Source organism: Eptesicus fuscus, chromosome 17 (genome assembly GCF_027574615.1).
Source record: "Eptesicus fuscus isolate TK198812 chromosome 17, DD_ASM_mEF_20220401, whole genome shotgun sequence".
In the NCBI taxonomy this organism is placed as follows: domain Eukaryota; kingdom Metazoa; phylum Chordata; class Mammalia; order Chiroptera; family Vespertilionidae; genus Eptesicus; species Eptesicus fuscus.
The window spans coordinates 25,780,065-25,852,153 of record NC_072489.1 but is presented as its reverse complement, the minus strand read 5'-3'; the positions used below and the strand labels follow the sequence as shown (position 1 = coordinate 25,852,153).

Genomic DNA, 72,089 nt, shown 5'->3' with positions numbered 1-72,089 from the left:
GATGAAAATTCATGGAGCTCTGGTCCCACTGGCCACTGAACTGGACAATTCTTGGAAGCTCCAACTCCCAAACTCATATTGCATACAATGTCTCCCAGGCGCATACTCTGAAACAATTAAGCTAGGATTTAAGCAGAACCATGGGGAAAAAATTTTAAGTATTCATGATTCATCTTGTTCTCACTGAAAGTCAGCATAAAAGCTTGTACGTACAATGTTTCCAAATAGCTGACTGTCCTAACGTTTTCTTTCATAAGAGATAGGTCATGCAGGATACTCATACAAGAGGTGCTTTTATGAAAGGCACTTTATCCACCCCACCAGAAAAAAAAAAAAAGTGTAATGAATTATTTTCCAAAGCTGATGGTTTCAGAGCATTCATTTTCATGAAAGTCAAAGTCACCCCACTCAGTAATGAATTCCTTTTGGATGTGATTCAGACTTTCCAAGGTTACCAATTCAGGTTTTACAGAAAAAAAATTCTCTCTCTCTCTCTGACAAGAGCTATCCATGGGAAGTTGAGGGACAAAAAGTTAAGGAATTAGAAGACAGGATGCTGTGACAGGGCATTTGATGAGCACTTAAAGAACTTACTTTCATGCCAAAGAAAGAAGCCAGTTTAGAATAGGTTTTAATTTATGCAAATGAAGAAGTCAGAGGAAGAAGAGAAAGGAAGACTTACTGTTTCAGTTTCACTTTTACTTGCTGCAGACTCTTGTCCCCAGTGACCTAAAGTGCTAGTTTGAAAGAGGAAAAGCTGGGAAGGGAAGGGAAAGGAAGGGAGAGGGGAAGTCTGTGTTGGAGAAACTGAAAATATCTTCTGTAAAAGACCCCACATAGTCCATGTCACTATGTCTTTCTCTTATTATCTTAATTGTCTTAGAAAATGTGGTAAGGGTTTCAGTGTGGGAAGGACAAAAAAAAAAAAATGAGTTTTCTTTTTCCCAGCTCCATTCAATATAGAAAAGAACACAGGGACATAATGAATCCCAGTGCCACAGAAACTCAGCAGCAGTTTTCTTTGAACAAATGTGCACAGCCTACATCTCTCTTTGATTACTCTAACATTCCTAAAGATGGAAGTTGTGGGAGCAAAGCAGCCCATGCCCAATGAAATAGAGTGGTAATTTAATCACATTTCAATTATGCCAATAGATGTTGTTATCATCTTATGAAAGTGGCTTTGGACCCACTGTCAGGGACAGCAGAACCCACTTTGCCAGTCAAAGCTAACTTTGGAAAATTTCAGACCAATGGGAAAGGCAAATCTTCTCAGCTTTTTAAGTTGGTTTGTGCTTGCTGATGGAACAGAATCATTTCATAATGAATTCCTGCCTGGGGATCTTAACCTTTGGACTTGATCCCCTGATCAGCAGCTCCAAAGACATGACCTTTGCAAATCTTTTTACCCCTCTGAGCATTCATTTCCTCATTGGACTAAAAAACAAACAACTTTTCTTCTGAGTGGTTGTGAGATAGAAAGGACTGATGTGAAAGCCTATAAACTCTAAAATATTGGGCAGGTAAAATTATCTTAAGGGTATTATAGATATTACATGTTATTAGCAGAAAACTGAACATGTTTAATTTTTTTGTTTTATTTATGAATTTGTTTGTATTTTGCTCTTATGACAGGTCATTTTGGTCTTGAATTTGCCATCCACTGGAGTACAATTAGGACAACCTGGCCCTTCTCTTCTCCCAGCTTTTATTCCTCAGCTTTGAAAAAGGTAAGATCTAACATCCCTTCAAGCTCAAAGGCTCCAAAGGTATGTGACTCAAAATACAAATAAAGAGCAGAATCTATCTTGAGTAAAATCCTGTGTGGGCAACATTTGAAAGGAAGTCAATAGCATGATACGAAGTGAAAGAGCATTTTTTTAGGTACTTGAAAGCTAAAAAATAGAAATTATAATCATTTGCTCTGGCTTCTCCAAGAAGTTGGAGAAATGAGGTCTGTATTCTTTGGAAGGTTCTGATTGAAAAGAAGGTTTTTATTTAAGTTTTAGAAAAGCCATAAGGCAAGGATGAATTCTGTGATAGCTGCTCAAATATTTCCTGAACATTATCCCTTTCGAGGGACAGGAGCTTTGATGAATGTGGCTGTCATCCCCAGAGTGCCATGTTCTGTCTAATAAATGGATCAGTGCCTGGATGTTTAGTCTTCTATGGAAGAACACAAAGATTTGAGGGTAAGCTTAGTTGGCTTGGTGCTGAGTTTACATCAGTGCAGGTGGGTGTGCGATGTTAAAACACAGATTCCCAGGCTGCTGTAGACAAGCAGTGCTCAGGAGGTGTGTGCAGCAGAACCAGCGATGTCCGAGTTCAGTCAGATCTGACTCAACCGTCTCCCAAGTGGAAGCAGCGGCGGATCCAGAAATACCAGCCGTTGCCACTCATGCCTTGACTCTCAAGCCAGAATAAACTGGGCTAGATTAATTTTTTTTTGTCACGTCTGATTCAGCAGCATGCAGCTTAATGGGCTGCTTCCCCAAAGAGAGAAGTGGTGGACATCTGCTCTTAAAAATGACTGGCATGTTCCCCAACCTAGCATTTCCTCTAAGGCTTTTATGCCACATATCACTTAAGTATAATTTTAAACTTTTTTGAAAAATTGCTTGCAAAGAGTTCATGAAAGAGATTGTAATCTTCAAGTATAGACCAAATATGTCTTTCTTCTAAGATTGTTTGGCTATCATTGAGATTTCTAGAATGGGATGACCCCAACTACTCTTCCCTTCAGCCCAGTGAATCTGTAAAAAAAAACGCTCACTGCCCCTCACATGTGATAAACAAGCATCCTCTACCTTGGACATCTACTAGGAATATACTTTAGATTGTTGTGAAGGTCCATACAGTGCTTTTAAGATTTCCATGGTGCTTTCACATGAATAGTGTCCCGCCACGTTAAGCATAGAACTATGGCTGAGTTCAGACAGAAGCCTCTCCAAAATAGCTACTTCCTTTGAAAAGAAGTCAGCAGATTACAGCCAAAATTGTTATAGGTGCAAGATGAGCTCTTGCAATGTTTGAGGGATCCTACAGTGGCCAGCCCACAGAGATCAAGAGCCATCAACCTACAAAACCTGTTTTCAAAAAACAAACAACTTTCATTTCTTTCAAATCAGCCCTCTCAGATCTCCTTTCTTTTTTGCATCCCTCTCATATTTCAAAGTGCATGTTGGGAGCAAGGCTGGGGTCTTCAGGTTCTACACAAAACCCATAGAGAACCAAAACAAGCCCTTCACTGGCATGAAGATAGGTGGTAGGGACCAAAGTTTATGCAGGGTATAGCAGCATTTTTTTTTCAAAGACTGTGGATATAAATTTTCTCAAGAGATAGGGCAATATCTTACTCATTTGTGTATCCCTCACATAGCTAGCAGTGGCTTGTATGTAAAAGGCATTAAAGGATATTTGTTGATGCCATTGATCATCCACAGAATAAACCATTATTTCACATGTATCATTAGAGCCTCTATGGGACACAGAAAGATGAATAAAACAAGGTCCCAATTCCAGAGTCTATCACAGAACCATTTAGTCCAGACTTCAAATTTACAAAAGGTCTGAACCATAGACATTTTTCATTTCTTCAAATGAAGATATAAATGCCTTCATAGAAGTAATACTGACTAGATTGGGAGCAGAAGTTGTCCATCAAACAAATTTAAGTTAAGCCACAACTTTTGTAACATTTTTATGTCTTTTATCTTTAAATATTTAATTTGGAAATTATCCCATTTATGTAAACTTTATCTACTTATCATCTATCATTTTTCTATCTATTTTTATATGAAATGAAATATTCATGAAAGAATGGCCTCCAAAGTATTCATAATGTCCATTGTAGTAAGGTGGACTTTCAAGTGATTTTTACCCTCCCCCTTTTATTGTTCTGTACGTTTGAAATCTTACATTGGACACATATTACATATAATCAGAGAAAAGCAACAAAAGTGTGTTCATTATGCAAAACAAGAAATAGGATTCAGCAAATGTGTGAATGAGGCAAGTCAATCAAAATGCTTGAGCCAAAATGACTGGGATGGTGGTTCTATTAACAGAACAGAAACTGAGGTTTCAGGAAAAGGAACTGAATTGGAAGAGGACATATTCCAAATCTAACCATGGACATGTTGAACTGGAAGTGCCAGAAAAGCATCTCCTTGGAAATGTGGGAGAGGATTGGGAAAAGCTGGTGATATACACTTAAGGGGCCATTGATGGGAGTGAAATGGCAAAGGGAGAGATTAATCCAAATGGACAAAATAAAAGTTGTACATTTAGAGAGTGAAGGAATTAAACAGACCCATAGCTATAGAAGGAACCTATCACCATGGGAGTGGAGGAGGCCACAAGGAAAAGGCATTTCACAGCACCAAAGGCAGAGGGTTAAGTGGATAATGGCTGTGAAAGCCTGTGGTATTTGATGATTAGGCCTTTTTCTACACTCATGCAGAGGAGTAGGTGGGCATAATGTCCTCAAGAATAGTTAACATTAGGAAAAGCTTAAGAAATGATAACAAATGAATAAAGCAGAATATATATAGTATGGATTTAGTTTTGTAAAAGAATTCTAGATATAAATAAGCACAGAAATAATTCACTCAGCAGTAGTTTTGGAGCAGCCAGTCACTGGGGACAGAGATGAACAAGACAGGTACCCTTGACCTCTACATTATAGGTAGGGTAGACAGTGAATAAATACACATATAAAGATAATGTTGACTAGCAATACATGCTATGAATAAAATAAAGATCGATGTGATGGAGATTATTGGGAAAGGGGGAAATTGGTGACCTTTCTGAGGGCCTTGCATTTAAGCTGGAATCCAAATGAAAAGAAGAATCCAGCTCTCAGAAAATGGGACTTGGAGCTGGGGGCTCTTCCAGGAAGAACAAAGTCTCAAAGACAGAAAGAAGCTTGTGAATTCTGGGAACAGACAAAATTTCAGTGTGTCTGGAGCTACATGGTTATTATAAGATATGGCTCATGCCCTCAGACAGATGACAGGCTTGGCGGAGACAGACATATAAACAAATTGTTACATATATTATGATAAATACTGGGACAGAGAAAAGTACAAAGTGCTATGAAAGGAGAAGAGTCAGTTCTGGAAGCAAGCAGATGTGATCGTTGAGCTAAGCTTCTGAAGCTTTTGGGGAGGGTTGCCAAGTTGGTAACCACTGAGTGGGAAATATTGCTAGAGGGAGAATTTTTGTAAGGAGCAGGGATGGTGTCACCAAGGCGATATAAATAGAAGCTGTTAGGTTAGTAAATACAGGAGAAACTGCGTAGTTCCACCAGACCTGAGAAGAAGAGGGGAAATCTTCTGGGACCACTGACCCATTGCTTATCCTGTAGACCCGAGTCCAAGACCACGATAAGTGATAAATCCCATAGCTCTACACCTGCATTGTCTTACCTGGTGTTCTCATCAGCATTGCTTCTTCTTCAAAGGAAGCCCTAGAAATTAGGAACCCAGGACTAGAGAATGTCTCTGCTATCAGATGATGCCCACACTCACTCTCCTGGGGTTCCCATAGGGTATAGAACAGTCTCCTCCTCCCCTGGCATCAACTCTGCCTGGGGAAATGGGCCACCCCTGAGAAGTGAGGGGTGGATAAACAAGAGTCGGTAACAGAGTGGTGGCAATGGAGGACATTGCTGAAAAAGAAACACATAGCACTGTACAGAATAAAGACGAGTTTAGGGGAGCATGAGTAGTATGTTATGGTGGCAGCTGTGTGTGGAGGGAAACAAAGTTTAAAGGTTTGTGACCAGCTTGTGAAAGGTGTTAAATGATTTCCTTGGAACTTCATGCTTGATCTTGTTGGCACTGAGGCATCATCAAAGCGTTTTAAATAAAAGAGACATATGCTCAATTGTGCATTTTAGAGCAGCTCTGAATGCAGTTTGAAATATTATTATGGGGTATAAAACCAGGAGGTTGGATGACCAGCCGAAAAATGACTGCAGTCACTGAGGCAAGGAATGATGAGACACTGAATTAGGAGAGTAGCAGTTGAAGTAGAGAGCGTGGCTGCAAGACTGAAAGGAATTATAAGCAGCATAACTGAAAGAATTTGGGGATTACTTTCATAGGAAGGATAAGAAAGAAGAGCGAAGGGTCAGTGTTAGCATAGGGGCCTAAGTGGCTGGAGATGCTGCTAACAGAGAGGGGAGGGGAAGGGAGTACATGGGGCATTGGGCGTATTAAGATATGTTTTCTAACCCAGCTGGCATGGCTCAGTGGTTGAGTGTCGACCTATGAACCAGGAGGTCATGATTTGATTCCCGGTCAGGGCACATACCCCGGTTGTGGCTTGATCCCCAGTGTGGGGCATGCAGGAGGCAGCCATTCAATGATTCTCTCTCATCTTTGATGTTTCTATCTCTTTCTCCCTCTCCCTTCCGCTCTGAAATCAATAAAAATATGGATATATTTTAAAAGATATGTATTCTATATATAGAGTGTATGATACTTAAAGAACATCCAAGACTGGGGCTGCAAATTCAGGCATGGAGTCCAGGAAAGGTTGAAGTTAGATCCCAATAACCAATACTTATAGGAGTTTGTTGAAACAAGAGAGCTGATAATATAATTATAGCTTTTGACCCAGCTGTTAGCTGTCACTCAGGTCATATGGGAACCTTTGAATAATAGGGAAGAACATTCTTTGCCAGAAGGTAGAAACAACCCCCAATATCCCAGAACCAGAGCCATCTGAATTCTCCTGCTATGCACTTGGCAGAAGCTGAACAACAGCATCCACAGAGAAAACATATTTTGTCGTGTAGATCCAATTTTCCTTGCCCAAATTCTTAGTTTGGATAGAAAGACTATATGATATCTGACATATGGTTGGTTTAGGAATTTTTGTTTTCTTCAATAATTTGATCAGATCTGCATATGATCCATTTGATCACTTACCACAATCAATTGTAAATTTAGTAAATATTTAACAAAAATCTAAAAAGCTTACATACACACAAGTTAGATGGGCTATGGCTACAAACTTGGAAACAGATGCACATATTCTTTCAGAAGTTTTCTCTTTCAGGGTTCCTTCATTTCTTATCTCTCCCAGGGAAATCAGCTTGACTATGAAATTCAATGTGAAATTCTTCTATGGTTTGTTTTAGTGGCACCATAAATGCCTGAGAGGGTGAAAGTGTCAGAGCAGTTGTCACAAAGTATCGCATGGTACTCATCAATATCCAATGAAGTGTTTTGGTCAGTTTGATTTTCCTGTGGTCTTAAAGGTCTAGTCATTATTTCACTTCCCTGGGCTTGTTGCTTCCCAAGATAAGTAGTATTTGGCATGGGTTAAACTTTTGATTTATCTAAAGCTCCTAAAAATCATCCTTAGTTATAAAAGTAGTCTTTTGCTTTGGTGAAAGTGATGTGTTTTGGCTTTATTTACAAAATGCTATCAGAATACCCTGTACATGGCAGTAGGCTCTGTAAGTTGGTGAGGTTTCTTTTTATTCATAATTGTTTTCAAAATTATTAAAGGATCACATACTTAAAACCTGCAAACTATAAAAAGTATAAAGGTAAAAAAAAAAAAAGAGAGAGAGAGAGAGAAAAGGTGAGAATGTCCAGGATCATTGGACACATGAGCGTTATTTCATACACTTAAAGCTATGGATTATTTATAAAAAGAGTGACATTCTAATCTCATGGTTTGTACTCTTACTTTTACAACATCTGTAGTTGTTCCTCATCAGCACTTATGGATCTATTTTATTCCTTTTGAAAGCTACATGGTAATATGTTGTATAAATGTTCCACAACTCAATCATGACCCTGTTGGTGCTACTATAGAAATTACTATCGGTGGATACTATACTGCTTTGAACAGCCTTATAGACACATTTTTGCATACATTTATCTGTAGAATATATTCTTAGAAGTTGAGTTGCTGGCTCAGATGATAAATGAATTTTTAATTCTGACTGATATTGCCAAATTGTCTACCAAAGAAGTTGTAACAATTTGCATCTTCACTAGCAGTGAATAAAAATGCCTGCTTTCCCCAATCCCCTCTAATACAACATTCTAAAATATTTTTGAATCTTTGCCAAACTGATGATTCAAAAATGGTATCTGTGGTTTAGTTTGCATTTCAGAAGTGGTATTTCATTGTGATTTGATTTGCATTTTCTTAACTATTTCTTTTTCAGTGAACCATATACTTATATATTTGGCTCATTATTTCAATGTGTTGTTTTTTTTTCTAATTTGTAAGAACCCATTCGCTCATCAAGAAAATCAATGCTGTGTTACATTTGTTGCAAAAATACTCAGTTCAACCTGTGAATTCACTTATGGTGTTTTTATGATGTTAAAAGTTCAACTTTGCAACTTGAAATTTATGAATGTCTAAAGCTTTATAGTTTTATGTTTTTCTTTGAAAACATTCTCTATATTATAAATATAAAAACGAAGTTTTCTATGGTTTTTATTTTTTCATCTTAATGTTAAATTCTTTGATCCATCTGAAAGTGTTTTGGATAAAAGGATTGAGGTAAAGGTCCACTTTGATATTCTAAAAACCTTAAACCAACTAGAATACTCTATCACACCCTCATGATTTATCACATAGCAAAATCCTTATGTAATTTAGTCTATTTCTTGACCTTATTCTGTTCCATTTTTCTGCCCGACAGAATCAAATTCTCTTGGTTATTGTAGCTCTATAATATCCTACCTATGCCGAAACCGGTTTGGCTCAGTGGATAGAGCATCGGCCTGTGGACTGAAGGGTCCCAGGTTCGATTCCGGTCAAGGGCATGTACCTTGGTTGCGGGCACGTCCCCAGTGGAGGGTGTGCAGGAGGCAGCTGATCGATGTTTCTCTCTCATCGATGTTTCTAACTCTCTATCCCTCTCCCTTCGTCTCTATAACAAAATCAATAAAATATATTTAAAAAAAATATATCCTACCTAATAAAAGAGTGATATGCAAATTAACCATCACTCCACTATACCCACAAGCCATGCCACCAGCCACACCCACCAGCCAATCAGAGCGAGTATGCAAATAAACCCAACCAAGATGGCTACAGCCACAGAGAGCAGGAAGAAGGCTTGGGTTTCCCAGGCAATGGAGGAAGCCAAGCTTTCCGCCTGCCCTTGCCCTCCACTAAAGGCTACAAAGTTTCAATTATAGAAGGTAAACAAATCCAAACAGAAATGGCAGCAGCCACGGAGTTTGAAAGAGCGGTGGCTAGGGTTGCCCCCGACAATGGAGGAAGCCAAGTTTTCTGCACACCCTGGCCTGCCCAGGCCTCCGCTTAAGGCTACAAAGTTTCAATTATAGAAGATACATAAGTCCCAGGAGAAATGGCTGCCGGCCACGGAGCGAGCAGGAGGCTTGGCTCCGCTCCAGGCTACAAAGTTTCAATTGTAGAAGGTAAATAAATTCCAGATATCAGGGCCACCACTTGGGTTGCCAGGGGGTGTGGCTGGCCTGCAAACCACCACAGGCCCCTCGCCCAGGCTGCCCCATGCCCCAAGTGAACCCCCACGCTGATCTGGGACACCCTTCAGGGCAAACCAGCTGGCCCCCACCCGTGCACCATGGCCTCTATCCTATCTAATAAAAGAGTAATATGCAGATTGACCATAACTCCAACACACAAGATGGCTGGCCCCATGTGGACACAAGATGGCCACCACAAGATGGCCAGCAGGGGAGGGCAGTTGGGAAGGACCAGGCCTGCAAGGGAGGGCAGTTGGAGGTGATCAACCCTGCAGGGGAGGGCAGTTAGGGGTGACCAAGCCAGCAGAGGAGGGAAGTTGGGGGCAAACAGGCTGGCAGGGGAGCAGTTAGGCATCAATCAGGCTGGCATAGGAGTGGTTAGGGGGTGATCAGACTGGCAGGCAGAAGTGGTTAGGGGCAATCACGAAGGCAGGCAGGCGAGCAGTTGGGAGCCAGCAGTCCTGGATTGTGAGAGGGATGTCAGACTGCCCATTTAGACCCGATCCCAGATTGGAGAGGGTGCAGGCTGGGCTGAGGGACACCCCCCTGACCCCCATGCATGAATATCGTGCACCGGGCCTCTAGTATTTAAATATAATGAAAGCTCTCTCTCATTTTTTCTCCTTTTAGTATTTTACAGGTATCCTTCATGCTTATCCTATCTAATAAAAGAGTAATATGCAAATTGACCATCACTCCCAGACACAAGATGGCCGCCCCATGTGGTCAAAGATGGCTGCCCCTGTGTGGAAATGAGATGGTCGCCACAAGATGGCCTGCAGGGAAGGGCAGTTATGGGCAGTTAGGGGTGACCAGGCCAGTAGAGGAGGGAAGTTGGGGGAGTCCAGGCCAGCAAGGGAGGGCAGTTGTAGGTAATCAGGCAAGCAGGGAGGGCAGTTAGGGGGGACCAGGCCAGCAGGGGAGGGCAGTTGGGGGGGGCAGGCCTGCAGGGGAGGGGAGTTGGCAGGACCAGGTCTGCAGGGGAGGGCAGTTGCGGGGGGGAGGGGGACCAGGCCTGCAGGGGAGGGCAGATGTGGGCAATCAGGCAAGCAGGGAGGGCAGTTACGGGGGACCAGGCCAGCAGGGGAGGGCAGTTGGTGGGGCAGGCCTGCAGGGGAGGGCCATTGGGGGGGGCCAGGCATGCAGGGGAGGGCAGTTGGGGGTGACCAGGTCTGCAGGGGAGGGCAGTTAGGGGGGACCAGGCTGGCAGAGGAGGGAAGTTGGGGGTGACCGGGCCAGCAGGGGAGGGCAGTTAGGGGTGACTTGGCCAGGAGAGGAGGGCAGTTGGGGGCAACCAGGCCTGCAGGGGAAGACATTTAGGGACAACCAGACTGGCAGGGGAGGGCAGTTAGGGGTGACCAGAATGGCAGGGGAGGGCAGTTAGGGGCAATCGGGCCAGCTGGGGAACAGTTAGGCGTCTATCAGGCTGGCAGGTGAGGGCAGTTGGGGGGGACCAGGTCTCCACCTCCTCCAGCTCCTGGTGAGATCGGGCCTAAACAGGCGGTCAGACATCCCTCAAGAGGTCCCAGATTGGAGAGGGTGCAGGCTGGGCTGAGGGACATCCCTCCCCCCACCCCCCGGGCCCCCCCCCCCCCCCCCCGCCATGCACAAATTTTGTGCACTGGGCCTCTAGTCTATAATAATAAAAGCGTAATATGCTAATTTGACTGGACATCCTTCCGGACAAAGGGGCTATGAGGAAAGCCCGGTTCCTGGGTGCCAGAGGGAAGCTGGTGCCAGCAGCAGGGGGAAGGAAGGCCTACTCTTGCATGAATTTCATGCATTGGGCCTGTAGTTTTATCATAAAATGTTTAGAATCAGCTAAATTGAAATTTTATTGATATCACTATGAAGATTGTTTTAAAATTATACATCAATTTAGGAGAAATTAATACATTTTAAAATAGCATCTTCTTAGCACTCCCCAAAAGAATATATCTTTCCATTTGTTAAATTATTCACTGATGGTCCTCAAAATAATTTTAAAGTTTTCTTTACATGGATCTTATACATTTATTAAGTTTATTTCTGTGTATTTTTCAGTTCTAGTTCATTTTGTATGAAAATCTCTTCTTCAAATACATATTCTGTGTGGTTTGTTTATATAGAGAAAAGCCATTGATTTTTTCAGGATTTTAGATGATTTTTAACTAGGGCCCAGTGCACGAATTCGTGCACTTTGAAAGGAACTATGGGTTGCAAGGCTGCGGTGGGCACAGGGGCGGGTCTTGGCCCATCCTCCATGTCCCCGCCCAGTCCCTCCTGCTGTCCTCTCCCCCCGGGTCCCCTATCTGCCAGCAGCCCTGCCCCAGCCACTGCTCCCATGCACTGACGGCACTGGCCCCACTTGCACCTGCTTATGGCGTGGAGTGATTGGGGCCAGTGCCAGCAGCGGGTGCGAGTGGCAGCTGCTGCCCCGATCGCCCCTCAGGAGCAGGAGGACGTGGAGAAGCCCTTAGGGGCAATCAGGGCTGGCAGCCACCGCTCGCACCCACTGACAGCGCCAAGTGATCAGGGCCGACGCTGGATGCTGGCAGCTGGTGCAAGTGGCAAGCGGAACTGTGGTGCCCAAGGGCAAAGAATTTTCAGTAACCACCAGAGCTCGCACCGATGAGTGACTGGCGCCCCGCCTTGGTCTGGTGCCCCCTCTCACCTGCTCCACCATCCTGCCGTGGCCTATGTCTGCCATGTTCAATGCTTTGCCGCCTGTTGGTCAGTGCACGTCATAGCGACCGGTTGTTCAGTTGTTCCACTGTTCAGTCTATTTGCATATTAGGGTTTTATATATATATATACTAGAGGCCCGTGCATAAAATTCGTGTACACAGGGGTGGGGGGGGGGGCATCCCCTTAGCCTGGCCTGTATCCTCTCGCAGTCTGGAGCCCTAAAGGGATGTCTGACTGACAGCTTAGTCCCGCTCTCTGCTTAAACAACAGTGGGACATCCCAGGAGTGAGACATCCTTAGTGCTGCTGTGAGGCAGGAGAGGCTCCCGCCACTGCCGCTGTGCTCACCAGTCATGAGTCCAGCTTGTGGCTGAGCAGTGCTCCCCTGTGGGAGCACACTGACCACCAGGGGGCAGCTTCTGCATTGAGCGTCTGCCCCTGGTGGTCAGTGCGCATCACAGTGACCGGTCGTTCTGCATATTAGCATCATAGTGACCGGTTTATTTGCATATTAGCCTTTTATTATATAGGATAGATAGTTCCTTTGGTTTTTATGTGCTTTTCTTTGTTATTCAAGACTCAATCTTCAACAAAGAAATGATAAAATTGGCTCATCCTTTCTAATTTCTGTACCTCTCATTTCTCTTGTATGAGTGCACCAAAAGGAAAAAAAATAGTGATGTATTCATGATACCTTTGGCTATTCAGAAATTTTACAGCTTTACATAGAAAAAGCTGTCAGTCTTTGCTTTCAGAGCTTCTGAGATTCACTTCTTTCTCTGAGAGATATTTCCCATTCTGCAATGCTAAAGACACATTCCATGTTTTCTTCTAATATTTTATAGTTTTCAGTTTTACATTTAGATTCTTTAATCCATCTGGAATTTATTTCTATATATTGCGTGAGATAAAAATCTAACTTTATTTTTTCCAGATGGTTTGCAAAATTTCCCAACATCATTTATAAAATTGGTCAGTCTTTCCTCACTAGTTTGAAATGCCACTTTAGTCATACTCTAAATAGATTGTGTTGTTTTTTTTTTAAACCAGAGCTTACAATCTAAATGAAATGAATTACAGTAGAGAACAAAGACAAGTAATTCAAACAAAAAATGAACATTGAGATAAAGTTGTAAACAAACTATTTAATGTATATATAATAAAATACAAATGTCATTCATAGCAAAATAGTATAAATATGAGTAATTAAGAGAAAATATTCATATAAAATATTCAGAGGCTGGACACCCATAAGATATAAGGTTATAGCGTTTGATTATTGAAACATTGTTTAGAATAACTCCCATCATATGGAATGTTATTTGAAGCCTGGGAGCTATAAACATCCTCCAGCTGCCTAGTTTAACCCCAAATCAGATGTTTCTGACAGTGGATCAGAATGTCCTTTAAGTAAAAAAGCCAAGTCTGAAATTAGAAAAAGTGTAACAATCTCCTCTTATAAGTCAAGATTGTTTGGTTTTTCACTTACTTCTCTGAGGCTCTGTAATATTTCAGTATCTCACTTTCCTGGCAATAGAGTGAATGTGGACAGAGACTTGGCCTCTTGCAATTGTTTCTTTTAACAGGAGAGTTGATTAAGAGTCATTGAGATTAAATGCCAAAGATAATAAAAGTCAGTGTTGAACTCTGAAACCTGGATGGAAATCCCAAAGCACGTGCACCTACAACTCATGTCTTCCCACGGCTTTGAAAAGTTGCTATTGAGCTAATAATCAATATTATAATAGAGAATCCTAATTTTTCTTAGGCATGTCTTTCTGGTCTACAAATCCTGAGGTGTTGCTATAAATTTCAGCAAAGCCGGTTGACACATTTGTATTTAAACTTCATTTTGGAAGATTAAAAAGAATGTTATTGACAATGCAAGTTTTTATTTTCATATGTTATCTGTACCAGCTTCAATAAAAATTAACAAAATCATCAGAGACAAAAACAGATTACTCATCTTGCAATGCCAAGTCAGGGCCTCTGAGACCCATCTGGGGAGGGGAAACAACACCAACAAGGTGGTTGCGAGGTGAGTTTTTACACAGCATCCTTAAAACATGCGCACTGTGTTTCCTCACAAGTGAACTATGTTCTGAGGGAGAGCATTTGATTGAACTTTAATCAAGCAATTAAAATACAACAACAATAACAAATAAGTCAATTTCTTCAGTGGTTGGGGGATTGGCGTGTGTCTGTAGGGGGTGGTACGGAGTGTGGCCTGCATCACAGGAAACAGATGATCTGAGGCACTTATCTTATTGCAAATTAAAAGGAAACAAGTCCCAGGATGTCAACATATGGGATATAACTGCTGTTCTAGCCCCTGCATAGCAAACAATTGGATGTTGTCAAACATTACCATGTTTGCCAATCTACAATAAAGAAGTACAGTAACAATATATTTTTAATTTTTCATGAGGGGTCCTAGAGATAAAACCTGGACTTAAGTTTTATTTTTAAATAAGCTAAATGAAAGAGATTTCTTTCTGCAATAAAAACACTAAGTTCAAAAGAGTGGGAGTGCTGGCAGGTAGGTGGACAAAGGATGCCTTTGGCGGACTTTCCTGGAAAATGTTGCTGGGACATGTTTCTGTTTTTTCACCATTGATTGCTGAGATGGTCCTGGATGCTCTTTGCCTTCTTGGGACTCCAAATGAAGCTAGAGTCTGGACTTTACATTTCCAGGCCTTCGGAGGAGTGCTAATTACAAAATACTTTACTTCAACGCTAGAAACTCATTCACAAAGCCAAGCCAAGTCTCAGATTTGAAAGCATTTAAAAATATCCTTGCAACAGCCCGTATTACTTTATACTATCTATTTTTAGAGCCCCAATGTTTGTTTTGCTGGAAGAAAAAATTAAAACATGAAAAGTATGCCATGAGCAAATCTGCAGTAATAAGTAGCACATACATGTTGTGGAGGAAAACATTCACCATAAAAACAGTCAACATAAAAACAGATTCTGCGAAGGCGGTTTTATAAATAGCAGCTATTATTTTGCTTTCAATTGCGAAGCATTTTAAATAACAAGCCCTTAAAAGTTGTCAAGTTTCTTCCTTTAGATAGATATGATTTCCTGATCTTTCATAAAATTATTATGGAAAACTATAAATGGATCCCATTAGTTTCATGTGTAATTTTACAATCATATTGTTAAAATTAGAAACACATGGGAGAAAAGAAAGAAATAGAAACATGATATCAGGCACTGAAGAAGCCAATAATTGGGAATTATTAATTTCTCTGTATAAAAACAGAAAATGCCTATGGAACTTTTTATCAAATGTTTTGAACAGATGTCATGCCACACGGATTTATAGATCAAATTGTCCCAATTAATTGTAAGTCCCACCCAATTTAGGGACATACCCTGCCTTATCTTTAGCAGGGTCTCTTTGAGTTCCTGAGCATAGTAACAGGAGGAACTGTGCTTTGAACCCCAAAAGGACGGTTAGGGCACTGTTTGCCTCATATAATTACTGTGATACAGCCAGGTAAATTTCCCCACTGTATCCTTAAAAGCAAAAATTGTTTTAAAAGGTTCTGAATCGCCTCCATCTGCTTTGTATAGCAGTGTATAAAGGAAAAGTGTGACTATGTCAGTATTGGGGAAATGAACTCTTAACGCAGGGAAGAATGGTGAATTTCCCGATTTCCACAATGCTGTGCCATACGTCTTCTGACCCCGTCACTAATCAAGGGCTGCTGGCAGTGTGAAGGGCTGATGTAAGCCCAGTCCCCAACATCTTCCCTGGGACCAAAGGCCATCTCCAGTAGTGGCGGTTCAGACTGCTGGCAGACACCAGAAACTAGGGTAACCCTTAAAGGGCCTATAGCCACGTTCTGCACTGCTTCAGTGCTTCCTCGCATCAGCCCACATGATTTGACTTGGCTATACAGAAAAGGGTGAAGTGCAGTTAAGAAAATACTGACAAATACCACCAATCACGTTCCGAGTGGAAATTGTGACTTCGTGGCATTACCAGTATTTCCTGCCTCGCAACCGGTGGATCTGGAACTGAAATGGCTTGCTGTGAATTTTGCAGTGCCCAAGCCAGAAGCAATAAAATTTCTGTAAGAGCATATGCGCCATGACAGAATACCACATCAGTCCAGAAAAATGATTTTCCCGGGAAGGTCTGTGCAGAGAAGCTGGGCAGAGATTTTCACTGTGTCTAGCCCCCAGTGAGGTAATGTTAAAGGCACATTTCCCTTTATTTGTTCTGCATTCACTGAATGTAGTTTTTTCTTTTTTTAATGTCAGAGGGACATTGCAGAAAAGATCAGATGAGACAGTCTGACAAGGGAGCCAAAGTTGAAAGCTCCTCTGTTTTCAGGTAACAGCCCCAGACAGTTTGTCTGCACGAAGTCTCTCGAGGGAGGGCATGTCGTGGTAACCCTGGCCATAGCTTGTCAAACAGTTCAAGACAAACACATCACTTAGTTGTTGAACAACTCTAACATCTGATACCATCACACAAATTGTAACAATAGCCACTAATCAAAGTTCTTTCCATTCAGTTTAAAAAAGAGAACTTCTCAGCTTTGGCTTGATTACCTAAAAGTAAAAGCCTTTCAAAGTGAAAGGCAACAAACATTTATTTGAGATCAATAAACATAGCTCTTCAGAATGCATTGATGTAGGCCGAAGCCCTAATCATGCTCTGATGAGGAGACAACGGCAAAGGGTATTTATGAGGAAGGAAAAGGGAACAATTACATCAATAGAAGAGAGGCCTTCCTATTGGTGCAGATAACACAGTGCCGCTAATTCTAAAAATGTTTTTAATTTTTGGTCAGGTAGCCATCAGCCCAGTAGTCAAAATATCTACTTTCTTATTATCCTTGCAAACACTTCTTTGGAACACGTGGATGCTTTAAGCTCGTCCAGAGGCTGTTTTGCCTGTTTTAACATCCCAAAGGGTGAGGTATATGACCTGCAAGGCAGTTCCCCTGGCGTGGCAGCTCCTGCTCCGTTTTAAAGGGGCCCCATTTTTATCATTTTGACAGGTTCAGGACCCTTTTGTTGTTCTTTGGAAAAGTATTACATGTAAGGTTTAGAAAAAAAGAGGGGTGGGGGATTCTGTTCGTAAGAAGAAATGGGAAGTCAAGTATTTTAGTGGCATGCCGCTGTCCATCTCTAACTACGGGGTGGGGGGAGAGTCCTCCGAGGTGCCTGGCGAGGCCCGCAAAGGCACAGCCACGCCCTCCTTAGAATCGCCCTCCCAGGCCCCGGGGGAGACCCCACTCTCCACGGGTTCGGCTGGGCCGCCCCGCTCTCCTTTCAGGACCCCTGGCTGCCTTCGCAGAGAGGCGCGGGCACCCAGTGCCAGGACAACCAAGCGGTAGAGGTGTAACATCACCACGAGGAAATTCTTAACAGCAAAGAACACCAGCATCTGGTTGAAAACTTTGAAATAGGCCATCAGTACGAGACGCACGATGAGGAAGGGACCGTCTTGTATGAAGACGCTGATTCCAATGTTCCACAGATCGGCACTGTACTGGCAAAAGAACAGGCTGGGGAACCCCCTCGCCCTCACAGACAAGGGGCACACGACATGCTGTACTGAAAACACAAGACACACCGATTAATGTATCTCTCCGAAATGTCAAAAAGTAAGACAAGAATGAAACGGGAACAAGTCTTCAACATTGGGTGCCCTGCTAGTTCAAGACTGAGAGTGACTCTGGAATTTCATTCAGTCGGAACAGGTGAAACATCCGTGGGCATTGCATATTCAATGATATGTGTTGTTTCCAATGAAACACACCAAAGAAAGCCAGTCCTCTAGCTTATGCCTATGTAAACAGTTCAGATCCCCTTCTAGTCCTCACCCTGGGAAAAGCACAGTGAACCAGGATAGAGAGACCCAAGAACAGAGGAAACCACCACCTTGGTCCCTGGGTCTGCAGTGTGGGGAGGCTGCACAGCGGGTGCCCTGGGCCTTGTCAGGGGGCCTGGCTGCCTCTCCTTGGCTGCCTCAGTTTTTGGCAGGAAGATGCTGGGCACATTCATCTGCCTGAGCCTCATTTTTCTCCTTGGAAAAATGGGATAACAATGACATCTGTGAGGAGAAAGTCCCCATTTCACTGATTCTTGTTTGTTTCCATTAGAATAATGCCCCTGGCTCCTTTCCCCTTTCTCACATTATCTTCTCCTTGGGATAATGAGGGACTTCCCTGACTGCCACGTCTGGAGATGCAAGAGAGTAAACATGACCCAGAACCCTCGGGCTCTTCTCCTTGAGATCTACCTATTTATGGGTTGACTCACGTCATCCTCTGTGTACATTGTGTTGTGAAAATTCAAGCACTTATCTGCAAATTCAAACTTAACTCATGTTCAACATATTTTTCTAATGGTGGTGAAAAAAACTAAAAAATGGCCATTGTTACTTTATTTTGTCTAATTCCTTATGGTTTTGTTTCACAGTTTACAAGAAAAACTGGATATAATTACTGATTTTCCAGTTGAACAAAATGAGGTCTAATCAACAAATGAACCTTTTTGTTTTAATTTCTAAAATGTGAATTTAATTTAGGGTCAAGGGCAGAAAATAATCTTTTAATAATAACGAAGCCTTCCATTTGGAGCTTTCAAACAAAGAATGCCTGTCTGCTAAAGCCTGCAAATATTATGAAGCTGCTTTCATATGAATATAATGTTGTTCCCTGGAAAATACAATAGTAATTTAGTTAGAAGTAACATTTGGTCTTTGTTTTTCAAACAGCTGCATAACATTATCACCCCCTGAAAGTTTACACAATTTCTTTCTTAAATAAAAATTTTCTTAGCAAGACTATAAACCACAAGATATGGGAGGGTGAAGACCAGCAGATTGAAAGACAATACACAACAACAACAAAAGATCAATAACAGTATATCCAAAGAAGTTAGAGTCAGGAAAAGGCTCCCAGCGGACTTCCAAAGAGTATTATTGTTCCATAAGTAGAGTGATGGTGCCAAATATTCTGTCCAAAGACACCAGCCGATCAATGGGTATAGGACACCTTGCAGGGCACATTATGACAAATCTCTCTCTCTATCTCTCTTGTGTGTGTGTGTGTGTGTGTGTGTGTGTGTGTGTGTGTTATTGGCATATGTTTGTTTGTTTGTAATTATTAACTGGTAATTAGGTTTTTGGTATTTCCAAAAAGCTACAGCCACTCTTTCCATCTAACCTAGTGACAATTTTGTTTCAGAAAAGTAGATGCTAAGGTTTAAAATGACCTCTGAAATGTCTAGGCCTAACAAAGTGAGCCAAAAAAAGATGCAGAAAATTTTATTTTTTTATTTTTATTTTATTGAATTTATTGGCGTTACATCAGTTAATAAAAGTATATAGGTTTCAGATGTACAATTCTTTAATCCATCATCTGTGTGTTGTATTGTGTGTTCACCACCCAGTCAACTCTACTTCCATCACTATTTATTCCCCCTTTACTTTCTTCTACCTCTCCCCACCCCCTTTTCCCTCTGATAATCACTATTTTCTGTGTCAATGTATTCTTTTTTTCTTTGCTCAGTCCCTTCATCTTTTCACCCATTCCCCCAGTCTCTCCTCTCTGACAGTTGCCAGTCTAGTCTTTGTCTCTCTAAGTCTATTGTGTTTGTTAGTTTATTTTGTTCCTTAGATTCCACATTTAAATGAAATCATATGGTACTTGTCTTTTCCCTGACTGGCTTATTTCACTTAGCACACTGCTCTGCATGTCTATCCATGCTGTCGCAAAAGGTAAGATTTCCTTCTCTTTTATGGCTGAGTAGTATTCCATTGTGTAAATGTACCACAGGATTTTTTTTTTTCCTACTCATCTACTAATGTGCACCTGGGAACTTCCAAATCTTAACTATTGCAATATACTTGCCCTAATATTACTTATGAGGGTGCCATAAAAAATAAATCAGCAGCATTATTTACAATAGCCAAGATTTTGAAGCAGTCCAAGTATCCACCATGGATAAAAAATCTGTGGTGCAGTTACACAATGGAATACTACTCTGCTGTCAAAAGGAAGAAAATTCTCAACCCTAGCTACTATGATTATCATTTCCATTTCATGGATAAAAAACTGACACACAGATGTGTTAACTAAGTTACACGAGGCTTTACAAATGTTAAATGATGTGACCACTGTATGAAGTGAATGTGAAGCTGTGCTGTTATCCTCTCAACTTTCTCAGACTCACCGTGTATCAGAGTGAATCTGCAAATGGCTTTCCTAAGTTTTAATCTACTTTTCATCTAAACTGAACTGGAACTAACACTGAGATATCAAAAGATAAAAATGATAATTCTCTTAAATGCCACCTTAGCTTTATTATAATTTATGATCAAGAGTTTGTGATTTTCTGTTTCATTGAGAAAACATCAAGACACTTACCTGCCAGGTCAAGTGGAAACTGCAGCATGCTCCAGGTCCAAATACAAAGGATGCCATAGACTAGGCTTGGGTTATTCCTAGAATGCAGACAAATTTTAAATTAGCAATTAAAATATGATCACATGCAGAAAAGAGAACTCTTTTCTCTTTCTTCTCATATTTTAGTATACCCTAATAAATCTTATTATATATTGCTGATATAATAAATCCATGAAAAATCCATGCATAATTACAATGGAATAATGTAAAAAAGGGGGGAAAACACAGAGTCAGAGAGGTTGGCCTTAACCACTTCATGTGCCAACATCTGTGTGAATTATGGCAAAGCCATATTGCTGTCTTTAGTTTTGCAAAATCATGCCAATATTAAAGGAGAGAAAAGCTGGGGAAAACGTTAAATGTTGACCTGGAAAATCAGAATGCTGATTTGAAAAAAAAATTTCAAGGAGAAAAAATGAAAATTGTTCTAAGATCCCAAGATTTAAACTTTAAAATACATCTCAGAAGTGCTAGATGATGTCCAACAATTAAAAGCTCAGCATTAAAAGAAAGCTATCCTCAGTTGGAAAACAAGTGGGGAGATAAATCCAATTATCAAAGACTTACACCAGATTTTAGAATGTAAGTCAAAGAACATTACTGTTTTATTTACCTCTGTATCCCCAGTGCCTAGAACAGTGCCTGGCCAATAATAGACACTCACCAAATATCTATGGAAGAAACTTTTGAATGTACAAAAGAAGGACCCACACTTGGCAAATAAACAAATGTCCTAGATCTAGAAGAATAGTGTGGAAGACTAAAGTCATAAAGAATAGAGGTTACAAAAATACAAAACATATTTCAAAGTATCAAAGTCACTTTTTTAGCAAAAATTCAAATGAAGTTATTAATTTCAGGTTAGTGGTGTAATAACAGATCTTGTTGCCAACTTCCCTGTCAAGATGGGGTTTTCAGATTGGGGAAAGAGAGAAAAGTATCAGAGAAGAGTCATTGAAACCAAACTGCATGAAGTGATTGTAAGGAATACCTTTAAATGCTTCAAGTATTGAGTGGCTCAAAAATTAGATCTCAAAACTCAGAGAGAGTTTGTAAATGAGAATTCTAAGCCATCATTATCTGTATTGGCAGTTAATGGTGGAGACAAGGTTGGTGACAAAAAAAAAAAAAAATAAAAAAATTGAAGTCCTAACTTTCAAAACGAAGCAGAAGGATACCTTAAACTACAAAAGGCACCCTTACTATTAATCCCTAGTTAGATTATATGTGACTATTTAAAAGATTTCTGAGAGCTTTACTAGGAATCAGCACAAGTAACCTGAGAATAATTAGCACTCCACTATGATTATTTTCTCTCTCCTTCTTTTAAATAGAAGTAGGATTACCAGGCAGGTAATGATATATAAATTAATCATTGACATTGGGATTTTACCAAAGCTTATGAAAAGCCTCTCATAGTGTTCCTATTAACAAGATTAAGAAATATTTTGGGTATGAATATAGTTAGGTGGAGTCCTAACTGCGTAAAATGACTCTCCAAAGGGAGCTCTCTAATGGGTTGCTGCAGGCTCTGCCTTTGATCCTGTTCTACTAGGAATTTCATCAATGACTTGGTTGCCGACATTGATGGAAGGCTTCCCATATGCACATATGACATGGAGGTTGGATGGGAAGCTAAAACTCCAGGAGACACAGTCAGGATCCCAAAAGATCCTGACTGGATAATCTAGAATAGGATAAAAGAGGTAACATTTCACAGAAACAGTCACAAAAACACTCAAATATTTTTCCTTACTATTATCTAATTATGAGTGTACAGTGCTACATGATTTATGATTTTCCAAAATCAAATGCAATCATAAGTTGCTTTACAAAAAGAATAAAGACTAGCATTTTAAGTGGAAATGCCTAAGGAACACATTCAATTGCTTTTCCTTCTTTGCAATGTCAATGTCTATCTATAGTAGACCTTCAACAAGTACCTGCATTTTTAAACAATTTTGCTTATAGTGTCTGAACTATGTTCAGGCAGTTTTCTAAGTGTTTAACTCTATGATCACACTTCATCCTAATACCAACTCTACAAAGTACATTCACTATTTTTCTTACTTGACCAGTGGGGAAACTGAGGCATACAGAGTTGAAGTAACTTATTTGAAGTCATGTGATTATAAGTGTTGGGTGCAAAAATCAAAACTAAATAGCTGATTTCAGCATCCATCCTTGTAACCATTATACTATACTATTTCCATAAAGGAAATGGAAAGTTTTACTCCTGTTCTATTCTACAATGTTCAGAACATATCTGAAATATTATGTGTTTTACTTTGTTTTAGGAGGAACAATTAAAAACTTTTTGGTTCAAAGGAGAGAGACAGTATGGTAGATAACTCAGAGCCATGCTATATGTGGAGTAGTTCAAGAAACTGAAAACTAGAGAAGATTCTTTTAAAACTTTATTTCATACATTTAAAGGGCTATCATGTGGGAAAGAAATTAAACTTATTTCTTGTGACATCAGAGAGCCAATTCAGGTTAAAAGGTCTTCAGTTGCACCTATAAGAATCCAAATTTCATCACAATAGAGGAAAATTCTTTCTAATGATATAAACTTAAAATAGAATAACCTGCCCCTGGGGTAGTATATTCTCTGTTAGCAAAAATTTCAAAGAAAGGCTGGACAAAACTTATTGAGAAATTTTTGGAAAAGATTTTATAATAGACGTAAAATAGGTGGTCACTTTTGAAGTTTCTTCTAATCCAAAACTTCAATAATTCTACCAAAAACTCATGTACAATTTTTCTTTAAGGCAGCAGAAAGTGATGGGAAAGCATAAGCTCTAGTACTAGGTTGCTCAAGTTCAAATACTAGCTCCATCCACCCTCACCAGAGAGATCTGGGCCTGCAATCTCAGACTGATCATTAACTAGCTACATGGATATGAAGAACTAACTTAACACCGATATGCTGTAGTATATCCATCTTTGATATGAAGGTATAATAATAGCTATTGTATTTTATATGATAATTTTATTAAGTATGTTGCTTAAATACATTAAACATATAAAGCTCTTAGAACAATGCTCCATAAAGACTATGAAAGATCACTACAAGTTAGTTACTGCCTTTATTTTAATTTGAGCTTGAGACTTTGTCAACTTCTCTTACCTGTCACTGTTCCGCTTAAAAAATGATGGAAATGCCCATCCAGCATGGCTTAGTGGTTGAGCATCGACCTATGAACCAGGAGCTCATGGTTCAATTCCCTGTCGGGGCACATGCCTGGGTTGTGAGCTCAATCCCCAGTGTGGGGCATTCAGGAGGCAGCCATTCAATGATTCTCTCTCATCATTGATGCTTCTATCTCTCTCTCCCTCTTCATTCCTCTCAGAAATTAATAAAAATATTTTTTAAAGTACAATATATTTTTTAAAATGATTTAAATGATGGTATCTACTTCATAGTGCTATTATAAAGACTAAATAACTTATCACAACTAAAACCCTTGGAACACAGCAAGTAATAAATAAATATTATCTAGTAGTTGTTGTATTTTTATTATGTGAGCATACTTCTTAAACTCTTTGTGTTTTAATTTTATTATACAAAATAGGGATAAAAAATATACTAACCCTAGCCCTAAGTAACCCAAATTTTAACCCTAAATTAATGAATGCATGTTTTTTGCATATGTAAGTTTTATCTGAGCACACACAAAATATGGGAGAATGTGTGTGTTGAGAAACTTATTAGTAAAGTTATTAAAATAACTTTGAAAATGATGGCCAGATAATTTTTAAAGCAGATAAATTTGTATTATTAAACCAAACAGTAAAAGTTACTCAGAAAGGTTAAAGGTTAGAATATAAATAAATCACTGAATTTAAATGGCAAACACTCAAAAAATTGTATAGGAATTTTGGAGTGAATTTGTCTAACATTGTCTGCATTGTGTAACTGTCTCCCGCAATTGTCTTGCCCCATTTTCTCATGTGTAATCTGTCTCCATAAATGTCAACTGAAAAGCATGTAAGCAGACAATGGACTCTATTCATAAAGAGACAAAGGCTCTAGAGTCGTATAATTGTAGATGTGAGCATCACTTCTATATTTGGAAAACTGAGTGGATAAAAGACTGGAATTTGGTGCATCATATATATTAAGTGATAAAAATAAAGTCATACATTGCTAATTTGCTTAACTATTTCTTTTTGGAAGTGTAAATATTCCTGTAGATAAGAGACAATCAGTGAATAAAATTCATCTTGCTTTTACAAACAAACCTCTTTGGAGGTGGACGATAAAGGAGAGAGAGAAAAAACAACAACAAGAAAATGAAATATTAATTTAGCCTGGAAGAAATGTTTCACCAAGCAAAAAAAAGCCAAATAAAAGGAAAATAGTGTAAACATAACAAAACCCTCCTTTGTGTGGTCAGATACTCACAGTAAAATAACAGTAATGCTAATGGAACAAATTTGTTCTTTTTAATAAATGATCTGTGCTCAGAAAAGACTGAACAGACTGATCACCAAAGATGTAATGACCACTTAACTCTTCCTGGCAATGACATTGAAATTCAGACTTGTTACAGTGTTGGAGGGTGGCTGTAGCAGAATGAGAAAGTCAGCAAATCCTCTCCCCAACAAACATACCTAACACTGGACAAATTATTAAAAAAAGAAACAAAAACCACTTTACATCTCTGGAAGTCAACAAAAGCAAATAATAAATTGAGTAACATTTATTCATGAAAATCTGGGAGAACTTTAGTTAAGAGCAGTGGAGTCTGAGGCACTCTTGCCCATGGGATGTCCCCATATTCTTCCAGCTTGGCTATGTCAAAGACAATTTGGACCCAACTGAGTTAATAAGGCAAGGAAGATTGTATTCAAGACTGTTGCAGTAGTGGAGAGAGATTGAATTCACCTCTACAGAAACAAAAGACAGGAGAGATGTTAAGCACTGGGTGAACTAGTATAAAAGTCATAAAGGACATTAGAGAGGGAAAAGCAGTGTAAGACCTGTACATTACAAATTACAAAACACCCCTGGCCGATGTGGCTAGGAGATTAAAGTGTTGGCCTTCCCTGGCACCAAAGGGTCATGGGTGCCATTTCTGGTTAAGGACATGTACCTGGGTTACAGGTTAATTCCTGGGCCTGATTGAGGTACATGCAGGAGGCAACCAATAAATGTGCCTCTCTCACATCAATCTCTCTCTTTCTCTCTTACTCTCTCCCTCCCTCCTTTCCATTCTCTCTAAAAAAGATCAATGAAAAAAATAGCCTTGGGTGAGGATTAACAAAAAATTTTACAGAGCATTGTTGAGAAATATTAAGGAGCATTTTAATAAAATATGAGGTAGTTAATGTCTTCCATTGATTGGAAGACAATATTAAGATGTCATTTCTTCACAAATTGATGCTTAGATTTAATATAGTTATTATCAAAATTCCCACAGAATTTTTTGTAGAATTTGACAAACTGATTATAAAACTTTTATGGAAATACAAAGGACCTAGAGTAGCTGAAACAATTTTTAAGAAGGACAATGTTAGAAGACTTAAAGAATTCAGTTCTAAAACTTACCATAGCACTCTAGTAATCACAATAATGGGGTACTGGCATAAAAATGGACATATAGAGCAATGGAACCCAATAGAATGCCCATAAAAAAACACACCAAACTCTTACATATATTATGAGTTGACAAAGATGCCAGAGCAATTTAATAGGGAATGAATAGACTATTCAACAAATGGTGCTAAGAGGATTGGTCCTAGCTGGGGGAAAAATAGTACTGGAACAATGCCCAAAACAAAACAAGACAAAAATGGACTTAGAACCTTACCTCACACTATCCCCCCCAAAAAATAAGTCAAAATATTACAGAGGAGAATATTTCTAATTTTAGGTGAGGAAAATATGTTTTAGATATGACACCCAAAGTAATACATAAAAGAAAAAAACAATAGATACATGGGACTATATCAAAACTTTTTAAAGTGTTCTTCAGATGACATTAAAGAATAAAAAAAACATCAGTATACTGGAGAAAACATTTACATTTATACATATAATAAAGGATTTGTATCCAGAATATATAAAGAACTCATAAATCAATAATAATAAAAAAATCAATCCAATGAAAAATGGGCAAAAATTTGAACAGACACTTTACAATGGAAGATATATGAAAGTCTAATCAGTACATGGAAAGATGTTCAACAGTATTAGTCATTAGGGAAATATAAATTAAAACCACAATATGATCCTACTATGAACCCACTACAGTGGTGATTATCAAAGACTGAAAAAAACACACGTGTTATTGAGGATGTGGGGGGTGGAAAGGAACTCTCATTGTCGGTGGGAATATAAAAAGGTACAGCCACTTTGGAAAAGTTTGGAAGTTTCTTAAACGTTAATCATGTAGTTAAATAAAACCCAGTCATTCTACTTCTAGTTATCTATCCAACAGAAATGAAAATAGATCCACCCAAAGGCTTGCAAGTGAATGCTCATAGCAATATCATTCTTAATAGCAAGAAAATAGCAATACATGTATATCGACTATGAAATGGATAAGTAAAATGTGGTATATGCATGGGATACTATTCAGCAATTTTAAAGAGGCTAACTACTGATACATGCAACAATGTGAATGAACCCCAAAACATTATGCTATGAGAAAGCCAGTCACAAAAGACTACATATTTCATGATTCCATTTACATGAAATTTTTTTAAAAAAACAAAAAGCATATCGATGGTTACCTAGGATTGCTAGTGGGAGTGAGAATTGACTGCAATAAGGAATCTCAATTCTGGTGATGGTTATACAAATCTATATATTTAGTAAATATCATTGAACCATTGAATTATAATAGTTGACTTTTATGTTATATAAAGTTAATTAAGAAATATTTGCAGTATGTAAATTTATTAAAATAAATAAGGCAGATTAACTTCATATGGGCATAAGGAAGTAAACTGATTTAGGTTAAAAAAATTAGATTTGAGTTTTTAGTCAGGATATAGGAAAGAGGTAGATATTATTGGAAAGTACTTCCATTGTAAAGTGTCATTGCAAGCTTTTTCCTAATCAGTCTCCAAACTATGGAATAAAATAAAATAGAAAATAAAATACTGTACTAATATAGATAATGCTAAGGAAATTATAATGAAGTAGCCTCCTTTGATGCTACATGTAAACATCCTTTCTTTGTATATTACATTTATTATTTGTGATTGTCTTTTTGAGACCACAGGGAAAAGCTATGCCATAATGGGAGGGGTTTAAATCTCTCCTTTGAAGAAAGGGAGATTAGCAGTGTCAATTCTTGCAATATAGATGGGCCCTGAGGTGAAATCAGAATTTGTAAGGTGAGTTTTAGGAGAGAAAAAGCTCTAGGTTCTTTCTGGGCCTTGATTTTGGAGTCTGAGTAGAGTAACAGAAACATGCAGGAATGGAGTAGAGACTACAGAAGGTCACGGACACAATGCAGTTAGATTAAAAGTAAAGTTACTTCCATCTGAGACCATGAAACCTGAAAAGAAATTTAAAAACCGAAACCATGGCATAATTTATTTGATCCCATCTTCAGGACATGATATAAGCTTAAAATGAGGGGGGAAAAAGATTTGTGAAACATTCTGATCAGAAGAAATTGCTGAATTGAAATTGCCTCAGGTGGATAGGACTGTATATTCTTTCACTCATCACTTGCTCACCATTTGTTCCCCAAACTCTGAACAATACATTGCCTGGCACATACTAGATAATCAGTCAACAGAGGGTGGAAAAATGAATGTATCATGATATTTGTATAGCTCCTGAGTACCCTATTTCCTACTTTATATCCCTCCCACCCCCCTTGATATTTAGCATTTATGTGTTTATTTCTATAGAGGTGTAGTTAATTATCTTTATATTCTCATGTTCCTGTCACTGTACCTGTAGTTATTTATTGTTTTTATGTACTTGGTAAGGAGTTCTTTGTGTTTTCCTTGTAACTCTATTGTATTGTGTGCTAATGTATCTGAAAATTAGTTATATGATGAAAATCACTGACCCAATAGAAGGTATTAAAGCTACGAAACTAAAATAAGCATTTTGAAGATATTGGATCAACTTAGATTGGATTATTTTTAAAATTCTATGCCCACTTAATGAGGTATAAGAAAAATAAGTATAGTGAGACAAGAAATGATCATGTAAAGGTAACCTGTGGTTATAGATATATTTTGCTCTATAATTGGGGTATTAAGTTTACTCAGTTAGTGTATTTTGTTCAGCTTTATATTTCGTTGTTTGAGAAACACAGCATACAGTAAACTGTAGCATTAACAGCCAGCCTCATTGCAATTTATTTTTATAGCATAGTGCAAAGCAAACCAAGCTGAAAGTACATTCAGGCACTGAGATTTAAATCCCTTATGGTAAGAAAGTAGTTCCATAAACAGATGTGATCATGGATTCTGAGTTTGTTTGCTTGTGGCAAAAATAAAGTACCAACTCAATAAGTTTTAATTTATAGGCACCTACTCCAGAAAGCCTTGGGCACTTTGAACAAAACTGACTAAAAATAAAATTTAGTAAAATGAAACCTAATATTCCCCATTCTCCATTCACACCAGGGAATATAAATTTCCCAGCTGGGTAGGGGAGAGGTTTTGCCAAGTCTCTTCCAGGTACTTTCTTGGAATTATAGCTGTGCTGTGCTCTGGAGGAGGATCTTACTACATCCCTGGACGCTTGAAAATGTGAAAGTGCAGCTAGTGGCAGTCATCCATCTCCAGAAGATGTTTAGGTAACCATGGTCCTGCCTAACCTGTGGTCCTGCAGACATGCGGAGCTTTTCTGTCTCACTCCTAGGAAATATTATTTGCCCCTTTTCTCTGGCAGAAGCCTCCTTTTTGTATTAAAGTCTATCTCTGTCTCTATCTCTATCTCATCTCCACTAGGCTGGTACCCAATATGTATCTGCACAGCATCGAATTCTATGATTCTACCATGTGGCATATAGCATACTAAAAATCCTTATTCATGCAGAATAGAAATGGTGGAACAAAGAGACAGTTGTGTGGGCTCTGACCTTGAAAAGAAGGTCTTTTCCTAGCAGGGCCTTTCAGTGCTTACCTCACAGTGTTTTCTGCCAAGGTCTCACTTGTGAATTCCAGTATGTCAGCAGCTGTCCCCACAAACAAAAGGAGAAGTTCAGAGAGTTGGTCTCGAGTGATTGTGCCTCCAATAGGTAGAAGCCATCTTCCAATAATTAGCATTAACAGGAATGTCTGATGGAGTCCCAGAGTCCAGTCTTTCTCACATACTGTAGATAAGTTATTTACAAACACTTTGGCCTGTTTAACAGAAATGCCATACAGACAAAGGGATTATGAGTTGCCGCCGTGGAGAGAGACACTTTCTTCACCATGGCTTTCAATCAAGAGTTAGCTTCCGTGGAAGGTTACTTTCAGAGGATGGTTCTTCACTTACTGAAGAAAGTAAAACTCCTTTAACTGAACACTCCGAAAAATTTAAAAAAGCTAATGTGGTCCTTGAAATGAGCAGCTTTATAACTAAAAGTAATTGAAACCTTACACTCACTAGTGGGATTCTTCTGAATGATACTTAAAGAACCAATTTCATGATGTTTTAAAGATCCTTTTTTTACTTTATTATTCTCTGTAAGTATAACACATATCAAATTTTTTAAATCCCCATGTTAAAATTAAAAAATTCCCTATATTTTTCTTTCAGCAATTTTAAGCCTGAATTTACAAATCTGGGAATATCTTAGCATGGTACAAATCTTCTCTCTTGTTTTTATAGTTTTAATGCACTATTATATCAAATGAGAAAATATATAATAATGTTTAATCATTACCTAAGTGTAAACAAAGAGATTTTTTGTTTACACTTAGGTAACTATAAATTTTTTTTCTGAATATTTGACATGCTATTCAAAAGTTCAGAAGCTAACAATCACATTATATTCTGCCTTTATTCTTGGACTCTAAGAAAAATTTACATTCCATTTATGTATTCTGGATAATATTTCTTGCCCACTTAATTTCTAAAAAAGTTTTTAAAGTATATCATTGACCCTAAAAGTTATGATCTTTTAAAGACTACAGAACATAGGTCTCAAATGGATTGGATAGTGATTCCAACTGATTTATGCAGTAATTTAACTATGTTTGTGCAAATCTGTTTATTCCTTTAGATCACTTGCTAATGTTAAATGCAAGGGTGGACGTTAAATAAAAGACAAGTCAGAATGCTAACCTGATCAAAGCCATGCATGAAGATCAATAATCTTTTATTTGCACACTTCTTTATATTTTTTCTATGAGACTTCACATACACCTTACTTATTTCTTACAGGGAGCATACTAGCATGGAATATATTAATATTTTCAATTACCAGATAAAAAAAACTGAGATACAGAGACTTAAGTGGTTTGTTCAAAGTGATATTGGTAAGTTGTGATTGGAGCTTAATTAGAACCCAAGGCTAGTTCTATTAAACCTCACAGAATTAATAGCCTATCTTATTGTTGAAATCTGGTTCAATGGTAGAGGCCTTGGCCTTGAGTCTCTCCCATATATTATTTTCTAATAGGGCCATGGTTAGTTTTCAAAATATCATGCATGTGAATAACAAAGAAGTGATTCAATTTTGGCTGGAAACCTTTATTTTATTAATATGAACACCTAAAACAATGTAGGGCAGATCCCAATCTTATATCATCCCTTAACAAATATATGTATCTCACTTTATACATGTATTGTCTGACCTAAGAATTAAAGGTTTGTTAATACTTCAAGTTAAACATATCTATTGATATATATACATATATGTATGTGTGTGTGTGTGTAAATATACATATATATGCCTATTATGCATGTTAACTATGTTTTTAATTACCAAAAAATACAATTATTTTGCAAATTCCTGAGTCAAACAAACAATGAGCAAATTTCCTTAGAACGAGCTGAAAGGTGTGGAGCACACTATCCTTGCTAGGTGAGAAGCTTTGCTAGATCCTTTTAATATACTGTGGGGAAGCTCTTACCGTCTCAATGAGACTATCGCCTCCATGGGCTTCTTCACTTGATATCAGAGTTTGATTGAAGTCTTCTTTGCTACTGGTATTCTGTGACATTCCTTCAGATTGGCTACCACAATACTAAGAATTTTGTAAAAGGCAATATGTCAAAAAACAAACAACAACAACAACAAAAAAAACAACACAAAAACAACCCACAATAGGTAAAACTGAAAATACCTTCAATATATCTAAGAAATTATGAGCAGATATGTGGAATTTAAACAGTATGCATAAACATTCCCAAAACTCAGATTATATGCTTGAGATAGAAAACCACTTTTTAATTGGTCAATTATATGTCTTATTGTTCCACAAGTCTATGAGGATGTTGACTCTCTGAGTTCACTGTAGAGAACTGTAGTATTTATAGATTGATCAATGGGGTTCTGTTTTGAACCCTGAAACAACTGTAAAATAAGCCAACAACCAATGCCAACATTAAAACATGCCTGATCCTGGTCAAAGCATTCATTTTAAGAGTTTGTTTCTTGTCCCAAGTAGCCTCTTTACCTAAATACCATTTTGCTTAAGTAGATGATCCAATTATTTTTCCATCTTGCCTGTTAAGCACTGTAACAATAAAAAAAATTAACGTTAGCCCACCAAATTATAGATTTAGTGTCAGGTTAGAGGTTAACTTAAGTTTATAGAAATTTTGATAATAGACCTAAAATAGATTTCTTGTTCCTCCTTCTTTTTCCTTCATATTGCATGTAAATTTCTGCAAGTGAGCTGTGCATGATTTTTATCCAGCCAGATGCTAGGAATCTGAGGTAGAAAAAGTAAGAGAGGAAAGAGGTGGCACTTGAAAAATGTAACTGTAGCCGAGACCGGTTTGGCTCAGTGAATAGAGCATCAGCCTGCGGACTGAAAGGTCCCAGGTTCGATTCCGATCAAGGGCATGTACCTTGGTTGCGGGCACATCCCCAGTAGGGAGTGTGTAGGAGGCAGCTGATCGATGTTTCTCTCTCATTGATGTTTCTAACTCTCTATCTCTCTCCCTTCCTCTCTATAAAAAAAAATCAATAAAATATATTTAAAAAAAAGAAGAGAAAAAAAGAAAAATGTAACTGTACCCATGATTATTTCACAAATGGGTAAAAAAATAATAATAATAAGGTTTAAGATTTCTTTAAACAGCTGCAGGGCTAACATACTTTTGAAACACACTCTACCACCACCACTCATCCATGATCACACATTTGGATTTTGAGAGAAACTATTTTTTAAATACTAAAGCTGTAAGTGTATTTTTCTTAATTATTCTGGATACGTCATCAATCATTCTATGAGCTCTTTTAAAAGTAGAAAAAAATAAAGTCTGTCAAGAGGCTATTTTTTCCTACCCTCCATCAAAAGTACTAGTGTTATGGGTAAGATGACAAGAATAATTAAGAAAAATGGCCATGTGCCATATCTCTAAGAGTAAAATACAACTGTTTGCACAATTTTTTCCTAATATTGCCAAGGCTCTGAGAAAAGATAATAAAGATAAAAAATTAAATACTTGAACCAAGTAACAAATTCTAATTGCAGAGTAGTTTTGTGACTAGTTAAAAAACAAAAATTTGACCAAAAAACTTTGTTTTTTTTATATCCTTGTCACTAAAACTCCATAGACATTTTGATTTTAAAGAAGTCACCTGCACTGCAGTATAAGATAACTTAGCAGCAAACAGCTGTCATCCATATTATGATGTTATAACCAACCCGAGTCCCTCTCCACTCTCATAATTCTACTTATAATACATTGATGAGACTTCCCTTTAAGTGGCAGCTGTATTAGGACTTCAAAGAGCAACTGGTTTGACTCCTTAAACCTAATCTGACTTTATTGTTTTTATGGTAATATTGTTTACATCAGCACCATGTAGATGAGTTCAGGTAGATGACCTGGGTGCCAACAATCCACTTTTTTATGGTTTATGTCTTAAAAACTCTAATTAGCTTAAAAAATATTCCTTTGGGTCAAACCAAACTGACTCCATCAAGATCAGCAAGTTTCCATTGTGTTAACTGTACCACTTCATGAGTAAGCCTAAGCGGTAAGGTCATAATTGTTGTCATAACCATTTTGTTTCCATTCATGCAGACCTTGTCAGATTCAGAAATAAGAGTACATAATTGATCGTCGAAGAGGAATGTCTGCCTGAAGTAGGTCAGAATGTTTTCCTAATGCCAAGTCATAGGTTAGAAGATTTAGAATTCAAAGTAAATGGAAAAAGTGAAAGGAAATTAAATTACTCTTTCCCATCAAGAAGAATTTAGATGATTTTGATGGTAAGTCCTCTAAAACATGGAACACATAACTGAGAAAGGCAGTGTGGTTAACCGAGTCAGGGTCAAGCCATAGGTTCTAAGCCCCAGAAAGCTGTTGATTAGCTGCATGGCCTTGAGAAAAGTACTTAATCTTTTTGAGTCTTGGGGTCCTCTTCTATAAAACAGAAGTGTATATACCATGCCGAACTCATGTAGTTGCTGGATTTATAAATGAGAAAACATACTTGAAAATACTTTGACATAAATAGGAAAAGTGATTATTATTCAAACCAACATTTCTTAAATGAGTGGACAAAGGAAAGTCCTTTATTCTGCCATTTCTTATCTCTTTAAATGCAATTCCAATATCTTTTAGTCTCTTTTTCTCTCACTTTTTTTTTTACCAGGTATTTCCATCTCTGCCCACCCTGCCCAATCCAATCTTTGGGCATTCCCTTTAATTCCTCATGTCAATATGAGTCAGTTGCACTACTACTAAAGGTCCAATTTCTTTTGTAGTATGAAAATTAGAGAGGTACTGCCCATGGCTAAAAAAAAATCTTTTTTTATTAAAAAGAGAGCTTTTGGTTGCAGGCTATTTGTTGTAATGGGATTTGACCTGTATATCAATTAACTGTGCCATACACTTATATTATAAAAGCATTTGGGGAAATGAATTGTTATTGTGGATGATAGCCATGTCATAGAATTGGATATGAAGGGGAAAAATGATTCAAATCGCCAACTTATTTCCATACCCCTGAAAGTAGTAAGCAGTAAGAAAATTGAAACATTCCCCTAACTCCCTATGGTACAGTTTTTAAAAGTCATGATAACTTGAACCAACCAATTTACTGTTACAGAAATACTTTTTTCTACAGGGATAGAAATATCCTATCACTTTAATATTTTTTAAGCAGGAGATTTCAGGCAGATAAATGTTTTCCTTAATGCCTGTATTATTGGTACATGCTTGTGGAATTTTTCAAAAACAGTCCACAGAGCTAACTTCCCCACTGTGTGCCTAAAATTTGGAGTAAGTGTTTTCTTTCTAGGTTCCAATATCTAAAACATATATAGGAGACTTAACTTTGCTATAAAATGATGAATGGCAACAAATAAATCTGAGGAGGGGCAAATTCTCACAGATCTTACCTAACGTATTTTATTAGTGAAGGTAATAAAATAACATTATATCATAACTATAGTTTATGTGCAAAACTTAGTCTTGTAACACCAACCCTAAAGATGTGAAGTCTAGGCTGGTGTCTAATGGATGTTACTAATGACTTCCCTGGTGTTGTACAGTTGCATTAGTAAGAAGAAATTGCTGAATCCAGCGTAGAGCCTGCTGCATAAGCTTGCCCAAGTAAGAAGCAACTCACTTAAAAATCAGAACCTCTGTCTGTGTATAGACTAGGGTCTCTGACTGAAAGCCATTGTTTATTTTCTAGGTCAGTGTGATTCTAATACATACAGTCCACATTTCCTCATGGCGGGTCTTATGAGTCCTCTTCTTTAATGTTATTTTGGGGCTCTAGAGCAGATTTCCTATTTCATTAAAGCAGCTCATGGGGCCCTCAAAAGTGAATCTCCTGTAATCTGTCTGTATTTAAGATAATCTCACATAGACCCTCCAAATTTGATTGCATTTATATAGCATGGTAAAGATGATGGAGTTTGTTTTTGTTCTTGTGGTTCCTAAAAATGTCATTTTGTAGGATGCCAGATTATGGAGCCCTGCACACTCTTAGCCCCATATAGGATCTCATTGACCCTGCAAGGGTTAAAAACAAATTTTTATACCCTCATGTAAAACTCTAGCATATTGGGAGGGGGGGTGTCTTAGGAACAAATCCTAATACAAATTGTTAATTAATTATATAATCTTAAATCTTGAATGTACTATTTTTATTGGTTTTGACAGATCATGAATTTGCTTCCATTTGTTGATGACCTCTTTTTATTCAGTTCTTAATAAATCCAGTTCTTTAGAAAAATACATCTCTGACACAAATCAGATTAGAATATGAAAGTAGTTTATTGCTGAATGTTCCACTTTTCTATTTTCCAAAAGGATGTACCTGGTTCCCATGTTGCACTTCAAGAATCCACAGTGATGGAACGATGTTAATCAGATACACAAATATGGCTGGTGAAAACCTGTGAAAGAGGGGGGGAAGATAGTTCAGCTTTTACCAAAAAAAAAAAAAAAAAAGGGGGGGGGGGGGGAAAGAAAATAAATGCACATACCCTGACCACAGTGAGTCAAATCTTTTCATCTCAAGTGTTTACTTCAATGGGGGAAAAAAACATTATGTGATTTCTGCCATATGGATTGTAGAAAAACAGAGTAACTGTAAAAGGCACTAGCAGCTGTCATTCTCACTGAATTTCTAATCCAATTAATAGACGTTAATTTTAATATGGTTTAATGAGGCACTGCCAATTAATTTCAGGCACAAAGCGGGATATTTTGTATTTAATATGTTTTACAAAAAGCAAATACAGCATGAGTAAATCTTCTCGGATTTTTCAGCATTGCAATTTCAGGAGCATTGACTACATTTTTCAGCATTAACCTGGAATTCTGAGAGCTCAAATAATAACATCCTGCTAGAACACAAAAATCAGATGATAATGAATAGAAATGAGCAAAATCAACTGGCTTTATCTGTACCTGCTAAAAATACACACAACAACAGAGGAAGGGTTTTGTATCTTTTTTAAAGACTATTTATATTCATTACTAGTATTTTCTGGCTCAAAATTCAGAGGGCTCTCCAAAGAGTAGGCTTTAAAGTCATTCACAGGTTCAAATGCCAATTTTGACCTCTCAGTTTGCATCCTAATCCACAAAATGCGGACAGTCAGTGTATTAGTCAGCTTGGCCTGTCATAACACAATTCCATAGGCTGGGTGACATGAACAACAAAAATTCACTTCCTCCCAGTTTTTCATATTGGAAGTCCAAGATCAGGGTTCCAGTATGGTTGAGGTTTGGTGAGGGCTCTCTTCCTAGTTTGTGGATAGCCACCAAAATGCATTTTACTTTAGTTTGGACTCCTATAGACCATCTCAAAGTCAAAATTGTAAATAAATGTAATTTTATTAAAACACTTGAAGTACACACATGTACTGGTTTAAAATGACCTGAAAAATAGAACTGTTAATTGCTCAACAAGTAGAATTATCTGAGATGTAATGCTACTAAAACTATACTATTATAATCCAGGAGAGAAAAGTGAACAAATCTAAATGGAAAAGAACATTTAGAATGGACTTGTTGAAGGCTTTCAACCCTTTCACTAATATCTTTCATCTTATGGGGAGAGGAAGAGAGGAGGAATATGAGAAAGAGAGCTCTTTAAAAATAATCAATATTTAACATAGACACTCTTCCACCTTTGATTTCTTGCAAAATCCAATTTTGAAATAAAAGGTTATTGGTCACTTTATTAAAATCTGACTTGGAAGATGGCTGGGCTTCAGAGAGATATCAAAAGCCTCCAGTTTGAATATGCTATTAAGAAGGAAAGAAACAATTAATTTTTTGACCTTCCATATCAAAGGAAACATCAGGAGAGACTATTTCCTTTGTCAGATTGGGAAACAAAATAGTCAGAGGGACAGTTGCAATATATAAATGTTTGTTTGGATACCTCTAATGTTAGCTAGACCGCAATTTTGTTGACCCTCTTGAGACTGATTTTGGGATTAACTCCCTGACAATACTGTTACAATAATAATCTAGGGAAACCATAGATTGAAATATAACAGCTCTTGAAAGAGGTTAAAAATAAAACAAACAATTACCTATAACAATTTCTTTTATTTTCATTTCCTTTTTAAATATTTTTCATTGATTTCAGAGAGGAAGGGAGAAGGAAAGAGAGATAGAAATATCAGTGATGAGAGAGAATCATTGATCAGCTGCCTCCTGCACACCCTCTACTGGGGATTGAGTTAGCAACCCTAGCATGTGCCATTGACTGGAATCGAATCTGTGACCCTTCAGTCCACAAGGCCAACTCTCCATCTGCTGAGCCAAACTAGCTAGGGCCCTATAACATTTCTATGTATAACATTTATTTCTAAAATTGGAAAAAATACTATCCTGTTTCAACTTATTTCCTCTAACTTGGACTCTAGTTATGTTAAAACAAACAAACAAACCACAAAAAAACAAACAAAACCAAAAAAAAAACCACCCCAAAGAAGTCAAGATCCAAGCTTTTCTGTGTTTCCTACTACAGAAAATCTAAATCCCATAATCTGATATTCTAAGCTCCCATTATTTAGCTTTATCTCCACTTCCCCTTCCGCTTCCCTTACCACATCCTGACAAGCTGAGCTACTTGAAACCCACTGTGTAGTTCCAACCTGCTATGTGTTTAAAACAAACAAAACAAAATATTTTGGAAAGTTGCCCTCACTTCCTTCCCTCTTCATTAGACTTATTTGCCATAAGTGAAAAGGGGGTAAAGAAGGAATCACCTTGAGGTCTCAAGAATTAATCATATTCAAATCATGAGTGTCAGAGTCCATGGTTTTTCTCACCATATTTCCCACCCTCTTAACCAAATATGTAGTACCAGGTACTGACCAACAGCAAATCAGAATCAGGAGCTTCCTTCTCTCCTTCTTCTCTGTCTAATCCCCAGTAGCAGGCTGTAGCAGTTGTACAACTCAAAAAAAAAATATGGAGAAAATAAAAGTCTCTATTACCTAGAGAAGTATTAAAATATGTTATTTTGACTATGAAGAATATATTTCAGCCATCTATGTTTTGTTTGATCATGGGTCCCCTTTAAGAATGAAGTGCTCTGTGCTCCTTCACTTGGTTAATCTACAAGAGAGGTTCTAAAATGGCTTTATGGCAAATGTCCCTCCAATTTATAATTTTCTGTTTTGGAATACCCTCCCTTTACCTCTCTACCCATCATACCTGTATTCCAAGGGCATACCAGGAATTAATCTTAACTTGTATTTCTCCTGGGAGCCAACACATTCTCACTGTTTTATAGTTATTTAAATATGAGACTTAGATTTCCTAAATTCCTTGAAGGTAGATCCTGAATATTTAATCTTTATGTCCCTTCCCTCTTCCCTTTCCTTCATCTTTTCCTCTCCTCAGTGGTATCAGGTGTCTTACTAAGTCTTTAATTAATGCTTGTTAAACAAATGCTTATTTGCTTAAAAGTTCATGAATTTATGAATAAGGAAGGACTGAACAGATGCAGTGAATGGAGGCTACTGGCATCTACCAGGACCTTTTATTCCCATTTCTGGAGGTCCAGTGCCAAGTGTGCTTCTTTTGTTGTGCCCCTTGAGGAATTGTCACACTGCAGTAGAAAGTTCACAAAATTAAGAGACCCAAATTTGAATCTTGCATCTTTCATTCATTCATCTTTGGAAAATTGCTAACTTCCCTGAGACTCCATACCCTTGTCTATAAAATAGGGATAATAATATCCACCCCGTAGGGTAGTTTAAGGATTAAATGAGACAGTGTGACTTATGTGCCTGATATTGTATTGATATGGAATTTTTGGACTGGGTCACACGGTGTTCCCCTGGGCAAGATGGTCTCCTGGGCTCTTGTCCAATGGAGGCGAAGAATGAAACCATGGACGAAAGGTGGTATAGCAAAGGTGACATTTATTGAAGAACAAGTATAGACTCCCACGTGGATAAGGGGAAAGAATCTCACAGCACAGACTCCCACGTGGGGAGGGGGAAAGAGTCCCACCGAAGTTCCCTTTTCCCCAGTTTATAAAGGCTGCAGTTTTTGTGCCTCGATATCTCCTCTGATTGGCTACCACTCCCCTTTGATTTGGTCACTGTAGCAACTCCTGAGCTCAAAGGTCAAACCTCACATGGGACACATGAGGCCCTCCTACTTTATTTTGTAAATATAGACCTTTTGCTACTCCCAGTTCCCTTACCTTATGGAAATGTAACCGGTGCCTCTCCCAACTCCCTTGTCTTATGGAAATGTACCCTTTTGCAGCTCTGTAGCCCTGTGCTTTTTCCATGGACCCCCTTAACTTTAAAAATTCCCTGAACCTGCCCATTTCACCCCTAAAAATTCCTATTTCAGTATGTGCTCAATACACATGAGTTGCTGCCTTATACAGGCTCAGCTCTGCAAATACATGCCTGGCTGAAAGAGGATAGAGAGGATACCCATTTAGAAGACTGTCTTAAAATAACATAACCAATCCTATTTTTAAACGACGATTCTCAAAACTAAACCTATTTAAGACTCCTTGAATTAAGAGAAGTTGTTTGTGCTGCTGAGGACAACATTATGCCTGACTTCACATTCACTGGACAGGTCGTGGTTTGCAAGGGCCTTTTGCCCACCATGACCTATAAAATGCCACACCATCAGGGCTACCGACCTCTTGGGTACTGTTGCTTACCATTCTTCCTCGCCGTGCTACTCTAACACTGTTTTTCTTTCAGTTCGGGATAAAAACTAAGTGCCTTCCTAACTCAGGCCGTCGCTCATATATATTCCTCTCCCTTGAAATACTTCTCTTCCTCGCCTTTCACCTGATTATTTCTTTCTCATAGTTCATGTCAGCTATATGGGACTCTACTGAAAAAATTTCCTCTCCCCTGCATCTAAATCAGATCTCCTTGTTATGCTTGTCCCCTCACACTCTTCACTTTTACCCCATATATTTTCAAAATTTATAATTATATATTCACGTGTGTGCGCGCGCGTATGGCCGTCTCCCAGCAATTCTAAGTAATACCAGCACAAGAACTGGGTCTATCTGCTGATCATCATATCCTCATCTCCTTCCACAATGCATGGCACGTGCTGGTGGGCTCCTCACAAATATGTAGTAATCGGATAAGGCCATGGTTGATTAAAGTTCCTATTTTTTTGCCTCTCTGTTGCTGGTTTGACTAGAAGCCTCCTCTTGAAATATCATCATAAATTGATTTATCAGAGGTGTTACTGAAGGAAACTAATAATTCTGTTCTTGTGTGAATTTAATATTGTTCTGCTACTATGAAAGATTTAATATTTCAAAGTTACATTTTAGCCATTACTTATTATATTGAAGGTTTGCCATATTGTTGATCATGCACTGTCAGTGCAATTTATTTTTGGAACCAAAGAGAAATATGCATTCTAAAAATTAAAAACTAGGCCTGATCCTACCTTGTTCTGTGTAACTAATAAAACCGATGCCCTTTCTCAGAAGCTATCAAATCATTTTACTCAGTCTTCATGTCTTAATGGCATCAGAAGTAAGTAGGTGCCAAGCATTTTGTATGAAGACTAATACCACAGATGAACCTAACTAACTCAAAAATAACTTAAATTAGGTTTCTGGATACTAGTTTATGAAAATAAGACATACTATTCATACACTAACAAAAACTGATAAATGTATGAGTAAATGAATAAGACACATCTAAATGGAAAATATTTACAAAATTGAGAATACTCTATTGCTAATAAGCTATCTTGCCCTTAGAAACTCAGATTTATTACAATACCAATTACCACTACCTTATCAGAATACAGGAGGTACCCAACATTAATACTTTAATGCCCAATTACTTTGCCTTTGCTCAGACATTTTTTCTAAATTACTGGTGAAACCTTCCTAAATGTATTTTTTTTCTCTCCACAGACATTTTTGTTTGCTTGCTTGTTTCTTATTTCACAGCCCTTAGCCAGCATAGCAGTTCTCTCTAAAGTGCCCAGCAGGAGCACCATCTTAAAGGATTTTTTCTCTATTTATTTATGGACTAATTTACTAATAAAATATATTTATAGGTCTTGCTACATGCTAGATACTGCTCTGAGCTCTTAAAGAGCTATATTCATTGTATTTCTTTTCAGTTCATTTCACCCAAAAATAAAATATTATTTATCACACAAAGTTGTCATTTCAGCGAATTATAATATTTTTCACAAAATGATTATGTCATGACATTTAGCAATTTAGCCCTGCAATGAATTATATTTACTTCAACTCACCATTAGTCTAGAATTAGGATTCCATTTTCATCCTTCTAAATATGACAATTATTGTTGTTTTCTTATTGAAAAGTAACATTTGTTCATTTTGGAGGCATATAACAATATAAAAAAGCAAATAGGAGGAAAATTAACCATGATATCACCAACTAGCCTGTTTAGCTTTGTTCTCTGCAAACAATGAGGATTCTAGTCTTCCAATCATATGCATAAACCTGAAAATAGATAAGATTTAAGTGAAGCAAAAAAAATGTTCCAAAATTATTTCTGTGCAAATTGTGATTTCAATTTCTCAGTATTTCCTACTCTACAAATAGGAGTGGACTTGTAAGAATACTAGACCTACGTTTCAAAATCTCACATTAAACTGCCTTGAGTGTCCTCAATAAAATTTCTGGAGCACTTTATAATAATAGGCCTGCTTTCATGGAAATAAAAAAAGTAGGTCAAGATACCCTTTTGTGGGCCCCTAAACCCTGTTTAACGATTTAAGAATTGTCTGTCTTTCTTACATGTACTGTAGAGTGCTGTCTTTAAGGGCGCCTTAACACCCACCCGCTCCACCTGGGCTGCTCAGTTAGGCCTTTCTGTTAATGCAGGGGCAAAAAGTGGCCAATACGACAGCCTCAGCATATGACCTACTTCTCTGCATTCCCTCAAAACTCACCCCGTGCTCTTGCAGAACACACAACCCTTGCATACCTGCAAAGTCACAAATCTGATTCCAGCCACCACCCACTTGTCTTCTTAATTAGAGCCCCCTCACAACCACCTCTCTCCCAGAGCCTTCTGTCTGTATCTGCCACTAAAGAGGGAGGGAGGCCACAATTAAATGGCCATAAGCTCATGAAAATTACATCCAAATGGAGAATTGAATATGGAGTGTGTATGTTTTAACAGGTGCTGACATCAGATGATAGAATTGTATTGATGTCATGCTCTCATATCAGTGTTTTTCTCCCTCTCCCTTCTGCTATCTCTAAAAATCAATAAAAATAGATCTTTAAAAAAAAAAAAAGGAACAGAAGAGACAAGGAGGAATTTTAAATGGGTTGGGAATACTCATTGCAATGAAATATTTTTTTATACTTCCAAAACTCTTTTAAAATGCCTACATTTATGTTTTGTTAAGGGAAAACTACTTCTGAAGGTGAATATTAATAATAATTGTCATTGTTTGTTGATGCCCATTTTAAAAATAAAATCATAATCCCAAATTATGATATAAACCAGTAGCAGCAGTACTATAGACTTCACTTAACCTAAAATGCCCCAAGAGGATATCTAAAACAAGAACAAGCATTATTAAAATTGAAGTTGCCCACATTCAAACCTCAGTAGTATGCTTCACTATGAGTAAACTAGTTGTAGGAACAAAATATGCATCAATTTTAGGATGCATGTACTATTTTTCTCATAAAATTTCTGAGGCAAAGCAAATCATGCCATCTTCCTAAATGAATTGGTTCCAACTGAAACCCTAAGTACTGCCATCATCATAGTCCCTCAACCGGAAAAGCCCTTCTCTCTTCTCTCCTCTCTTGTAAAACCACCAGCTACTTCAAAGCCAGTGAATAAATCACAAGAAATTTTCTCTGTCTAACAAGTTCTACCATACTGATTGTATCTTTATTCTGCAGTCTTTCTGCACTCCTGAACTTAATTTGTGGAAAAGTGTTTAGTTCTCAGAGTGTTGTTCTCATGTAACTGCTTATATTGTCTTGTTCTCATACAACTGCATAGCACCTAGTATAATAAATTATTGTTTAACTAGAGGCCTGATGCACGAAATTTGTGCAAGGGGCTCAGCCCTCGCAGCTGTGGCTTTATCCGAAAGGTTGTTCAGCTGTCTGATTTAATTTGCATATTATGCTTTTCTATATATATAAAAGCCTAATATGCTAAATGTCTGACCGATAGGTCGACCGTTCGGTCAACAGCTCGACCAGTTGCTATGATGTGCACTGACCACCAGGGGGCAGATGCTCCAACCGGTAGGTTAGCTTGCTGCTGGGGTCCAGCGGATTGGGACTGGGCACGATGTCCCAGACACACTCTGGGCCCCTCCCATTGTCCCTCCCCAGCCGGCCGGCCCCCATCGGCCAACATCGGGGACTGGGAGAGGCAGCCCGATTGGGCCCCGATCACTGGCCAGGCCGAGGGACCCCACCCGTGCACGAATTCATGCACCAAGCCTCTAGTATTATAAGTGAATAAGTGAACAGGAATTTTAATGGTCTTTGGAGGACAAACTGCATTGCTGGTATTATTTATGTAAAGCTTTAATTTATTTTATTCTACAAAAGACAATGGTATTTATTTCTGTTCTATAGAGGAGTTTGGCTTTCCACTTCAGCACCAAAAATAAAGACAACCTAGAATTTTTCCCCTCTTCTGTTTTCTTTTACGTTCTGTTTTGGTTTATAAAAAGATGTCTGCTCCTGCAAGAGTGTCTTTGAGCCATGTCCCTATGCAGTCTGCACTTTTCTACATTTTGTTCTAAAAGCAAAATTATCCCAGTGCTCATTAGCAGGTCACCTGGGATTAACCTACCTAACTTTGAAAAAGAAAAATATATATTGCAACCCTTTCTCTACTATAGGGAATCCTTGTCCCTAAAAATATATGTAGTTGTACTATCCACAGGCAAAATCTAATTTGTTTATTAAAAGCAGAGCATAACAATTAGGCTGATGGAATTTGATCCTGGGGTGGGGAATCCTTTCTAAGCCTCAGCTTTCTCATTTGTAAGTAAGAGCAAGAATAGTTCCACCAGGGCTATTGTGGGGAATAAATGAGGTAATATGCATTCAATGCCAATGCCTGATTCAATAAATATGAGTGCTCACCGGAAGCTAGGAATTATATTTGTGATTTATTATTACTAGTTGTGACCTTAGATAAACAATCTTGCCTTGCTGTGTAACAATGTCCTCATCATAAAACAATGATAAAGATGTAAACTAACCCATAGGGTCATTGTGAGGATTACGTGAGAAAATGAATGTAGAGCAGGCTGGGAGCATTGTCAGTACTCAATAATTGATACCTGTTACCACCTCCATTATTACCATCAACTTCATCATCATTCTCATATCTATTATTAACAGGCTGTCAGAAAATGGCACAGTCATTTTATTAAGAGACTATTTCAGGTGGATCAAATAGGTGTGTGGGACAGGAGGCTCAATCAGGGAAATAAAAAGATAAAAAGAAATACTGCAAAGCATGAGGAGGGCTGACAGCAGTGCTGATGGTCGAGAGGAAATTTCCCCCCTGCTAAGAATTACTAATGTTTACTCTAATAAATGAACAACATTAAGGCAGTTGCACCCCCAGCTACCTCTTTGAGGTCAGTCAGACAAACTGAAGATAAAATATAATCCCCCCTCTCCTAAACAACTATGAATAGTAGGCTTATATTCAGAAAAAAAGAAACAAAATATGTCTCCACCTAGCATTTTATATTAACAATCTTGATGTCTTTTAGTATTATTCGAATGTGAGTTTCAAAGAAAGTACATTTTTTGATACCAGTATATAAAAAAAAAACTATTTAAAAAATGGTTTTAACAAAGGATTTATGCACCCCAGGTTTAACACTCCTGATACCTGTACTTCCAGAGTAGTGAGGAACATGCACAGGGGGAGAATAATCCTTGATGTAAAGATTAATTTTCCATTGTTGGAAAAGAAGTTAAACTATTCAGATTTGTCCTGATGCTGTATGCATAATAATGCCACCACCATGAGAAGGGGAAATGCATGAAATTTAGCAGTGGTTCATGGGAGCTACCCACACTTCGTTTTTCTCCCAGTCTGGTACAAGAAGCTACAAAATATTATAAGCTTAATTTTCAGTTCTAAATGTCTCAGTTGAACATACTCTTGGAGAAAGCAAGGACATTATTCAAAGGTTTAGTTTCTCAGGGGTCCCACTAAGCAGACATAATTATTGTTTTGATCTCTCCCAAGTCCATTGTGAAATAGAAAAATAGGACTTTTTCTTGAGAGTGAAGCATGGTACTCATTCAAGGTAGCATAAGACTCTTCTTTCTAAAGCCATGACTCAGGTCACTAAAAACAAAGTCATTTGCTGGTAACATTCAACATGTGCTTCCAAAAAGGATGCAAAGTGAAGACACCCTTTTGCATTGAGCTCAAGGCTCAGGAGGTAAAATGTGCACATACAACCTTGAATATTGCAAAACTCTGGAATCACATAGTAGGTGGTGTGGATAAATCCATTGCATAGTGGAAAGTGTTACTGGAATAACTAAAATACTAAGGAGAGATTTCAGGAAGTATGGACAGCAAGTGTGAACAAGGAGAGAAATAGTCTATCTGCTGAGAGAATTTCCAGCGCCCAAGTTGGCCATCTGGCAATCACAGGGTTTTCTTCCCAATCCCTTCATTTCATCTTCCCTGATATCCAAAAAGGTCATCAGGAGAAGACTGCTTTTACTTCCCAACTTCCTTTCTGGCATTTTTATAAACAATTTTGATCAGGAAGATACATGTGTCAAATACTCTAGAATTACATCATATAGAGTTCCACACTACATAAAACTTGTTCAAGATCAGACTTCATATGTTTTCTGTCAAATCTAGGTTTTTCATTTCTGCTCTTGAACTGTCTAAATACAATTAAGTAATCAAAACAGATTTCATTTAGGTTTTTTTTGTTTTTTTTTTTTACAGAATTCGTTTGAATTTGAAATCCATTTAGGATAGAATCTCTTCTTATTCCTATTTTATCTTTTTTGTTTTCAGTTGGGAGACCCCTAGACATTTATAACACATGATGTTTCAAATGAGATGTGCTAAAGATATAAAATTTAGAAGAAAATTTCCCCTTGGAGGTAGGATACATGGGGAGGAGAAGAGATAAGGAAAAGTAGAAAAGAAAGTCAGTGTTTGTCGGTCTTCTGGGGGTATGTCAGAAATGTCCCAAGGCACAGCAAGCTCGTCCCTCTCTCGAATTTTCATCTCCTTGGCTCTTCCATGTCTAGCTCCCTCTCTTCTTTAGCAGACTCAGCTCAAATGGCTTCCCAGAGAAGCCTCTCTGACCACCCTTCCCCATGGTTCTCCTTCCCTCTATAAGCCATACCCCTAAGGCCTTCATAGTTTGAATAATTTATTCATTTACTTGCTTACTGTTATTAACTCACTCACTTGTTTATTTACTTCGATATTTTCTGGGCCCCCGCATTAAAATGTGAGTTCTTTCGGGACAGGATTTTACCTGTGTTAGTCACCTGTGTATTCTTGGCACTCAAACAATGTCTAACACATATTAGATGTTCCAGATATTTTTGTTGAATGAAGAATGATAAGGCTCTGTACTTGCTCCAGAGAATTCTGCTCAACTTTCCCCACACTCGCCAACCTCAGGATATCCTTTATCTACACAGTCTTTGCACTCCTCTCTCTTACCCATTTTTCCTGCTACAGATACAATACTGTGAAGTCCCCTTTTGTCAGCCTTCCCCTCCCCACCGCAGTAGTACCCATCACATCCTTTCTTCTCTAAATTGTTGGAGTCTTAATATCCCTCCTCTCCCAATTACCAACTAAGTGATCCTAAGTAAAATGATTTTTAACAGCTCTGTGCCTCTGTTTTCTCATCTAAAAATGGGTGAAAATAGAGGAACAAAACAATTGTAGCTTCTATCAGCATCAAATGGGATAATCTGTGTAAAACCTTGAAAGAACCTCAACATTAATAAATGCTAAATAGTCATAATTATTCTTATTCCCACACATTGAGTGCTTAATCAAAATGATACCTTTTATTTTAAAATTTTGAGTCTTTGTTTTCTGTTTCCTCTGCCTGCGCATGCAGTGTCTAACATAGTATCATGCTTACTAATTAGACAGTTCAACTAATAGTTATCTGATTGCACTTAATAAAGGAAGAGGGAAAGAGAGATAATGACAAAAGGTGCCCAAATAGGTGAAGTATTTTATTAACTCAATTATGTTTACCTTGTGTTTTTGAAATTCCAATGAAGAAAGCTCAATGCTTAAAATTATGTACTTTTGCCAATAAATTCAACTTATATTTCTATTTATTCTCAGATGCTGTCTACTCTCAAGTGAACAGGCTTCAAATGTGTCACAATCTTGGTCATCACTATTGGCTAGAAAGCAACTGAAATACTGTCTTCTGTTTGATTTTTGCCTAAATAGTAATTCACAGGTCCATTGGACTGTTGCCCAGACAATAGAAAAACAAAATAAAGCAAAGTGGTACTAATTTCTATCTTATAGGAATATAAATAAATGGGCAGGTGAAATTAATAAGCACGAGGTGAAATGAAACAAATTCCACTAGCATACATTTATTGCACTTAACAAGGGGTGTGCTGTTGGCTTACCCTCTCCTATAGAATTCCAACAAGTTAAATTTCTCCAACTGGCAAGTTATCAGTGTTGATGTAATGCTGCCTGTCCCTGGACAGCTGAGCTCAGCAGCTCTCGTTCCATTTTCCTTTCCAAAGGATAGCTAAAGAAACATTCTTTGGATCAGTGTAATATGTTTGCTACATTTCAAGAAATTTTGTTCACATTTTCCTCTATAGCTCTGTTTATTGTTCCATGATTTTGATTTATTTGGGGCTAGGTGCCAAATATAGTAAAAAGAGCAATGTTCAAACTAGCCCAGGGTAATCTAAAGGAGGTTTGTAGATTTGATGTTCAAGAAATTTTCACCTCATGTGTTGTACAGAGTTTAGTCCACCATTCAGGCATTACTTGATTGACTGATTGATATTCTATATGGGAGGGTTTCCCCTACTTCTATTTCATCTTGTTGACTTGTAAATAGATAATGTATTCAACTGATACGCAGGGTGGTTCTTTGACAAGCCCTTTTTACAAAAAAACTGAGTCCTTATATACATAACTCTGTAACGTTATTTTCCTTACAACATATCATGGACAACTCACCACGCCAATAGTTAAAATCTAGCTCATTTTTAATATCAGCAAACTACTTTATATTTGGGTATGTTACAATTTTCAACCAATCTACTGATGGATAATTGGTTGCTTTTAGGTTAATTTTCATCTAACAAGATGTAAATTATTATTTTTGTACATACATATTCACATATAGGTACTTTTGGTTCCACCGGGTAAATGACAAAATATAAGACCAATAAATAAAAAGATACATATCTATATTAATGTAGATCTCTATATAGATCCATATTGACATTTTCCTATATAGATGAGTAGGTACTGCCGTATATTTACTTTGTGTGTTTTTTTATTCCATCAGTCCTGATTTTCTGAAGAAAACTTTTCTTAACACTAAGAAAAAACAAAAAGTTATGCCTTGCCTTACCTAGAAAACGTCAGCCTAGGAATGAAAGATGTCCCAGGTCAAACACATTTTAATTATTACTATATTACATCAGGGATAATTTTCTATATATTTTATCATTCCATCTTCTGATTTCTTTTCTCAGATTTATGACAGAATAGCCTGAGTGCTTTGCCCACAAAAATTACCATATTTGCAGATTGAATTATAACATCAGTAGAATAGGGCATTACAAATCACATTTCAATTTAGATAATTTACAAAGACTCATTTGTCCCTGAAATTTTATAATAAGCCAAATCTATCAATTTTTTTCTTATTTTTAAATATTAATTTAGATAATGACCCAGCAAAATTTTTGTGAATTACATCATGAGCCTATTCTAAAACAAGGGTAAGAATTTTCTTTCTACTTTTTGGCTCTGAACCAATGGTTTATTGGCCAGTCCCTCAAATAAAGATGTACAGACAGAAAAGGTGTCCAATTAACACAGGATGCTTTTAATAAGAAGGAAAAAAAAGAGAGAGGAACCCTAGGATCTAGAAAAGACCATTCCTTTTTTATTCATCAATCATGAACATGTTATTTCATTTAATTCACAACAATCTATGAGATAAGTATCTATAGTTGAAAAAACTGAGGCTCAGAGAGGTCAAGTAACTTGCTCAATGCCTCACAGAAAGTAAGTAGGAAAGCCCAGATTTTACCCCATTATCTGTCTGAATACGTCCCCAGGCCCTTATTTGACATTGACCATCACTTATTTTTGCCTCAACATTTTTCTCCTCTCTTGGTTGTAAGTTACATGTTAGTCTGAATCAGCCATCAGTGATTATATAGACATGAAGGTCCATTAGCTATAGTATTTCTATACAACTGGAGGGAAATTTTGATTTAATGTGAGCTAAGGACTCTGGTTTACTCTTGGAGGGGGAGGAGGTATATTTCAGAGTCTGCTGAACTAATCCCTCTTCTGGGGTTGACATTTCTTCAGAAGCTCTAATGCTTGGTGGTAGAACACTTTTCAGATCTCAGACTTCATCTTCCTATTATTGAAGATGTTTTCTACCTTAGCATTTTAAAGTTACTCAGTAAAAACTAAATCAATTTAATGTGACCTGGTGGGTGCACACGTTTCTCCCATTTTGTTTTTTTAACACTAATACCATTGAGAAGCTAATACCATTTTTTCGTAGAGATATTCCAAAAGGCACACTGGAAAGTACCTTAACTACCCCCTGCTTATAAGCTGTTCATAGGGTGAGGGGACCGGGGGAAGGGGGGGGGCGGGGGGGGGGGGGGGGTAGGGGGGCAGGCAACAACATTCCAATCCTTATTGTATTAAATTAAGATCCTACTCAAATACTTTTTTTCATTGGTAATTTTAGAAAAATTTCAACAGTGAAAGTTTTAAGCAAGATTTACATCATTTTAAGAGACAACACATTCACCCCCTGCACTGTCATGAAATACAGTCTTTTGCAGTCTGATAGGTAAAACTATAGAGAGGGAGGGGTTTTGTGGGGGGTTTTTTGTTTGTTTTTTCTCCCTCAATATGGTGGCTAACTATAATTGCATGCTGTGTGTAATTCTTGAATTGGCTAGTACTATTTTTTTTCTTTCTCATAGAATTGGGTAGTTATAAAAAGTATTGACATATATGAAAACACAGCCTCACTGTATTTAAAAATTAGCACAGGAAGAGGCCGATCTTGGAGAAGTTTTAGGATGAAAATCTACTGGGAATGGAGGGATGAAGGTGGAGTTTCTTTGTAAATGGCAAGAGAATCCTTTTCTCGTTTGTTTCTTCTATTGTATTCAAGTCTTTGGGGGAGGAAATAAAGCATCACGCTGAGCCTGTAATTTTTGACACTGAGGTTAAGTCGGAACCACCCACTGCTGGTTCCTCCACCAGCGTGGCAACCCATCTTGGACCAGATGAGCTGACCCTTAGCCAAGCTCCAAAGCGACCAAACCCAGACACCTGAAGCTGGTGCCATGTCGGGCTCCAGGGGCTGGAAGGAAGCTAAGCGGCTGAAAGCAGGACTGTTGTGCTGTCAGGGTCTTCTCGCCCTTCACCGCTGTCCCGTGCACACAAGCTCTTGCCAAAGTCCCTGATGGCCAGCGAAGGGCATTCCCATACTTGGCATGTATGCAGAGTAACCCGCGCGCACAGACACACACACACACCCCAAATTCAGAAAGCAGGTCACATAACACCCCTCTTGCCCCCAAATCCCCCATTTGGAGCACTTTCTGCAGAACAAGCAAGCGCTTTCTATCTTTTTTTCTCCTTTTCCAAGTTGCCAAAGCTGGGACTGGGTGACGCCTGACTGTGATTGGAGTCTTCCCAGCGATGCCCTGGGACCCTAAGGTGCCCGAGGGACGCACGCGCATCTTGCGCTCCTTCCAAGCTCCCAGCGTGAACAAAGGGGGTCTGAATCCCAGTAAAGGGTCGGTGGGCTTCGGGAGGAAGGCTCTCGGGCAGCCTGCGAGTACCGTGGGGGACAGTGCCCCGAGACAGTGCCCCGAGACTCCGCGCCCTCCCATCCCCTCCGGGGTGCGCTCACCATTTGTAGCCTCGGCCGCGCTTGAACTTGAGGGTGAGCGCAGTCTCCAGAAAGAGCAAGAGGTTGAGCAGCGCGAGCAGCCAGTACCTCGGCTCCTTCTTCACCACGGCCACTCGCCAGACCCCGATGAGCGAGTGCAGAAAGAACAGCAGCCGGGTGACCAGGGCGTTGAGCAGGACCAGTCCCTCCATGCCGGCGTGCGCGCTCTGCCCTCGGCCCTCTCCGTCCCGCAGACCCCGCCAGGGGCACCCAACCCCGCCCGTGAGCAGGAACGTGACAGCTCCGAGACCTGCTGCCACTGTGGTCCCTCCTCAACCTCCCGCTCGCTTTCAACAGGAGAGAGCGACTCGCCCCTCCCCCAAACTTCCTGAGAACTCTTCAAAGAGGGGCGCCTCTAAGCCCAGCTTCTCTAGACTGCTGGGCTTTCCCGGGAGCCTGGGGCTCGCAGTCCCGGTTCCTGGGCGTTATTCTCCAGCGCTGCCCACCCCGCTCCCATTCCCGGGAGCAAGGCTCCATCCCTGCCCTCTATCAACCCCGGCCTCCTTGGAGTCCCTAAGAACTTCCTTACTGGGAGGGATCGGAAGGAGGAGAGGTGGACAGGGTGCTGCATAGCCAGAAAGGGGGAGGAGGACGCATCTGGGTCATCTCCCCCTGGCTTGCCTCTGAAGGGCTTGAATTCACTCACACTTCTTACAGGAACGGGCTGTCGTGGTGACTCTCCGCTGGAACGGAGGAGAGCCAAAGAATCTGCTGTCCCAGCAGTTTTAGAAACACGCTTTCTGCCCAGTATGGAGAACTACAACTTCCAGGGACTAGAGGAAATCAGACACCCCGGGCTTTCTGAGAGCTCCTTGAACCTCATCCATGGGTGACCGGGTCACTTCTACTCTCTGGACACAGTGCTATTAAAGAAAAGAAATAGTCTTTATTGTGTCATCTGCCACTCTCATCCTCCACCCCCACCACTTTTTTTTCTGAAAGCATGTTGTAGAGGAAAAGAGGTCAGAGGGGAAATTGAGGAGGGAGATAGAAGATAGAGAGCTAGGAGTTAGAATAGAAGGAGAAATTCATGGAGCAGGGAACGAACTGCACCTTGAGGTCTATGACCAATAAATTAAACTCCGGTCTTTCCAGCATCCAGGGCAAAGAGGAAACTGAAGTCAGGGTTTCCCGAAATACCTTAATGATTTCTGTTTCCCTGTTTGGTCTCCTACCACCTGTACCACTATTTACTTAACATTTTCCTTTAAACAAACTCAGATTTTTTACTGAAGTCATTTTAAAAGGAAACTTTATACCACTTGTAAATGGAAAATCAATAGAGTAGGCTATAGATGGAAGGTAATTACAAAAGTAAATAAAATGAAACGAAGTCACTGACATCTCCCTGGGCATTAATTATTGCTCTCCGGAGCTCTGTGCTTCAGGTCCCACTTTCTGGGGAGATAACTACTCACATTACTACCAAGCCAGAACGCTTTTTGGACCACATTAGTAAAACTGAAAGAAAAATGCAAAGGCAAACCTTTCTTGGTTAGGTTTATTCAACTTAAAATCCTACCATACCTTTCTTAAAGTTAGGTTGAAAACTCTGAATTAGATGATTAATATCTTCTTCGGTAAAATAAATAGGTAAATAATGCAGCCGCTTAAAGAAGTTCATTAGTTTCTGGTACTGTGCGTAGGGAGGAACTTTTCTTTTTCCTGTGGGTCTGCCTTCTCTCTTACCTTACAGGAAACCCAGCAGTGATATCCTGGGGCTGCTTGTTATAGCGCCCTTCAATGTAGGCTGATGGCACAGGAGACCGCCAGTCCAGTCCAGCAGGAGGCAGCACGGCATGGACCTGGGAGCCACAGCACCCGGCCAACTTGCTGCCTTGGACTCCTGGCTCAGCCACTTAGAGTGTTGTAAGCTCAGTTTCCTCATCCATAAATGGGGTACTAAGCCTATGGACTCATAGGCCCATTGTGGGGATCAGATAAGTTAATCCATATAAATCATCTGGTAGGTAATCAGTGTTTAGTAAATGTTGGTGATTATTGCCGGGACCAGGAAAGCCAGTCCAAGAGAGCTGCTCTTTGATGACCTGAGACAATAATAGGAGTGGAGCCGAGAAACGAGCGTCCCTAAGGCCTGTCAAAACCCTCCAGCTGGGCACCACCGGGAGCACATCTGTTGCTGAGCAAGTTGGTTTATTACTCTTTCAGAGAAGAACACGCTCCACGGAGAACCATGGGGCATCTCAGAAAAAGGTGTGAGAAAGCTCAGCAAGGACTGATTAGAAAGGATTTGGGCTGGTGTTAGGTGATTTTGGGGAGGGCTTAACAAAGCGGGGCTGATTTCAGGAAGTGGGTTTAATTCTGTGGTTTGGGGTCTTAATAAAGCTTATCAGGTAGAGGAATGTTTGTTCATGTTCATGGTGTAGACAATATTCATGTTTGGTATGTATTTAGATATGATTGCAGAGTGGTCCTCTTTTTGTCTTGACCCATCACACTCACTAAGTGGCCTTCTGTGTTGCTGTTCTGTGAAATTTCGGGGTTCAACAGGAGGATACCAATGCCAGGTTGAAGGTTCTGGACCAGTTGCCTGCTGTCAGGGGTAGCTGTTCTCCTTCTCAGCCTCCTAGGAGAGCTCTCTGGGAGAGGGTTAGTCTGACATCTTCCACACAGCTTTGCTGTTCCATGTTTTGAAGGTTTAGATTCTATAGGTTCTGTTGTCTCTGGATCAGAAAAACAAAGCCATTACTAAAGAGAATGTTAAGGTTATTTATTTTTTTTTCTTTTCTTTTTTTTTTTTTTTAATGAATCTTTATTGTTCAGATTACAATTGTTTCTCCTTTTTCCCCACATATCTCCCCACCACCCAGTTCCTACCCCCCCCTCTTCCCTTACCTCCCCCCCCCCCCCGCTGTCCTTATCCATAGGTGTATGATTTTTGTCCAGTCTCTTCCCATACTCCCCACACAGACACCCCTTTCCCCCTGAGAATTATCAATCCACTCCCATTCTATGCCTGATTCTATTAAGTTCACCAGTTTATTCTGTTCCTCAGATTTTTAATTCACTTGACTTTTAGATTCACTTGTTGATAGATATGTATTTGTTGTTCATAATTTTTATCTTTCTTCTTCTTTTTCCTCTTTTTAAAGAATACCTTTCAGCATTTCATATAATGCTGGTTTGGTGGTGATGAACTCCTTTAGCTTTTTCTTATCTGTGAAGCTCTTTATCTGCCCTTCAATTCTGAATGATAACTTTGCTGGGTAGAGTAGTCTTGGTTGTAGGTTCCTGCTATTCATCACTTTGAATATTTCTTGCCACTCCCGTCTGGCCTGCATGGTTTCTGTTGAGAAATTAGCTGATAATCGTATGGGAGCTCCCTTGTAGGTAACTAACTGTTTTTCTCTTGCAGCTTGTAAGATTCTCTCTTTGTCTTTTGCTCTTGGCATTTTAATTATGATGTGTCTTGGTGTGGTCCTCTTTGGATTCCTTTTGTTTGGGGTTCTGTGTGCTTCCTGGACTTGTAAGTCTATTTCTTTCATCAGGTGGGGGAAGTTTTCGTTCATTATTTCTTCAAATAGGTTTTCAGCATCTTGCTCTCTCTCTTCTTCTGGTACCCCCATAATTCTGATGTTGGTTCGCTTGAAGTTGTCCCAGAGGCTTCTTACACTATCTTCAACTTTCTGAATTCTCTTCTCTTCATGCTTCTCTGGAAGAGTGTCCTTGGCCTCTTTGTATTCCAAATCTTTGAGTTGATTCTTGCAATCCTCTAGTCTGCTTTTGGGTCTCTGTATAATATTTTTTATCTCAGTCAGTGTATGTTTAATTTCTAGTTGGTCCTCATTGAATTTATCGGCCTTTTCCATGAAATTCTTGAAAAACCTTATAACCGTGGTTTTGAACTCTATGTCCAGTCGCTTGTTCTCCTCCATTTCTTTGGTTTGTGATCTGTTTCCTTGCCTTCTCATATTCTCTGCTTCCCTAAGTTGGTAGGGTAGTTTTGTGTACTAGGTGTCCTATTGGTTCAACGGGTCAGCCTCCCAGTTACTTGAGGTGGACACTCTTGGTGTACCCTTGTGTACTGTGTGTCCCCCAGCAGGAGCTACAGCAAGGGCTAGTTTTCTCCTCCTTTGCTTGGGCGGTTTTGGAGCAGTCTGACTGGAGCTGCAGTTGGTTAAGCTGCCACAGAACAGGCCATTTATATGCAAAAGCCGCTGTGTGGAGCCGGGGCGGGTTTGTAGAATGTGCGGGGTGGGGGCTCAGGGCGGGGCCTCAGGGCTGGGCGGGGTCTCAGGGCGTCACTAGGCTGGGGTGTGGCCAACGGCGATGGCTGCCGTCAGCCGTCTCTGCCTTTCCACGTTTCCAAGTCCCTGCGCCCCGCGCTCCAGCGCAGTTAACAATGATTGCTGGGCGCACCACTGCAAAAAAGTCACTCTCACTTTCCGACCCGATGGCCGAGAGTCCAGCTTCTCCCCGTAGGTGCCTGGGTCCCCCGAGTGTCCCCAGAAACTGGATTTCAGAGTGATCGGGAGCTTGTCTCCCTGCGGGTTGAAGAAAAGCCGTGCACCCAGCCGCCCGCCACCGGCCCAATTCGCGTGCCTCCGTACCTCAGTTTTTCAGCGATTGTGCTTCTTTCTCTTCTTAGTTGTAAATCTTCCACTCAGCCAGCTTTCCCGTGGTACTGGGTGGTAGACGTTTTTGTCTTTTAGTTGTATTTTTGAAATTGTTGTGTGAGGCAGCAGATTAGTTGTTTAACTATGCCGCCATCCTATATTTTTTTTTTTTTCTTTTCTCCCAACCCCATTTTAGAAGACAGAAGTCTCTGAGAAATATCTTGGAACCTCCAACCCAATAGCCCAAGAATTTTATAAAATGAAAATAAATTAAGCCATTTTTAAAAATCTACTCTTTTTTAAAAAGTTTTTTTTAAAAAAGAATAGATTAAAAAAATAGAACATTTTTTAAAGCAATCTCAGCCTCATGCACCAAGTTCCTGTGGTATAGGCTGGGATTGCACAGAAGTGGAACCCACTCATTCCATTGTCTGAGGGGACAGCAATCACCAGGCCCCTTTCCCTTTCTGAATGCAAAGTGAACACAATTTTCAAGATTCTCTTCAATTAGAGTGATTTTGGTTGCACAAAAAAGTCCTTCTCAAGCTAGCTCAAGTAAAAGGAGTAGTTATTGAAATGGGTCACATAGGCCAACAAGAGAGCTGGAACCCTGCAGAAATCAAGCACAGGTTGGTCTCAAAAGCCACAGCCTCTTAGTAAAGTTCATTCTTACCTTAGCTCCATTTTGATCCTATTCAGACATCACTCTTATATATACACATGTACTTATCTATATATATAAAAGCCTAATATGCTAATTGTCCCTCTAACCATTCGACCATTTGACCAGTCACTATGATGTGCACTGACCACCAGGGAGCAGATACTCCAACCAGTAGGTTAGTTTGCTGCTAGGGTCCGGCCAATTGGGACTGGGCGAGACAGGCTGAACACACCCTGGAGCCCTCCCATGGTCCCTCTCCAGCCTCATTCGTGCCCCAGTGGGGTCCCTCAGCCTGGCCTGCACCCTCTTGCAATCCAGGACCCCTCAGGGGATGTCAGAGAGCCAGTTTCGGCCCAATCCCCATAGGCCAGGCCAAGGGACCCCACCGGTGCATGGGCCTCTAATACATATATATGTGTGTATAGTTATATAATATAATTCATGGAGAAAAATCATACACTATAGGAAAGTACATTGTATTCCCCAGAAGAATTATTCACAATTAACACCTTCTATTATTAATTTTTCTGGTAGTACAATTATATCTTTAAAAGAAATCTATGTTTCTCCCTTTCTTGATTTACCAACTTACAAAAATGTTGAATTCTCAGTTTGAAAGTTGGAGAGTCCAATACTTCTACAATGCCTTCTTTCTTTCTCACTCCACCTCTACTACCCAATTTTTATTAATAACAACGTTCTGTTCTCTAGCTGTAATTAAATCTGTCTTGTCAATTGGTTAATCCTAAAAATTGAAAGTCAATAAACAGTATCTAAGATATGTAATTATTATTCAATGTATTTTTCAGATATAATGAATATTTCCTCTAACCTTTGAAAACAGTGATTCTTTTCTAGAAACCAGTATTACTGATAAGAAGTCTGATGTTCATCCCATTGTCTTTTCTTTTTAGATAAATATTTTTCAATGTCTGGAATTTTAAGATTTTTTTTTTCCCTTGGAATGCTTATCATTTCAATGTATCTAGATATTGAGCTTATTTTTACATGCTCTACCAGGTGCAGTAGTCATGTGTCTTTATTTAAGTGAGTCAAACCTTCTGTTATTTCTTCAATAATTTCTTCTTTATTATTTTTGTTTGCTTTTGCTGAAATGCTTATATTTTCTGTCTTGGTCTTTTTTTTATTTTTCAGAGAGGAAGGGAGAGGGAGAGAGAGATAGAAACTTCAATGATGAGAGAGAATCATTGATCGCTACCTCCTGCACACCCCCTATTGGGGATCAAGCCTGCAACCCAGGCATGTGCCCCTGACTGCAGTGGATCCCGGGACCCTTCAGTCCCCAGGCCAACACTCTATCCACTGAGCCAAACAAGCTAGGGCTCTCTCTTGGTCTTTTTTATCTATATTCTAGTAGAGCTTCTTAATTTTATTTTCCAGATATCGAACTGAACCTTCAGATGATTTCATTTTATTGTTCAACTCTATCAATGATTGTTTTAGTCAATATATTTTGCAACAAACCTTTCTTATTATTGAACTCTGTTTTTGTTTCACAACATCTTGTTTATTTTTGATGGATGCAATATCTTTTTAAATTATTTAGAAACTAGAGGCCCAGTGCACGAAATTCCTGCATGGGTAGGATCCCTAGCAGCTGCCGGTTGCCAGCCAGGGCCTCCCTTCCCTAGCTGCTGGCTGCTGGCCGCAGCCTTCTTTTGTTCTGCACCACCTGCTAGTTGCCCCGGCCAGCGGGGTCTTCTAATGGGGATACCGAGGCGGCGCACCTAAGAGAATGAGAGACAGACAAGGGACGCAGAAGAATGGAGGCAAGACAAAAGGGTTTCTGATCAAGCCTGGAAATTTTATTTTTTACAGCGTTCCTTATATGTGGTTTCTAGAAGGGGAGATGCCTAGGAGGGGTGGGGGCTGAATGGGTCTTGTGGACTTAGATAATCGGCTAAAGTCGTAAAGGGTGCTGACTATAGATAAAGGGTGTGGCGGTTGAAGGGCGGCTACAGAAGGAATGCTTTGTCCTCAGGCAAGAGGAAGTGGGCCTAGTTTCCGTGAGTTTCTGTTTCAGTAACTTACTGAAGTAAGGTCAGAGTTAATCCTTTGACCAACTCTTGGCTCCTGACAGCTAGTGGTCAGCACACATCATAGCAAGCGATTGAACTACCGGTTGAACTCCCGAGGGGACACTTTGCATATTAGGCTTTTATATAGAGACATATTACTTATAACTAATGACATCTTTCCTGAATTATTTTGTTTTCATTTGTTGGTTGCTCAGTTTATTCAATTCCTTCCTTCAATTTCAGGATTTTATAATGTGGTAATCCTCAAATGATCTAATGATCTTTTGTTCATTCATATTTGCAAATAAGGAATTGGGCTGGCTAACATATATAGCTGGTATAAGTGTTCTGAGTAGCCATCTGTCTATGAAATGGAAGAACTGGTTATAGTCCCAGTATGTGGACAGGATACACTTGTCAGGCCAGCTTCCCTGTGTAAGTATTGTCAACATAAGGAGGGCTCCTTTGAAAGCTGGTGCTTAGTGCATCTCACTCAGTCCTTGTTGGAGCTGCCTTGATTTCTCTCCTCTACCTCATCCCTCAGCACTGGCTGCTACATGACACAAATCTACCCCCAAATGCTCTGATTCTCTTTACATCTTTGGTAGAAGTGTCCACCACCCATCTTTCTTTAAAGAACAGTTCTCAGATTTTAGCTTGAAATCATTGATGACTACATGAGGAAGCAGAAATGATTTACAACCATTTATACTTTTCTGAAAGCAATTATTGAGCAAATACTATGAGCAGAACTGCTCTTTGCACTTGCTGGTATGAATTCAGCTTTGGGAGCTCTCACAGAAAGAACTGTGTTCATTTCTGCTATCTTAGGTTGTTTTCTTCTGTCTGGTTTCTCCACTGGCTCAATCCTGTCTGTATTTTACCTTCCTGGAACTCCTCAAAGTTCCTGGTCCACCCCTAAAGCTTTCTGGCACTGTTTTTATCACTTCCTTTTTTATTTTAAAAATCATTGGTATCATTTCAGAGGTGAAGACTTGGTTCCTAGTACAAAAATTTGAATCAGAAAACTTCACAGATTGTTTTAATGCTCTGAAACAAGTGGATTAAGGGGGAGCAGTACTGTAACTTTCATATTATATATAACTAGAGGCCTGGTACATGACATTCATGCAGGGGGGTGGGGGGTGGGGGTTCCTCAGCCCGGCCTGTGGGGAGCAGGCCTAAGCCGGCAGTTGGACATTCCCCCCCTCCCTCCACCAGGGGTCCTTAGCACTGCTGCTGAGGCAGGAGAGACTCCCACCACTGCTGCTGCACTCGCCAGCCATGAGCCCAAGCGACACTCCCCCTGTGGGAGCACACTGACCACCAGGGGGCACCTCCTGTGTTGAGCGTCTGCCCCCTGGTGGTCAGTGCGCATCATCACAACCGATCGTTCTGCCTCAGTTGATTTGCATATTAGCCTTTTATTATATAGGATTAGAGGAATTCGTGCACCGGTGGGGATTGGCTGGCCTGCCCTGATTGTGGCCTATTAGGCCAGGCTGGCCTGGGGGAGGGGACGTGGGAGGTTGCCTGGCCGGTCCCACCCTGATCATGGTGGGGGCAGTCAGGGGCGGGGCTGGCCGCGAGGGGTTGCACAGGCGGTTGACTAGCTGGCCCCACCCCCTGGTTGAACTCCAAGTCAAACTCCCAGTAGAGGGGACAATTTGCATATTAGCCTTTTATTATATAGGATAATGGAGGAAAAGCAGAGCTTTATTAAGTTAGCAATAATGGTAATAATTGCTCTTCTTTTAAAAAAAGTAAAGTCAGCAGTACTTATCAATCTTCAGACACTTCAACAGCTAGCAAGGAAGAGAAGTCTGAAGTGCAGGTGAAGGATCTGGAGTGAGGCTGCCTTCTTCAAGGTGCCCTCTTCAAGCCTTGGCTCTACCTCTTAACCGATGTGACTGTTGGCAAATTACTTATCTCTTTGAGCCTTGGTTTCTCATCTATAAAATAATAATGATAGTACCTTCATGTTTACTATGAGGATAAATTGACTGATATTTCAAAAGTGCTTAGAAAAAACTGCCTGAAATATAGCAAGTACTCAGTAAATATTTATTGAATAAATAAATGAAGTTATGAGTAGCTGTTGAATAAACAACACCCCAAAATAAACTATGACTATGAAACATCAAATAATTACATAGTTTAAAAAAAGAAAGTTCATTCCAAATGTGAATTTAAATCATGATGTTTAGTTCATGTAGTTTGTTGGTTGTTTCTTAATTACTTGATTGGACATTTTAATCTATTCTGAATTTGTTCAAACAAGCCTAGGATTTTAGTTACATATGAAGATACAATTTATCATTAAATCATGACCATTTTTAACCATAGGAGCCATAAAGTGAATTACACTGGAAACCATTGTGAGATGTTGCTCCTTATAAATGCTTCTTTAGGTATGATTGATGAGGTGGCAGTCATAATGCCTTAGTTCCAGTCCCTGCCTCAGTGTCTACCATTGTAAAATGGAGCTGGCAATGCCAACCTTGTATATCATGTTCCATAAAAGAATCACATGAGGTAACGAATATGAAAATGCCTTGTAAAACTACATTGAGATCAAGGTTAACATTTGACTGATAAATCATATTGATAGTGCATACCTTTGATATATGTGATGAGAATGGCACTTAATCTCTGTGGTCTTCCTCCCCAAAACCCATAACCATACGCTAACCATGAGAAAAATACCAGACAAACCCAAATTGAGGAACATTTTGGATAATATTCTCTTAGTACTTCTCAAAACTGTCAGTCATGAAAAACCAGCAATCACTGAGAAACTCTCACACACCAGAGGAAATTAAGGAGACATGATGACTAAATATAATGTGGTATCTTGGATGGTATCCTGGGACACAAAAAGGTTATTAGTGGAAAAACTAGTGAAATCCAAATAAGGCCTAGAGTTTGGTTGGTAGTAATATACCAATGTTGGTTCTATTGTTGTGACAAATGTAACATCCTAATATATAAAACCCTGGGTCTGTCATGACTGGAGGCTCGACCAACCTGAAGTCAGTCCTGCAGTCAGCACTGGGTTACCGTGGCGACCCAGCATTGACTGCTGAGGTGGCTGTGAATCAGGCCCAGAGAGAGGCCTGAAGAGAGAAGCAGGGTCTGATCCATAGCCTGTGTGGCAGCTGTTGATCAGCACTTGCCTTTCTCTCTCTCCGGGCAAGGCCAGCAGCTGCGCCTCCATTTCTCTGCAGGCCTCCACTGGGGCTGCTGATCAGCCCCGCCTTTCTGATCAGGCCCTGTTGATAGGCCCAGAGATGCTGACTGGCATAGAAACAGACCAATCAGAACCAAATCTGGGTGAAGTGTGAGGAGACAATGGCTGCCTAGGAGGCGGAGCTTTTGACACTGACTGGCATAGAAATTGACCAATCAGAACCAAATTGGCTGGCAGAGGTGGGCAGTTGGGGGTGAGATCAGGCCAGCAGGGAAGGGCAGTTAGGGGTGATCAGGCAGGCAGAGGCAGTGGGGGCAATCAGGCTGGCAGGGAAGGGCAGTGGGGGGTGAGATCAAGCTGGCAGGGGAGGGAAGTTGGGGGCAAAATCAGGCCAGCAGGGGAGGGCCATTGGGGGCGAGATCAGGCCAGCAGGGGAGGGCAGTTGGGGGCAAGATCAGGCTGGCAGAGGAGGGCAGTTAGGGGTGATCAGGCAGGCAGAGGCAGTTGTGGGCAATCAGGCAGGCAGGCAGAGAGGTTGGGGGCGATCAGGCAGGCAGGCAGAGAGGTTAGGGGCGATTAGGCAGGCAGGCAGAGGGGTTAGGGGCAATCAGGCAGGCAGGCAGAGGCAGTTAGGGGCAATGAGACAGGCAGGCAGGTGAGTGGTTAGGAGCCAGCGGTCCCAGATTGTGAGAGGGATGTCCGACTGCCAGTAGTCGGACATCCCCCAAGGGGTTTCCAGTTGGAAAGGGTGCAGGTTGGGCTGAGGGAAACCCCCTTCATGCACGAATTTTATGCACTGGGCCACTAGTGGTGACATAAGATGTTAATAAATGAGAGACTGAATGAGGAATATACAGAACTCTCTGCATTATCTTTGCAAATTTTATGTAAATCTAAAACTATTATAAAATTTAAAATTTACATAAGAATAAAATTGACATAAAAATATAAGATTTTATTTGTTTATTTCATTTATATATTTTTTATTAAATTTATTGGGGTGACATTGGTCATCACGAACATATGGGCTTCAGGTGTGGATTTCTGTTACAAGATCTGTATATTGCACCATGTGCCCACCACCTAAACTTGAATCTTCTCCTGTCACCATGTATTAGGACCCTCTTCTCCCCTCATCCCCTTCCCTTTGGTAACTACCACACTGCTGTTTTTGTTCATGAGTTTCAGTTTTATATCCCACAGATGAGTGAAATCATATGGTTCTTAGCTTTTTCTGACTGACTTATTTCACTTAGCATAATGTTCTCAAGGTCCATCTATAGTTATTTCATTTTATCTGAAAACTAGAGGCCTGATGCACAAAATTCGTGCAAGGGGCTCGGCCCTCGCAGCCGCAGCGGCTTTCCTCAGCCCTCACAACCCCAGCTTCATCTGTAAGGTCATCTGGCTGTCTGGTCTAATTAGCATATTATGCTTTTATTATTATAGATGGCTCATAAATTTAAAAACTTACCTTAAAAATGTCAGATAAAGGAATATTATGTGATATTTTGGGATATTTTTACCATAGTAGAGTCAATTATCTTTCTGCTATATCCCATGAATGGAATCTATTATTATTGTCATTAATAAAACTGTCTCAATGCTGACGGGTCCACAGAGTTTACCCAGTCCAAACTCCTTACTTTGCAAACTGAGGCCCAGAATGGACAGGTGACTTATCCAAAGTCACAACTAATTTAGTTTTTGGTAGTGTTAAGAATGTGAATCAAAATATATTTGTTATTTCACATAAAGTGATAGACAAAATATGAATATATATGTATATATATATTTGTGTTATAAATATATACATATACACATAGTATATATTATATGTTGCATTATATATATATATAATATTTTCCTTTTAATAGAATTGAGATGTGAAAGCATATGACACAATCTCTTTAGTGCATCTGTTAGTCTGGTGGAATTTTTTATAGAGTGTTAAGGAAACACATTCAGCTCAGTTAACTATTTCTTTCATTTTGTTTACTTTGGGTTTTGTTTGTTCTTTTTATTTTTCAAGTTTCTTTAGTTGTAGTTCATTTATTTGGGATTTTCTTGTTTCTTGAAATAGGCTCTTTAGCTATAAATTTCCCTCTTTCTTCTTCAAAACTGCTTTTGCTGCATCCCAGAAATTTTGAAAAGTTGTGTTTTCATTTTTGTTTCAATAGTTTTTGATTTCCTTTTTGATTACCTCTTTAGTAGCATGTTGTTTAGTCTCCACATATTTCCTTTTTCCAATTTTCTCCCTGTAGTTTATTTCTAGTTTCATGCCATGTGGTCAGAAAAGATTCTTGATATGATTTCAATCTTCTTGAATTTATTTAGGCTTGTTTGTGGCCTAATATGTGATCTATCATGCAGACTGTTCCATGTGCACTTGAAAAATGTATATTCTACAGTTTTTGGATGAAATATTCTAAAATGTCTATTATGTCAATCTGTTATAATGTGACATTTAAGGCCATTATTTCCTTATTAATTTTATATTTGGATGATCTATCCATTGATGTATTAAAATCTCCTCTCTTAGTAGCACCATGGATTTCTCCCTTTATGTCCATTAATAATTGCTTTATATATTTAGGTGCTCCTGTGTTTAGGTGTATAGATATTTATGATAGTTATATCCTCTTCTTCTATTGAGCCCTTTATAATTAACTAGAGGCCCGGTGCATGTATTCGTGTACCAGTGGGGTCCCTTAGCCTGGCCTGTGGGGATCAGGCTGAAACCGGCTCTCCGACATCCCCCAAGGGGTCCCAGATTGCAAGAGAGTGGTTCTCAGAATTGGGCTCCATCCTGTCTGGGTCCGGGGTGTGGGTGAAGCAGATTCGGAGCCAATAGTGCCCCAGCAGCAACCTAACCCACAGCCAATTCCATGAGGAATCAGGATCATGTTTCTTTTAATCCATTTGGCCATCCTATCTCTTTTAATTGAAGCATTCAGTCCATTTACACTTAAAACAATTATTGAAAAATATGAACTCATTGCCATTTTATTAAATGTGTGTGTGTAATAGTTCTCCTCTGTTCCTTTTTTCATCTCTTGATTTCTTCCCTTGCGGTTTGCTGGTTTTCTTCAGTGTTTTATTTGGGTTCTCTTCTCCTTGTTCTTTGTGTATCTTTTATAGACTTTGGTTTGTGGTTACCATGAGGTTTATGTGTACCATTCTATATCTATAGCAGTCTATTTTAAGCATATAGGCATTTACGTTCACATATATTCTATAAGAACTACATTTTTACTGCCCCCTCCATGCTTTATGTTATTGATATCATGTTTTAGATCTTTTTGTGTTGTGTATCTCCTATCTACTTATTGTAGTTCCAGTTACTTGTTTCCCTTCATAGTAGCTTCTTAAATGTCTAATTCTCACTGTGTTTATTAAATATTTGACTTTACCTGTGAGATTTTCCTCTTTCTCATATTTTTCTTTATTTTATTTCTAGTTATCATGTTTCTTTTTCTGCTTAAAGAAGACCCTTTAACATTTCTTATAAATCTGTATTAATAGTGATGAATTGCTTTAGTTTTTCCTTGTCTGGGATGCTCTTTATCTGTCCTTCAATTCTATGATATCTTTGCAGTAAATTATTCTAGTTTGTAGCTTCCTTTATTTCAGCACTTTAAAGTTGTCTTGTCATTCCCTTTTGGCCTATCAAGCTGCTGATGAGAAATCAGCTAATAGACTTATGAGGTTTTCTTTGTAACTCATTGTTTTCTTCTTGCTTCTTTAAAGTTCTCCCGTGACCTCTATAATGTGAATGTTTGAGTACCTGATGTTATACCATAGGTTCCTTAAACTATCCCCATTTTTTTAAATTCTTTTTTTTTTTTTCTGTTCTGATTGGTTGATTTCCACTAGTCCACCTTACAGGTCAATGATCCATCTTTCTTTATTAGCTAACCTACTGTTGATTCCTTCTAATGTATTGTTCATTTTAATCATTGTACTCTTCAGAAGTTCTCCCCAAGTTTCTCTATTCCACTCTCAAGTTTGGTGAGCATCTTTATGACTTTTATTTTGAATTATCATGCAAATTATTATCTCAATTTCTTTAGGGTATTTTTTCTGGGAATATTTCTTATTCCTTCGTTTGAAAGATATTCTTCTGTCTTTTTATTTTATTCAACTTTGTATATTTATGTACATGAGTTAGACAAAATAGCTTATCTCTCAAAGTCTTGAAACAGTGGCCTTATATAGAAGTGACCTCTACATGGGTTGTGTGTGCTGGGTGGTTTTGGCCAGTAGGAACTGAGTGTGGGTGCCTACGGCAAGGGCAAGGGCCTACCAAGCCAGAGAGGACCTGGGTGAGGAGGCCAGGTGCATGTAGTAAAGTCGTGTTGATCCTGCTTGCTCCCTTTGTTCAGGGCTGAAATGGGTTCAGGTGATGTGTCCAGGAAGCCCTACCGTGACCTTGCATGTAAGCCAGAGCACCCAGATAGAGCTCCTACCTGCCCTATGGAGGTGGAAGGGGATATAAACAATGGCACTCGCCAGTTCCTCTCATTCAAAGAGTCCCCACAGTCCCTGGAGAGCTCCCTCAGCTCCACAGCCTTCTCTATTAAGTCGCTCTCTCTTGTTTTCATAGAGAAAGTGGTCCCATGTAGAAGTGACCTCAATTTAGGCTTTTGGAAGCCGACTAGAACCAGCAAGAGCTTATGTCACCTGAGTCAATGGCCTTCAAGGCTAGAGAGTCTCCCAACAGTGAGGCCAAGTGCTTGTGATGACCCCATTGTTCCTGCTTATTCCCTTTGTTCTCAGGAAGAGGCTCCGGGCAATGTACTGGGAACAAGCCATGGTGATTTTGCAGTTTAGAGCTCCACCTGCCCTATGGAAGTGAAGGGAGCATGAACAATGGCACCCACTGGGTCCTCTCTCCTGGAGCGATCCTGCAGCTCCAGGAGGGCCCATGGCTTCCCAGCCTTCTCTATTTAGTCTCTTCCTCATGCTTGTTGCTTAGAGGCTGTTCATTTAGACCTCGGTTGTTTCGTAGGAGTAATTGCTATTTATATATGTGTATAATTGAGTTTGCTCATGGGTGGGGGTGAGTTCAGCACCCTACTATGCTGCTGCCATATTATACCTTTTTCAAGGTAGGACATTGGAGAACAAAAACAAATAAGTAAAACTGTGTCCCTTTTATGTAGCAGGCCTGCACTAGGCTTTAAGAAATTTAGTCTGAGCAGGATTTTAGGAGTGCACAGCATGATCTAGGAAGCAAATACCTAAGCTGCTTTACAATGAAATGCCGCAGTAAGCCTGTGGTTAAGCTTATGTAAGTGGTGGGAAGCTCTGATAAGAATCACCTGACCCGACCATGGTGCCATCTTTAAAAAACCATTCTTGAACTAGTGACCACCTGAGATACCTTAAACATGAGTGAGTAGTAAGCCACATAGAGAAGAAAGGGGAGAGGGATTCCAGGAAGGAGACGGGACTTATTCTCTGAGATTGCAAGGAAGGAAGGAAGTGTGTGGGTGTAGATAAGGCAAAGGCTGAAGGGAGACAGGAAGTCAACAGAGATCAGGTCTAAGGACTTCAGTGGTCACAGTGAAGTTGGCTACCAGGGCATGCGCTGATAGTGAGGGGTGAGCATTGGTTGGGAAATGTGAGGAGAGTGGTCAAGGTTTGGGCCTATATCTGAGGGAAAAGAGAATAGAGTCTAAGCAAAGAAAATAAATTATTAATGAAAATTATGAGCTGATATTAGCACCAACATATGGGAATATGCAATTTTTTCTGGCAGCTGGCAGCTGTCCCAGTGTTGAAGAGTGCAGAGAAAGTGGATTCTAGCATTCATCTTGGGTTCAGTTTTCCCAGGCAGAGTCAGAGGAGTATAGAGATCTAAGGGAACCAAGGATGACGTATCACTTGTTCAGATATCAACTATAAAGTCCAGGATGGGTAGGGCAAAAAAAGGAAATGGAGGAAGTCAACAGACTGGAAGAAATAAAGGCAGCATGGAATTTGATGTCTCTATAAGGAGAAGGGAAAGTTAAAAATCCCTTAAAACTAAATGTAGTAGAAAAATAGACTGATCCCTGTGTCAAACTTCTGAGTAAATAAAATGATATGTCCAGAAGGTTCAAGAAGCAGAGGACATTAAACCCAGTTGGCATTGCTTTCAGTGGAGGATGACACTCACAAGAGGGTAGAAACTCTTGTGAGAATGCATCTGAGAGTATTGGAGTTGTCAGGGAGCAGAATTGCAAAACAGTAAGGGATGAAAACATACCAAGGAGAGGAGCTGGGTGGAGATGACATTAGTTTGGTGACTAAAGAATGCAGAAATGGGAGCAATGGTTAGAATCGATGCTTCTAATATGGCCAGCAGAGAAACAGCTCACAGTGAAGGCATGGGCTTTGGTATCAGACCAAACCGTGTAACTACAGGCAAGTACATTAACCTCACTAAGCCTCCCTTCCTCAGTCATAAGAATACTGCTCCAATAGGTTGTTGTGGCACTAAGGAAGGTCATGTGCCTTACCATAGTAAGTGGTCCATAATAAATGAGAGCCAGTGGTTTTTTTTTATGTCAACTTTGACTGTGGTCTTCAGTGGTTTGGCCTATCTGTGCAAGGCCTGCACACACACAGTGGACAGAGAGGTGGTGGTGCCCTGGTGCCAGGCAGGCAGAGTAGCAGTGGGGGTTTGTTATGACTAAGGGCTTCAGTTTGAAAATCAGTAGCAGGAGTTTAATATCAACACCTACTTAGAGATACAAAAAAATGGTGGATGGAGGTTAACATCCCAAATCACTCTTCTTTTTTTTTTTTGGCCTTGATTGTTCCCCAAAAGGGTTAATCTATTGTCCATAGGTATGGAAGACACATATACATGACAGAAAATAAGGAGAGGAGAAAGGAGTTGAATAAAGAACAGGAAGAGATGAGGAAAATCAGTACAGAGGCAACATTGTCAAGGGAACACAATCAACTTTGATGGCTCTGGGCTTAGGTTGTGTTTATGAGGAAAGGGCCATTCATGAGATCCATGGGGTCTTTAATTCTTATTATATCTAACATGCTGGTTATATTTATAAAATAGAATCATAACTACATCTGGAATTTTTACACAGAAATTGAGGTTGACGTATGTGCCAGATTGATTTATATTCCCTGATAAGATGGTAAAGTAAAGATTTATTTTACTTTGCACTCTTACAGCTTGGATTATTATTCATTCTTTATTTTTGCAAATTGGTGGTAACCCAAATGCAGCCAAATCAAGAGCTCCCATGCCAAGTTTGGTCTGAAAAAGTTTTTGCATTCAATATATACTTGGCTGCAAAAATAAGGAGATTGAATAATGGAAGAGAAAATAAAGTGTTTTATGTACTTTGGAGGTCAAAAACAGATGTGAATAGTGTTTTCATGGAGTGAGTCTAGCTAACATCTGGAAATCCCTAATGTATCTCACTGTCCATTTGTAAGTTTCCCCCAATGCTTAATATCAACAACTATTTGGGAATATAGTGACTTGCACAAAGAATAAAATTTATAGATATCAGAGACAAAGTCAGAAAATCACTCTGTTCTTGGCATTCATCCTTCCTGGGCAAGTACTCCATATTTTCGTTCTGTTGATGCTATGTTTAATAAACCTATGTTACTGGTTAGGTTTTGATTGAGCTGAACTGAACGTGTTTTGTTGTGTTTCTTTGCTATGATTTAGTGACGAAAGAATCATAAAACCTTCGATTTACTGTAATCAAAGAACTCTAGTTTTTTCTATGTAACCTGAAGAAGAATTAAGGAATCCCCAAAGGATGAGTTGTGCCTACAGTTGGGGAGGAAGGCGACAAAGGGGTGCTGAGAAAGGTGGATAATTTAGCTTATGTTCTTCTCTTGGCACACAGTCTGTTTGAATTCTTATCCCCTTTCAAACAACTTCCTTCTGCAAAGACAACTCCCATGAATGGCAGAATTTGGAAGGCAATTTGCAGAGGAAAGCAGGCATGTCGGTATTTCTGATCACAAAATTTTAATAGACAGAGGGACATGCTGCAAAGTTGATGAACAAGATAATATGATTCCCCTTGCTAAATGCAGCAATTAATATTAGACATGTGTTCTCCACCCCAATAGAGATACATGTTGCAGTCTATAAGTTAACAGTAATTTAGACATTCTTTGGCAGAACAAGCCGGCCCACAGGAGTGATCAATTAGTCACTAATTCAGAGATGACAACCAGGTATCAACTTGTGTGCCTACTGGGGTCCACTGGTAGTGACTGCTAAGAATATGAAGCATTAGAAGAATTCTAAGGCTCTTCACAAGCTCAGTAGGAAAGTGCCTCCTTGGTAGATTTTGGATGTCTGCCAGGGCTGTGGTCAGGGGCAGTAGCAGAACTTGAGCTACTTAGTTATCACTCCTGGTTTATCCAAAGGTGTATCATGATAAAAACTGTGTCCTATGGTTTGGGAATTTTTAATTTAGATAAACCTGCAGTAACAAATGCAAATGTATGTTATACATTAATGGTAATAAAACAAAACCATATGATGATGCTGTATATCTTTGGAATAACTTTTACATGTATCATCTCAAGAGATTCTAAAGTGATATCTTTATCCTCATTTCTAAATGAGGATCTGGATTTCAGAGTAGATAAGTGATTCATTCAAAGTCATGCAACTAGTAGGTTAAAATTTAGGAAATATATTTTGTAGTCATTTGAATTTTGTTGTTGTTGTTAATCCTTTTTAGAGAGTGGAAGGGAGGGGGTAAGAGAGAGAGAGAGAAACATCGATTGGTTGCTTCTTCCCTGATGGGGGCCAGGGATTAAACCTGCAACCCAGGTATATGCCCTTGACCAGGAATCGAACCTGCAACTCTCTGAAGGAATTATGGCTGAGATTTTCTGACACCTAAATTTTGCAACAATAAAATAAAAACATACCCCGGCCAATGTGGTATATATATATATATATATATATATATATATATATATATATGTAAAATTTTCATGAGTATATAGAAAACATTTACCATAAACATTTGTACACATGATTAAGTGACAAGTGGGAGATAGCTGGCCTTTAAGTGCATGAGCAATTATATTACTCAGAGTACTCTAGAGAAACAGACTATATATGTAAAAAGATTTATTTTGAAGAATTGGTTTATGTGATCATGGAAGGTAGCAAATCCAAAATCTGCACAGCCCATGTCTCAGTTAAAGTCTGAAGGAGGAAAGGCTGCTATAGAACTAGGAAGAGCAGATGTCCCAATTTGAAGCGTCAGCCTTTTGTTCACCATCCAGGCCTTCAACTGATTGGATGAGGCCCACCTACATGATGGAGGGCAATCTGCTTTATTCATTCTATCAGTTTCAATATAAATCCCATTCAAAAACACCCTCACAGAAAAACCCACAAAAATGTTTGACCAAATATCTGAGCAACTCATGGCCCAATCGTGTTGACACATAAAGATTAATCATCATAAGTCTATCCCTTGTCAATTTATCACCCATACACTTCTCCTTAAGCCATACTTCATTCCCAAATAAGGCAAATAACAAGGTTATTCTCCTACCTAACATGACATAACTACTGTGTGTGTAACAACAATAACAACAAAAGAAGATACAATGTTCTTGAATGATATTTACCCTCCTCCTTAGTATCTCATAACTTAAGTACTATGAGGATAGAATATTATGGACAGAAATGTGTCCCCTTAAAATTCACATATTGAAGCTCTA

The 72,089-nt window shown here is 39.2% G+C and overlaps 1 protein-coding gene across 1 annotated transcript; it reads right to left on the bottom strand.

Moving 5' to 3' along the window:
• Positions 1-17,315: 17,315 nt before the first annotated feature.
• Positions 17,316-52,364, bottom strand: TMEM26 (transmembrane protein 26). Its single transcript, XM_008145472.3, has 6 exons — positions 51,852-52,364; positions 36,024-36,102; positions 31,645-31,758; positions 29,705-29,925; positions 20,560-20,636; positions 17,316-17,740 (listed from the first exon to the last, which is right to left on the bottom strand). Exons 1-6 carry the CDS (start codon positions 52,040-52,042, stop codon positions 17,316-17,318), a joined length of 1,107 nt encoding a protein of 368 aa, XP_008143694.1. The 5' UTR covers positions 52,043-52,364.
• Positions 52,365-72,089: the final 19,725 nt, after the last annotated feature.

Bases quoted from the DNA above. Each gene is read 5' to 3' on its own strand.
- TMEM26 (XM_008145472.3), bottom strand. From the start codon at position 52,042: ATGGAGGGACTGGTCCTGCTCAACGCCCTGGTCACCCGGCTGCTGTTC. The intron at 31,759-36,023 runs GTACATCCTTTT...CAAAATTCTTAG, and splicing joins AAGTGCAACATGGGAACCAG to TATTGTGGTAGCCAATCTGA. The intron at 20,637-29,704 runs GTAAGCACTGAA...TCTGCATTCTAG, and splicing joins TTGGCAGAAAACACTGTGAG to GAATAACCCAAGCCTAGTCT.